At 36.5% G+C, this 72089-nt stretch overlaps 18 non-coding genes across 18 annotated transcripts; all 18 read left to right on the forward strand.

Annotated features, from left to right (window-relative positions):
* Positions 1 to 10829: 10829 nt before the first annotated feature.
* LOC135760733 (U2 spliceosomal RNA) lies at positions 10830 to 11020 on the forward strand. Its single transcript, XR_010537511.1, has one exon. It is a non-coding gene; the product is annotated as a U2 spliceosomal RNA (small nuclear RNA).
* Positions 11021 to 11802: 782 nt separating this feature from the next.
* LOC135760729 (U1 spliceosomal RNA) lies at positions 11803 to 11967 on the forward strand. The gene has a single exon (XR_010537508.1). It is a non-coding gene; the product is annotated as a U1 spliceosomal RNA (small nuclear RNA).
* A 6933-nt stretch (positions 11968 to 18900) lies between these two features.
* On the forward strand, positions 18901 to 19091 carry LOC141282629 (U2 spliceosomal RNA). Its single transcript, XR_012337428.1, has one exon. It is a non-coding gene; the product is annotated as a U2 spliceosomal RNA (small nuclear RNA).
* A 783-nt stretch (positions 19092 to 19874) lies between these two features.
* On the forward strand, positions 19875 to 20039 carry LOC141282592 (U1 spliceosomal RNA). Its single transcript, XR_012337390.1, has one exon. It is a non-coding gene; the product is annotated as a U1 spliceosomal RNA (small nuclear RNA).
* A 5675-nt stretch (positions 20040 to 25714) lies between these two features.
* Positions 25715 to 25905, forward strand: LOC141282630 (U2 spliceosomal RNA). Its single transcript, XR_012337429.1, has one exon. It is a non-coding gene; the product is annotated as a U2 spliceosomal RNA (small nuclear RNA).
* A 1540-nt stretch (positions 25906 to 27445) lies between these two features.
* Positions 27446 to 27609, forward strand: LOC141282599 (U1 spliceosomal RNA). Its single transcript, XR_012337398.1, has one exon. It is a non-coding gene; the product is annotated as a U1 spliceosomal RNA (small nuclear RNA).
* Positions 27610 to 35165: 7556 nt separating this feature from the next.
* LOC141282631 (U2 spliceosomal RNA) lies at positions 35166 to 35356 on the forward strand. The gene has a single exon (XR_012337430.1). It is a non-coding gene; the product is annotated as a U2 spliceosomal RNA (small nuclear RNA).
* Positions 35357 to 36139: 783 nt separating this feature from the next.
* LOC141282593 (U1 spliceosomal RNA) lies at positions 36140 to 36304 on the forward strand. Its single transcript, XR_012337391.1, has one exon. It is a non-coding gene; the product is annotated as a U1 spliceosomal RNA (small nuclear RNA).
* Positions 36305 to 41968: 5664 nt separating this feature from the next.
* LOC141282632 (U2 spliceosomal RNA) lies at positions 41969 to 42159 on the forward strand. Its single transcript, XR_012337431.1, has one exon. It is a non-coding gene; the product is annotated as a U2 spliceosomal RNA (small nuclear RNA).
* Positions 42160 to 42941: 782 nt separating this feature from the next.
* Positions 42942 to 43106, forward strand: LOC141282594 (U1 spliceosomal RNA). Its single transcript, XR_012337392.1, has one exon. It is a non-coding gene; the product is annotated as a U1 spliceosomal RNA (small nuclear RNA).
* A 5674-nt stretch (positions 43107 to 48780) lies between these two features.
* On the forward strand, positions 48781 to 48971 carry LOC141282633 (U2 spliceosomal RNA). Its single transcript, XR_012337432.1, has one exon. It is a non-coding gene; the product is annotated as a U2 spliceosomal RNA (small nuclear RNA).
* Positions 48972 to 49753: 782 nt separating this feature from the next.
* Positions 49754 to 49917, forward strand: LOC141282600 (U1 spliceosomal RNA). The gene has a single exon (XR_012337399.1). It is a non-coding gene; the product is annotated as a U1 spliceosomal RNA (small nuclear RNA).
* Positions 49918 to 55593: 5676 nt separating this feature from the next.
* On the forward strand, positions 55594 to 55784 carry LOC141282635 (U2 spliceosomal RNA). Its single transcript, XR_012337435.1, has one exon. It is a non-coding gene; the product is annotated as a U2 spliceosomal RNA (small nuclear RNA).
* Positions 55785 to 56567: 783 nt separating this feature from the next.
* On the forward strand, positions 56568 to 56732 carry LOC141282595 (U1 spliceosomal RNA). Its single transcript, XR_012337393.1, has one exon. It is a non-coding gene; the product is annotated as a U1 spliceosomal RNA (small nuclear RNA).
* Positions 56733 to 62407: 5675 nt separating this feature from the next.
* LOC141282636 (U2 spliceosomal RNA) lies at positions 62408 to 62598 on the forward strand. The gene has a single exon (XR_012337436.1). It is a non-coding gene; the product is annotated as a U2 spliceosomal RNA (small nuclear RNA).
* A 784-nt stretch (positions 62599 to 63382) lies between these two features.
* LOC141282596 (U1 spliceosomal RNA) lies at positions 63383 to 63547 on the forward strand. Its single transcript, XR_012337394.1, has one exon. It is a non-coding gene; the product is annotated as a U1 spliceosomal RNA (small nuclear RNA).
* A 5672-nt stretch (positions 63548 to 69219) lies between these two features.
* On the forward strand, positions 69220 to 69410 carry LOC141282634 (U2 spliceosomal RNA). Its single transcript, XR_012337433.1, has one exon. It is a non-coding gene; the product is annotated as a U2 spliceosomal RNA (small nuclear RNA).
* Positions 69411 to 70195: 785 nt separating this feature from the next.
* LOC141282591 (U1 spliceosomal RNA) lies at positions 70196 to 70361 on the forward strand. The gene has a single exon (XR_012337388.1). It is a non-coding gene; the product is annotated as a U1 spliceosomal RNA (small nuclear RNA).
* Positions 70362 to 72089: the final 1728 nt, after the last annotated feature.

Raw genomic sequence — 72089 nt, forward strand, 5'->3', positions numbered from 1 at the left:
CCCTAACCTAACCCTAACCTAACCCTAACCCTAACCCTAACCCTAACCCTAACCCTAACCCTAACCTAACCTAACCCTAACCTAACCCTAACCTAACCCTAACCTAACCCTAACTAACCCTAACCTAACCTAACCCTAACCCTAACCTAACCTAACCCTAACCCTAACCCTAAATATAATACAAAATAGTATTTATGAATTAATCAATTAATATATAACTTGAGAAATGTATATAGAAGTAAGTATATTTATTTACACACAGATTAGGATATACAGCATTGATAAGAAATAGAAGGGGACAACCGACACTCACACATACAGCGGGAATCGTATCACGTGTGGATTTGTTGTGTATTTTGTTAAGCACTTACTGTAAAAAGCACTTAATTTTTTCCCCCCCTCCCCTCTTTTTTTCTTTTTGTTTGCACTAATAATGATTTGTAAACCATTTTATTTTTATTATTTTATTACCTCTTGTTCCAGGCTGTACTAGTGTCAGTGTCGGTTGCCCCCTACACATAAAAAAGTTTTTTAAATACATGCTTGTCAATGGTCTTTATATCATTGTATTAATATGATAATCCCCTCCCCTGCCCCCTTCCCTAACCCCAATGTCAGTAACCCTGGGATTTCAAACCCTTTCTTCTTTTTATTCTTTTAAACCTATTCCTTATTATATTAAAATATCCCCCTCATCTGCCCCTTTCCCTAACCCCAATTTTAGTAACCCTAGTATTTCCAAAACCCAGGTCTTTTCTTTCCTTTCTTAATTGTCTTTGTTCATTTTACATATTTATTATTATAAACCTTAATTCTCCTTCCCACTTTTTATTCTGAACCCAATTCTAAAATGTGTATTATTGGCAATTCCGTTTTCTGTGTTTCTCTGTTAAAAACCTTTTTTTATTTAAATAACATCCTCTCCTGATTTTAGATTGTTTTTTCATTTTTTATTACACACATTGAAAGAACTTTATAACTTTAGACTGAACTACCTTTGACACATTATTTTAATTTTCCCAGAGTGAATGTTTTTAAGTATACCTGTGCCAGTGCTGCCTGAAAAGGCCTTCATTCCCCTAACCTAACCTAACCCTAACCTAACCTAACCCTAAGTTATAAAGAAAAGACAAGAACAAATAATGTACATCTGAAGCAAAAACAGGATTCCTCAGAAATACACAAAAACAAATTATCTACGTGGCCTGAAGCTGATAAAGGCACTGCTCCCAGACGGGAGACGATCACAGGCGACATGGTATAGTCTAACATGCGTCGGCCCGTGCACCCACCTCATTCTCCCTATTCCAAACCTTTTCGGACGAGCTCCGAATAGGGGGGAGATGTTGTAACTTTCCGAAAAACCTAACCTAACCCTAACCTAACCTAACCTAACCCTAACCCTAACTGAACACTTCCGTCTGACATAATTCGACCACGAGGAACACGCCAGACTTGTCCGCGTGTCCCTAGGACCTTCCGTTCTCGAGATATAAGCATTTTAATAGTTATTTCCTGTTTTACACAGACTTCCGGTTATCACAGGAAGTCGAGGGTGGTACCAAAAGAAGCGCAATCAAAAAGGGAACACTTTGAACCTGGTTTGAAGTCTCTACGACCTTCCTATCAAGAGATATTTGAGGATCAGTCATTTGACTGATCCTGCATTTACCCCTTATACCTAACCCTAACCCTAACCCTAACCCTGCATTTACCCCTTATACCTAACCTAACCCTAACCCTAACACCAACTCTAACCCCAACTCTAACACCAACCCTAAAAATTTTCAAAAAAACACCAAGTCCAAACTCAAAAATACTTCTCACAGAAATCATACCAGGAGAATCAGCGTCACCTGAAACGCCTAGAAAACTTGATCCCTGGGGGTGACAAAAAAAATCTCAGGGGGTGCACTTCCAGGGGGTGCACTCTTCGTATTTATGCCTATAACCTAACAATATCTCAGGAACGGAACGTCGTACAGCAAATCTGAACACTTCCGTCTGACATAATTCGACCACGAGGAACACGCCAGACTTGTCCGCGTGTCCCTAGGACCTTCCGTTCTCGAGATATAAGCATTTTAATAGTTATTTCCTGTTTTACACAGACTTCCGGTTATCACAGGAAGTCGAGGGTGGTACCAAAAGAAGCGCAATCAAAAAGGGAACACTTTGAACCTGGTTTGAAGTCTCTACGACCTTCCTATCAAGAGATATTTGAGGATCAGTCATTTGACTGATCCTGCATTTACCCCTTATACCTAACCTAACCCTAACCTAACCCTAACTAACCCTAACCTAACCTAACCCTAACCCTAACCTAACCTAACCCTAACCCTAACCCTAAATATAATACAAAATAGTATTTATGAATTAATCAATTAATATATAACTTGAGAAATGTATATAGAAGTAAGTATATTTATTTACACACAGATTAGGATATACAGCATTGATAAGAAATAGAAGGGGACAACCGACACTCACACATACAGCGGGAATCGTATCACGTGTGGATTTGTTGTGTATTTTGTTAAGCACTTACTGTAAAAAGCACTTAATTTTTTCCCCCCCTCCCCTCTTTTTTTCTTTTTGTTTGCACTAATAATGATTTGTAAACCATTTTATTTTTATTATTTTATTACCTCTTGTTCCAGGCTGTACTAGTGTCAGTGTCGGTTGCCCCCTACACATAAAAAAGTTTTTTAAATACATGCTTGTCAATGGTCTTTATATCATTGTATTAATATGATAATCCCCTCCCCTGCCCCCTTCCCTAACCCCAATGTCAGTAACCCTGGGATTTCAAACCCTTTCTTCTTTTTATTCTTTTAAACCTATTCCTTATTATATTAAAATATCCCCCTCATCTGCCCCTTTCCCTAACCCCAATTTTAGTAACCCTAGTATTTCCAAAACCCAGGTCTTTTCTTTCCTTTCTTAATTGTCTTTGTTCATTTTACATATTTATTATTATAAACCTTAATTCTCCTTCCCACTTTTTATTCTGAACCCAATTCTAAAATGTGTATTATTGGCAATTCCGTTTTCTGTGTTTCTCTGTTAAAAACCTTTTTTTATTTAAATAACATCCTCTCCTGATTTTAGATTGTTTTTTCATTTTTTATTACACACATTGAAAGAACTTTATAACTTTAGACTGAACTACCTTTGACACATTATTTTAATTTTCCCAGAGTGAATGTTTTTAAGTATACCTGTGCCAGTGCTGCCTGAAAAGGCCTTCATTCCCCTAACCTAACCTAACCCTAACCTAACCTAACCCTAAGTTATAAAGAAAAGACAAGAACAAATAATGTACATCTGAAGCAAAAACAGGATTCCTCAGAAATACACAAAAACAAATTATCTACGTGGCCTGAAGCTGATAAAGGCACTGCTCCCAGACGGGAGACGATCACAGGCGACATGGTATAGTCTAACATGCGTCGGCCCGTGCACCCACCTCATTCTCCCTATTCCAAACCTTTTCGGACGAGCTCCGAATAGGGGGGAGATGTTGTAACTTTCCGAAAAACCTAACCTAACCCTAACCTAACCTAACCTAACCCTAACCCTAACTGAACACTTCCGTCTGACATAATTCGACCACGAGGAACACGCCAGACTTGTCCGCGTGTCCCTAGGACCTTCCGTTCTCGAGATATAAGCATTTTAATAGTTATTTCCTGTTTTACACAGACTTCCGGTTATCACAGGAAGTCGAGGGTGGTACCAAAAGAAGCGCAATCAAAAAGGGAACACTTTGAACCTGGTTTGAAGTCTCTACGACCTTCCTATCAAGAGATATTTGAGGATCAGTCATTTGACTGATCCTGCATTTACCCCTTATACCTAACCCTAACCCTAACCCTAACCCTGCATTTACCCCTTATACCTAACCTAACCCTAACCCTAACACCAACTCTAACCCCAACTCTAACACCAACCCTAAAAATTTTCAAAAAAACACCAAGTCCAAACTCAAAAATACTTCTCACAGAAATCATACCAGGAGAATCAGCGTCACCTGAAACGCCTAGAAAACTTGATCCCTGGGGGTGACAAAAAAAATCTCAGGGGGTGCACTTCCAGGGGGTGCACTCTTCGTATTTATGCCTATAACCTAACAATATCTCAGGAACGGAACGTCGTACAGCAAATCTGAACACTTCCGTCTGACATAATTCGACCACGAGGAACACGCCAGACTTGTCCGCGTGTCCCTAGGACCTTCCGTTCTCGAGATATAAGCATTTTAATAGTTATTTCCTGTTTTACACAGACTTCCGGTTATCACAGGAAGTCGAGGGTGGTACCAAAAGAAGCGCAATCAAAAAGGGAACACTTTGAACCTGGTTTGAAGTCTCTACGACCTTCCTATCAAGAGATATTTGAGGATCAGTCATTTGACTGATCCTGCATTTACCCCTTATACCTAACCTAACCTAACCCAACCTAACCCTAACTAACCCTAACCTAACCCTAACCTAACCTAACCCTAACCCTAACCTAACCTAACCTAACCTAACCCTAACCCTAACCTAACCCTAACCCTAACCCTAAATCTGAGGTGGTTGGCTTATGCCACACGTTGGCCCCAAGGCTAGTAACCTTGCCTGCTATAAGGAACTTTTTAAGTTCCAATCACAAGGTGGGTAGCCCAGCATTAGGGGGGTGGGAAGACACACGCCCAGACTGATCACCTGGTGCGGGCCGCCTCAGGGGAGGGCGTCTAGTGATTCAAAGGCCGAAACGTCCAATGATCCTGAGGTTCACTACTGATGTGTCAAATGGGAAATGCAACTTGGAGCCGAGGTTTTTGGGGGGTGTAGGGACCAGTGACGTTCAAGTCTTGCGCTCTGGTCCGAGGAGGAAAAGCAGGGGGGCAGAACAATCCTTCACTAACATGCGCCGGCCAGTGCCTTCTGTGCATCCACCTATCTAACCAACAGCCGTGTAGACAGTCTGGGGGTGGAGTATAGCGTACAGTTAAGTCTGTACGACAAATAACCTAACCCTAATCTGATTAATGATTTGTATATGTTTTTAACACACATTTTTTCTCTGTATGCTTTTAGAGACGGGGGAGACCATACCAATTTACACACGGATAACCTCACTGATTGACCTTGAATAAGGCCCATACCCCAATCACAAGGGTCGATGCACCACACCTTCTGTGCCTAAACCCAATTCAGGTCACACATACTGTGATTTCTCAACACTACAGCCTCCTTAACTTCTAGAACACCACACCTACCCTTTCTCAAACCCCAACATCACAGGGGCCTGGGCACTAACCCCAATTACACCATCCCTATGGGAGCTTTTACACTAGTTCATTAGAACCCTAAACCCCTCCCTTTTCTAACCCCAACATCACAGGAGCCTGGGCACTAACCCCAATTACACCACCCCTATGGGAGTTTTTACACCAAGTTCATTAGAACCCTAAACCTCTCCCTTTTCTAACCCCAACATCACAGGGGCCTGGGCGTTTAACCCAAGTGCACCAGCCCTATATAAATCAAACACTATATGAATACAACCCTTATGGTGTGATACACTGTGTCTGACATACTCTATACATCTAAAATCTACATCATTAGAGATTAGAACCCCATATACTGATTTTAACACACTTTGTATCTAGGGCACCATTGACTTATACTGGGATGCAGTGCTCCTTTAAAAATCCATTTTGACATTGTATTTCCTTTTTGACATTGTATTTCCTTTACACAATAAAAGATCACTTTAACACACTGAATAAAATAAAAAATCCCTTTCTTCAGACACAAAATCTAAACACAGAGCTCCTGGAGGCCGTTTTGGGTACACGGTGGTGGATTGGTCATGGTCTCTCACCCTCTCTACGTACAGATTACACCAAAGGATGGACTTTCTCCTTTCTTATTGCCTATTCAGAGAACTGTTGATGTGTGAATATTACATATTTTTGTATGATGGGGAGCGGGGGGCTTTTCTGGTTCCTGGGGTGTCCATTGGATTGTCTGGAGTGGTCAGAGCTTGATGGCCCATGCACAACCGGGTCTGGACTTGTCTGGGCTCTGGACTAACCTAACTCCTAACCTAACCTAACCCTAACCTAACCAACAACACGAGGATTAGTTTTTTTCTGAGTAACACAAAAGAAGGTATTTTGAGGAATGATGGTAAACCCACAGCAGATAGTCACCATTGACTTCCATAGTAGGAATAAAAAAATATGATGGAATTTAATAGGTACCATCAACCGTGTGCTAACCATCACTTTGCAAAATATTTTCTTCATCATTTATCACGATACTTCCAAAATATTTTTTCCTACTAAGTCAATATTTCATTATTTGCTTTACAAGCTTAAAAATGATGGTGACAGGATTCCATGGTAATCACAAACAGGTAAACAAGTAAAATAATCACTATTTACTTTTAAAAGCATTTTGAAAATTGCTTGCTTATGCTGGGAGTAAAGGTATTTCATGCAAAAGGTATTTCCTCTTTAAAAGGTAATGTATGCTTCTTTTAAAGCTGACACATTTGCCACATTAAAATAACAGAAATGTGTACTGTTTAAACTTTTTGGAGCCGGTGTGTCTGTGTTCTTGGGGCACACATCTACATGTAAAAGCAGAATTGCTTATTATTCTTCTCTATTTCTTGTATAGGTCAATTATGAGTGAAGAACCGTTCACCAAATGAAGACCGCAGCCAGGTGACGGGATTCTGTGGTAATCACAAACAGGTAAACCAGTAAAATAATCATCATTTAATGTTAAAATAATTTTGAAAATTGAAGTTCTGTGTGTTCTTATTGTACTTTATTTATTTCTGCAGGTAAGCAACATGCCGTAAGCTTCATTCCCTTTATAACAGGTAAGGTTCATACTGTTTTATTCTTTTGTACTGTTTTATTCGTACTGTTTTAAATCATTCAGTAAATGCAAAGTTAAACTGATGTGTTTTTAATCTAGATTTAAAAGTGTCTACTGTTGAAGCACATCTGATCTCTTCTGAAAGCTGATAATAACTGAATGCTGATGCACCTTGTTTTGAGAGAACCCTTGTTTTTTTCTAAATGACCTGATCCTATTGATCCGAGTAATCGGTTTCATATTCGATTAGCATATCTGTCATGTATTGTAGCCATGAAGTGGTTTTTAAACAAGAAACAGTACTTTTTAAATCCATTGACCATTGCAATAATCGGCCCTGCTGGTGATGAAAGCATGAACAAGTTTCTCTAAGTCCTGTCTTGAGACAAAACCTCTAATTCTGGCAATATTTCTGAGATGGTAGTAAAAGCAGAATTCCTTATTATTTTTCTCTATCTCAGGCTCTATGGCATATATGTCATGATTTTATTTGTCTATTTATATGTCTATTTACAAGGACTGCCTTGGCCAAATGTTATTGTTAATTAATATTGAAGCAGTTATTTAACATATTTCCTTTGAGTAGTGATTTGTGTAATGATCCATATATCTATTTTTATGTATATTTTTAACTTAGGAATGTGATTTTAAAGCTCATATTTGTTATTGTATGACACCTCTCATGTTATGAAAGTAAAAAATAAATGTATTTTCTGATGTCTTACATTTCTGTTTTTAAACTGTTAATCCTTATCAAGTGCTATACATTAGAAAGTGGATATAGAGTGAAATGCACACGGTGAATAATGAACGCAGACCTTCAGTGCCGGACCTCTGACCCGCTAACCTCCATCCCGACAGCCAGCGCCTTCTCCGGATGCCATTGCGGTATCGCTTCTCGGCTTTTTGGGTAAGATCGAGTGGACACCGGGGACTACACGTTTAAATGGATTTTTGACCTTCGGCTATGGAAGCGAGGCTTGTTCCGTCCACTCCGTGCATCGACTCTGGCGCTTTCCGGGGACAAATAAGGTGAGTTTAAAATCAGAGTTTGCTTCTTTAGTGCGTGGTTGCCAGTTTGTTTGCCAATCCGTGGTCCATAATACGTTCCGCGTTCGTGGTCTCTCCATCGCTCAGTACTTTTCTGTGTTTCTATTTTACGTAAAGCTAACACCAAAACGATTGTGGAAGGCGCTATATAGATTGTTCTCAAAGAAAAAAAACGAGAAACAAACCCATGTGAATATGGGTCAAATTATCTAGGCGGAGTACTTCGTTCAAAGAAAAACGCAACAGAATTGTTTGCGTTGAACAAAGACAATGGTGCCTGCAGACATCGAATGTGTATTGTGGATAAAAAATGGCCAGTGGGGTGGGACAATTTTTCTTGAATTAAGTGTTTATGGGAAAAGTTCACGAATTTTTTCTTACCCTGTAGTCAGATTTATTTGCTTGTTTTAAGCATAAAATAACAGGAGAAGAAATTGTGTAGGGGGAGCAGAGGGTTTTTTTTCGTTCAAAGAAAAGCAGCGTGGCACGAATGAATGTTTGGCTGAAATGCTATCGTAATTTCCCCCTTAATTTTCCTTACAAACATGAAACCAGAGAGAAGGGTCAGTTGGCATCGAATTGCACCTTGTATTCGGTGATTGATTGAGGAAAAATATGCGTATGTGTATATATACACTTGTTTTGTTGAACAGAGACAATGGCCGCGTGCTCCAGCGTCACCTATATGCCTATTTCACAAAATGGCGGCTTTGACCGGAAGTAGGGAAAACATCGTTCAGGTTGCACCACTACGATGGCCACTCAATATAGTATGGACTGACAGCTGCTTTGTTTTCTCCTACACATGAATTTACTTGTAAAAATAACAATAACAGATATTGTCGATTGGTGTTATATTATTTTTTAGCATTTCGTATTATCAAAATATATCATATGTTAGACAGCTTATCAATTTTAAATAAAATAACGAGACATACATAACTATTCGTGTCTGCTCCCGTTTATTGTAATGAGTGTGCACATTTGGACAAATACTTAGACATTTTACTTCTTATTTTTTTAGACTGAATAATTATTTCTTATTAATTCCAAAGTATGCGACCCGATGATCTAATCGTGGTGTATGTGCTATTCCTCGTTTGTTTGCCTGCATCCATTGCTTTACGGCTTGCTTGTTGCGTTTAAATGCACATTTGATTTCTTTACCAGCATTGGATTTAGACCATTCAATGAGAAGAGTTAACAGCGTTTATTATGATTGATAAGCCCTCAACGGAGAATGAGGTCGGCATATATTAAAAGCCTTATTTTGTTTTTATCGTGTGCCTTCCAAAATGTATGCGACGACACTTAAATCACGCAAAATATGAATGGTAACTAGACGTGCTTGTTGTGTGCAAGGAGTGCATTTATTTGTAAACTTTTGCTAAATCAAAATGGTTTATTTGTATTTGCTTTTTACCTGGGTTTTATCAGGTTCGCAGTCGGGACATTTTTAATCCATAGTGTATGCATAATTAATTTCAAAGAAATAAGAAGTAAAATGTGTAAGTATTCCTCAAAATGTGCTTTGGACTAAGTCCCCCGTCATCACAGCAAACGGGAGCAGACCCGAATAGGTATGTCTAGTTATTTTATTAAAAATTTCCAGCCGTCTGTAAATTTATGTTTGAAAGAAAAAAGTAAATTAATATCTTACTTACTGTTTTTGTCTTGTTTTCTAGTGAATATCTGACAATGCTTAAATGGAGATACATTTACTTGGTAAGCAAAGTGGCTTAAGATATTATGTATTGTAATAGAAAATTGTTATAAAAACGTTTTGTTTTTGCTGGGAATTCTTGTATATATTTCACAGCTATATAATTAATTATAATAACGCACTTTTTGTTGATAAACATGTTAAAAAATACATTAACACAGAATAATGTGGCAACAAATTAAATGTGCATTTAAATGCAACAAGCAAAAATAAATAAATAAAGCAAATGCACGGAAAAGAAACGAGGAATAAAAGAAACACCGCGATTAAAAAAATCAGATCGCATACTTTGTAATAATTGAAATAAATTATAAAAATCAACAGGTTTATATTTAAAACAAATAAAAAATATCTGCCAGCGGGGTAAGAAAAATAAACTTAATTCAATAATAAACTCAATTTAGGTTTATTTTTCTTACCCCACTGGCAGATATTTTTACTTGTTTTAAGCCTTAACCTATTACATTTTAGAATTTATTTCAGTAAACAAGACTTAAATTCTAAGCCACTTTGCTTATTAAGTAAATGTATCTCGATTTAAGAATTATTTTTTAACTCGAAAACATTAAGAAAATACTAAGTAAACGAACAAATTGGGATGTTCAAAACACTTAAATATTTTTTTTCACTCTACCCTTCATATTACAGCTGTCGAAAAACCACAGCAAAGTTGACAGACCCGGAAGCCATGATACATTAGCAGTTTTTAAAATAAGTTAAATCTAGAATCCTTATTGGTTTTAGATACTTTAAAGCAATGAATGATCTTCTTTCTTTTGAATTGATTTGGTATTATGGAGGAGCTCTGTGTCTGGTTATTGAAGATGATTTGTTCTTTGCTCCTATGTTGGCTTATTTTTTTGTTATTTCCGTTACTATATATATTTTTTCTTTGTTTTTTCTGATTTGAGGTTATGAAAATGTTTTAATTTGTAATAAAGGTTTTTTGAAAATTCTAAATTCTCTCTCTCTCTCTCTCTCTCTCTCTCTCTCTCTCTCTCTCTCATGAGCGTGGATCAGATCCTGCATTAAAACATGAACTTCTGATTTGCTAGATCAACGTTCTACCTCTGGGTTATACAATGAGATCGTATAGAGTTAAATGCCCGCTAGCCTCCACCCCAAAAGCCAGCGCCTTCGCCGGCTCCCCCTTTGGCTGCGTCTATTCCGGTATCGCTTCTCGGCCTTTTGGCTAAGATCAAGTGTAGTATCTGTTCTTATCAGTTTAATGTCTGATACGTCTCCTATCCGGGGACTATATGTTAAATGGATTTTTGACCTTCGGAAATGGAAGCGGAGCTTGCTCCTTCCACTCCATGCATCAACATGGTATTGCAGTGTTTCCATGAATGGTGCGCTCCCCATCTCGGGGATAAATAAGTCAAGTATAAAAAAAAGAATTTGCTTCTTTTGTGCGTGAATGACGGTGTTTTTTCTAATCCGTGTGTTTTAAAATTGCTGTGATTTCGTTGGCTTTATTGGTTTAACGAAAAGCTTGCGTGGAAATGAACACGCTGATAAAGAAATGTTTTTGTAATGTATTTAATTATTTTCTTTACAAGTTTGCGGAGGTGATACGAGGACGAATTAAACATCCTCGACACAGCTGAAGGCGCAACAAAAGCGAACGAGACCGATTGGAATGTTAAAAACACCTGAAAACTTTTTTCATACCCTTCATACTACAGCTGTCGAAAAACCACAGCAACGTCGACAGACCTGGAAGCATAGCTGTACTTGTTTAACTCACAACGACAACGGGTAAGTCATTGAGCCCTGTGTTTTTATTTATCCACGTTCTAAAATTGTTATGCTTTCGTTGTTTCTTGATTGCTCTGTACATTTCTTTGTTTCTATTCCACGTAAAGTTACTTTGTAATAACGAAACCATATATTTGAATGCGCAATTTAAATCCATTTGATTTAAATTGTTTCACATATTTCACTCTACACGGTTCAACCGGGCTGGAAACGGAATAAAAACAGGGTAGATCTCGAAGAATATTTGGTCTCAGACGTGGCTTCGTGCGCTTTCCACCTGGTCACACACAGTAAATGAAATGTTAGTCGGACGGCCTCCGGGGGCGCCGTCGATGTGATCGGTCACAGGAAGATGCGGCCGTCTGGCCTCAAAGGGTGTCGCTCATACTTACCTGGCAGGGGAGACACCATGATCATGAAGGTGGTTCACCCAGGGCGAGGCTCAGCCATTGCACTCCGGTTGGGCTGACCCTTTGCGAATTCCCCAAATGTGGGAATCTCGACTGCAAAATTTCTGATAGTGGGGGACTGCGTTCGCGCTCTCCCCTGACCTTTGTGTTAAAAATAGATTCGCTTGTCGTTTTACGTAAAATCCAAGAGACGTCTAACCACGGCCCAAGAATACATTAGTCATCAAAAAAGCGGCTATTCAACGACTACATAACTTTTAATAGACAGCGAATAAGTGTCTAGGCTAAAACAAGGCTTAATTTGGGCTGTCAGTGAAAATCTAATAGCCGTTTGACCATTCCAAACGAATAGACTAGCCATTAAATAGAACCACAATCAAACGGCTACATGCAGGGCCGGCCCTGGCCAATTTGCTGCCCTAGGCAAGATTTCACCTGGTGCCCTTTAGAATCATTTTGTTCATAAACTTACACAGAAAAAAATGCAAAGCTTTGTCTTGTTTTTCTTAATTTTGAAAATATTTTGGAAACACACGCATGCACGCACGCACAAGCACACATACACACAATACCCTGTCACTCAGGCATTTGGTCTTGACATTGTCACTGAAAAGGCAGTTTAAAATATAAACCCAGAATTCAGCGAACGTCAAGAACAAGAAAACGGAAACAACAATCAGACCGAGACGCGGAATTTACATAATGTTACACAGACCATGTTTAAATTTCAATGTTTCTGCACAGAAATACTAACTTTGTCTGGTATTAATAAGCTGCACAGTGGCGGTGCTGAAGGCGCGTGATGGCACATATGCACAGATATTTACGTGCAATCTATTGGAAAGCGGAGGAGTCATTAGTTGGGTTAGTAAAATAACGAAATTATAGCTTTTAAATAGAAGAAAAAAGTTTTTTGTAAAGAGATATATGTTTTTAAAAGTTTAAAACACACAACCCTTCTCAAGGAGAAGTAAGCTACTTTTCTCCTTACGTGCAACCTATCGGAAAGCGCAGATGAGTTTGGTTAGTAAAATAATGAAATTATAGATTTAAGTACAAAATAGTATTTATATAAAGAGAAATATTGAAATAAAAGTGCAAAACTGTTCTTAAGTGGAAGTAATAAAGTAAAATAACGAATAATAATTATATAATAACGAATAATAGTCTCCAATAGGTTGCACGTAAATATCTGTGCTGCCACCAGTACTCTGTCTGAGCGCGTCTTCAGCACCGCGGCCAGCACTCCAATGCGCAGCTTATTAATACCAAACAAAGTGAACAAGTTGCTATTTCTGTCTAGAAACATTGAAATTTAAACATGGTCTGTGTAACATTATGTAAATTCCGCGTCTCTGTCTGATTGTTGTTTCCGTTTTCTTGTCCTTGACGTTTGCTGAATTCTGGGTTTATATTTTAAACTGCCGCTTCAGTGCAGTATAGCCACAGAGCTATTTAACAAGCACGATCTTCCGAGATTATATGCTACTAATAATTCATCAGTAACTGCTGTTTTCTTGTGCAAAATTAAATATTTATAGTTAAATGTTTATATACATATATTAAAAAAATAATAATTTGGGCGCACGGACGCCCCAAGGGGTCGGCAGCGCCCTTAGCATTTGCCTATTCCGCCTATGCCCAGGGCCGGCCCTGGCTACATGTCTAAGAGCACAAAATAATGCTTAGATGATTCTTTTACTTCCAATATAAGAGGTTCTCGGGAATGGCAATCATCCAAACTAATAAATTATAAAGGCTTTTATAAGAAAATGACAACAGTTAAACAACCTAGACAGCGTTGGGCAATACAAAATGCTAATAAATACAAGACAAATTGAAATATTGTACATGCATGTACATTAAACAAGCCAACAAATCTGCCAATGGGCTACGACAATTTTTCTTGAATTAAGTGTTTATATCTAGATTTGTTTCTTACCCCTTTGGCAGATTTATTTGCTTGTTTTAAGCCCAAATTCTGAGTTTTTTCTCCCTAAAGGCTAGGTTTATTTTCTTAGGGCATTTTGCTCATCAAAAAATGCATCTTATTTTAAGACTTTCTAGATATTTGTATAGTTAAAACAGTTCGAAATAACAAGTAAGAAATGATTTTTTGCAATGTATTCATTCATTCGCTACGCTTCATACTACAGCTGTCGAAAAACCACAGCAACGTCGACAGACCTGGAAGCGTAGCTGTATTTGTTTAACTCACAAAGACAACGGGTAAAGTATTTTCTTGATTACCTAAATGACTTGCTGTAAGAAAATAAGTTTAGGTTTAAGGGGGGAAATACAGTTTAAAGGGATATTTCAATTTATGATGATAATTCTGTCATCATTTACTCATGCATACAGGCTTACAACAACACGAGGATTAGTTTTTTTCTGAGTAACACAAAAGAAGGTATTTTGAGGAATGATGGTAAACCCACAGCAGATAGTCACCATTGACTTCCATAGTAGGAATAAAAAAATATGATGGAATTTAATAGGTACCATCAACCGTGTGCTAACCATCACTTTGCAAAATATTTTCTTCATCATTTATCACGATACTTCCAAAATATTTTTTCCTACTAAGTCAATATTTCATTATTTGCTTTACAAGCTTAAAAATGATGGTGACAGGATTCCATGGTAATCACAAACAGGTAAACAAGTAAAATAATCACTATTTACTTTTAAAAGCATTTTGAAAATTGCTTGCTTATGCTGGGAGTAAAGGTATTTCATGCAAAAGGTATTTCCTCTTTAAAAGGTAATGTATGCTTCTTTTAAAGCTGACACATTTGCCACATTAAAATAACAGAAATGTGTACTGTTTAAACTTTTTGGAGCCGGTGTGTCTGTGTTCTTGGGGCACACATCTACATGTAAAAGCAGAATTGCTTATTATTCTTCTCTATTTCTTGTATAGGTCAATTATGAGTGAAGAACCGTTCACCAAATGAAGACCGCAGCCAGGTGACGGGATCCTGTGGTAATCACAAACAGGTAAACCAGTAAAATAATCATCATTTAATGTTAAAATAATTTTGAAAATTGAAGTTCTGTGTGTTCTTATTGTACTTTATTTATTTCTGCAGGTAAGCACCATACCGTAAGCTTCATTCCCTTTATAACAGGTAAGGTTCATACTGTTTTATTCTTTTGTACTGTTTTATTCGTACTGTTTTAAATCATTCAGTAAATGCAAAGTTAAACTGATGTGTTTTTAATCTAGATTTAAAAGTGTCTACTGTTGAAGCACATCTGATCTCTTCTGAAAGCTGATAATAACTGAATGCTGAGGCACCTTGTTTTGAGTGAACCCTTGTTTTTTCTAAATGACCTGATCCTATTGATCCGAGTAATAGGTTTCATATTCGATTAGCATATCTGTCATGTATTGTAGCCATGAAGTGGTTTTTAAACAAGAAACAGTACTTTTTAAATCCATTGACCATTGCAATAATCGGCCCTGCTGGTGATGAAAGCATGAACAAGTTTCTCTAAGTCCTGTCTTGAGACAAAACCTCTAATTCTGGCAATATTTCTGAGATGGTAGTAAAAGCAGAATTCCTTATTATTTTTCTCTATCTCAGGCTCTACGGCATATATGTCATGATTTTATTTGTCTATTTATATGTCTATTTACAAGGACTGCCTTGGCCAAATGTTATTGTTAATTAATATTGAAGCAGTTATTTAACATAGGTCCTTTGAGTAGTGATTTGTGTAATGATCCATATATCTATTTTTATGTATATTTTTAACTTAGGAATGTGATTTTAAAGCTCATATTTGTTATTGTATGACACCTCTCATGTTATGAAAGTAAAAAATAAATGTATTTTCTGATGTCTTGCATTTCTGTTTTTAAACTGTTAATCCTTATCAAGTGCTATACATTAGAAAGTGGATATAGAGTGAAATGCACACGGTGAATAATGAACGCAGACCTTCAGTGCCGGACCTCTGACCCGCTAACCTCCATCCCGACAGCCAGCGCCTTCTCCGGATGCCATTGCGGTATCGCTTCTCGGCTTTTTGGGTAAGATCGAGTGGACACCGGGGACTACACGTTTAAATGGATTTTTGACCTTCGGCTATGGAAGCGAGGCTTGTTCCGTCCACTCCGTGCATCGACTCTGGCGCTTTCCGGGGACAAATAAGGTGAGTTTAAAATCAGAGTTTGCTTCTTTAGTGCGTGGTTGCCAGTTTGTTTGCCAGTCCGTGGTCCATAATACGTTCCGCGTTCGTGGTCTCTCCATCGCTCAGTACCTTTCTGTGTTTCTATTTTACGTAAAGCTAACACCAAAACGATTGTGGAAGGCGCTATATAGATTGTTCTCAAAGAAAAAAAACGAGAAACAAACCCATGTGAATATGGGTCAAATTATCTAGGCGGAGCACTTCGTTCAAAGAAAAACGCAACAGAATTGTTTGCGTTGAACAAAGACAATGGTGCCTGCAGACATCGAATGTGTATTGTGGATAAAAAATGGCCAGTGGGGTGGGACAATTTTTCTTGAATTAAGTGTTTATGGGAAAAGTTCACGAATTTTTTCTTACCCTGTAGTCAGATTTATTTGCTTGTTTTAAGCATAAAATAACAGGAGAAGAAATTGTGTAGGGGGAGCAGAGGGTTTTTTTTCGTTCAAAGAAAAGCAGCGTGGCACGAATGAATGTTTGGCTGAAATGCTATCGTAATTTCCCCCTTAATTTTCCTTACAAACATGAAACCAGAGAGAAGGGTCAGTTGGCATCGAATTGCACCTTGTATTCGGTGAATGATTGAGGAAAAATATGCGTATGTGTATATATATACTTGTTTTGTTGAACAGAGACAATGGCCGCGTGCTCCAGCGTCACCTATATGCCTATTTCACAAAATGGCGGCTTTGACCGGAAGTAGGGAAAACATCGTTCAGGTTGCACCACTACGATGGCCACTCAATATAGTATGGACTGACAGCTGCTTTGTTTTCTCCTACACATGAATTTACTTGTAAAAATAACAATAACAGATATTGTCGATTGGTGTTATATTATTTTTTTAGCATTTCGTATTATCAAAATATATCATATGTTAGACAGCTTATCAATTTTAAATAAAATAACGAGACATACATAACTATTCGTGTCTGCTCCCGTTTATTGTAATGAGTGTGCACATTTGGAGAAATACTTAGACATTTTACTTCTTATTTCTTTAGACTGAATAATTATTTCTTATTAATTCCAAAGTATGCGACCCGATGATCTAATCGTGGTGTATGTGCTATTCCTCGTTTGTTTGCCTGCATCCATTGCTTTACGGCTTGCTTGTTGCGTTTAAATGCACATTTGATTTCTTTACCAGCATTGGATTTAGACCATTCAATGAGAAGAGTTAACAGCGTTTATTATGATTGATAAGCCCTCAACGGAGAATGAGGTCGGCATACATTAAAAGCCTTATTTTGTTTTTATCGTGTGCCTTCCAAAATGTATGCGACGAAACTTAAATCACGCAAAATATGAATGGTAACTAGACGTGCTTGTTGTGTGCAAGGAGTGCATTTATTTGTAAACTTTTGCTAAATCAAAATGGTTTATTTGTATTTGCTTTTTACCTGGGTTTTATCAGGTTCGCAGTCGGGACATTTTTAATCCATAGTGTATGCATAATTAATTTCAAAGAAATAAGAAGTAAAATGTGTAAGTATTCCTCAAAATGTGCTTTGGACTAAGTCCCCCGTCATCACAGCAAACGGGAGCAGACCCGAATAGGTATGTCTAGTTATTTTATTAAAAATTTCCAGCCGTCTGTAAATTTATGTTTGAAAGAAAAAAAGTAAATTAATATCTTACTTACTGTTTTTGTCTTGTTTTCTAGTGAATATCTGACAATGCTTAAATGGAGATACATTTACTTGGTAAGCAAAGTGGCTTAAGATATTATGTATTGTAATAGAAAATTGTTATAAAAACGTTTTGTTTTTGCTGGGAATTCTTGTATATATTTCACAGCTATATAATTAATTATAATAACGCACTTTTTGTTGATAAACATGTTAAAAAATACATTAACACAGAATAATGTGGCAACAAATCAAATGTGCATTTAAATGCAACAAGCAAAAATAAATAAATAAAGCAAATGCACGGAAAAGAAACGAGGAATAAAAGAAACACCGCGATTAAAAAAATCAGATCGCATACTTTGTAATAATTGAAATAAATTATAAAAATCAACAGGTTTATATTTAAAACAAATAAAAAATATCTGCCAGCGGGGTAAGAAAAATAAACTTAATTCTAGTTTCAACTTAATTCAATAATAAACTCAATTTAGGTTTATTTTTCTTACCCCACTGGCAGATATTTTTACTTGTTTTAAGCCTTAACCTATTACATTTTAGAATTTATTTCAGTAAACAAGACTTAAATTCTAAGCCACTTTGCTTATTAAGTAAATGTATCTCGATTTAAGAATTATTTTTTAACTCGAAAACATTAAGAAAATACTAAGTAAACGAACAAATTGGGATGTTCAAAACACTTAAATATTTTTTTTCACTCTACCCTTCATATTACAGCTGTCGAAAAACCACAGCAACGTTGACAGACCTGGAAGCCATGATACATTAGCAGTTTTTAAAATAAGTTAAATCTAGAATCCTTATTGGTTTTAGATACTTTAAAGCAATGAATGATCTTCTTTCTTTTGAATTGATTTGGTATTATGGAGGAGCTCTGTGTCTGGTTATTGAAGATGATTTGTTCTTTGCTCCTATGTTGGCTTATTTTTTTGTTATTTCCGTTACTATATATATTTTTTTCTTAGTTTTTTCTGATTTGAGGTTATGAAAATGTTTTAATTTGTAATAAAGGTTTTTTGAAAATTCTAAATTCTCTCTCTCTCTCTCTCTCTCATGAGCGTGGATCAGATCCTGCATTAAAACATGAACTTCTGATTTGCTAGCTCAACGTTCTACCTCTGGGTTATACAATGAGAACGTATAGAGTTAAATGCCCGCTAGCCTCCACCCCAAAAGCCAGCGCCTTCGCCGGCTCCCCCTTTGGCTGCGTCTATTCCGGTATCGCTTCTCGGCCTTTTGGCTAAGATCAAGTGTAGTATCTGTTCTTATCAGTTTAATGTCTGATACGTCTCCTATCCGGGGACTATATGTTAAATGGATTTTTGACCTTCGGAAATGGAAGCGGAGCTTGCTCCTTCCACTCCATGCATCAACATGGTATTGCAGTGTTTCCATGAATGGTGCGCTCCCCATCTCGGGGATAAATAAGTCAAGTATAAAAAAAAGAATTTGCTTCTTTTGTGCGTGAATGACGGTGTTTTTTCTAATCCGTGTGTTTTAAAATTGCTGTGATTTCGTTGGCTTTATTGGTTTAACGAAAAGCTTGCGTGGAAATGAACACGCTGATAAAGAAATGTTTTTGTAATGTATTTAATTAATTTCTTTACAAGTTTGCGGAGGTGATACGAGGACGAATTAAACATCCTCGACACAGCTGAAGGCGCAACAAAAGCGAACGAGACCGATTGGAATGTTAAAAACACCTGAAAACTTTTTTCACTACCCTTCATACTACAGCTGTCGAAAAACCACAGCAACGTCGACAGACCTGGAAGCATAGCTGTACTTGTTTAACTCACAACGACAACGGGTAAGTCATTGAGCCCTGTGTTTTTATTTATCCACGTTCTAAAATTGCTATGCTTTCGTTGTTTCTTGATTGCTCTGTACATTTCTTTGTTTCTATTCCACGTAAAGTTACTTTGTAATAACGAAACCATATATTTGAATGCGCAATTTAAATCCATTTGATTTAAATTGTTTCACATATTTCACTCTACACGGTTCAACCGGGCTGGAAACGGAATAAAAACAGGGTAGATCTCGAAGAATGTTTGGTCTCAGACGTGGCTTCGTGCGCTTTCCACCTGGTCACACACAGTAAATGAAATGTTAGTCGGACGGCCTCCGGGGGCGCCGTCGATGTGATCGGTCACAGGAAGATGCGGCCGTCTGGCCTCAAAGGGGGTCGCTCATACTTACCTGGCAGGGGAGACACCATGATCATGAAGGTGGTTCACCCAGGGCGAGGCTCAGCCATTGCACTCCGGTTGGGCTGACCCTTTGCGAATTCCCCAAATGTGGGAATCTCGACTGCAAAATTTCTGATAGTGGGGGACTGCGTTCGCGCTCTCCCCTGACCTTTGTGTTAAAAATAGATTCGCTTGTCGTTTTACGTAAAATCCAAGAGACGTCTAACCACGGCCCAAGAATACATTAGTCATCAAAAAAGCGGCTATTCAACGACTACATAACTTTTAATAGACAGCGAATAAGTGTCTAGGCTAAAACAAGACTTAATTTGGGCTGTCAGTGAAAATCTAATAGCCGTTTGACCATTCCAAACGAATAGACTAGCCATTAAATAGAACCACAATCAAACGGCTACATGTCTAAGAGCACAAAATAATGCTTAGATGATTCTTTTACTTCCAATATAAGAGGTTCTCGGGAATGGCAATCATCCAAACTAATAAATTATAAAGGCTTTTATAAGAAAATGACAACAGTTAAACAACCTAGACAGCGTTGGGCAATACAAAATGCTAATAAATACAAGACAAATTGAAATATTGTACATGCATGTACATTAAACAAGCCAACAAATCTGCCAATGGGCTACGACAATTTTTCTTGAATTAAGTGTTTATATCTAGATTTGTTTCTTACCCCTTTGGCAGATTTATTTGCTTGTTTTAAGCCCAAATTCTGAGTTTTTTCTCCCTAAAGGCTAGGTTTATTTTCTTAGGGCATTTTGCTCATCAAAAAATGCATCTTATTTTAAGACTTTCTAGATATTTGTATAGTTAAAACAGTTCGAAATAACAAGTAAGAAATGATTTTTTGCAATGTATTCATTCATTCGCTACGCTTCATACTACAGCTGTCGAAAAACCACAGCAACGTCGACAGACCTGGAAGCGTAGCTGTATTTGTTTAACTCACAAAGACAACGGGTAAAGTATTTTCTTGATTACCTAAATGACTTGCTGTAAGAAAATAAGTTTAGGTTTAAGGGGGGAAATACAGTTTAAAGGGATATTTCAATTTATGATGATAATTCTGTCATCATTTACTCATGCATACAGGCTTACAACAACACGAGGATTAGTTTTTTTCTGAGTAACACAAAAGAAGGTATTTTGAGGAATGATGGTAAACCCACAGCAGATAGTCACCATTGACTTCCATAGTAGGAATAAAAAAATATGATGGAATTTAATAGGTACCATCAACCGTGTGCTAACCATCACTTTGCAAAATATTTTCTTCATCATTTATCACGATACTTCCAAAATATTTTTTCCTACTAAGTCAATATTTCATTATTTGCTTTACAAGCTTAAAAATGATGGTGACAGGATTCCATGGTAATCACAAACAGGTAAACAAGTAAAATAATCACTATTTACTTTTAAAAGCATTTTGAAAATTGCTTGCTTATGCTGGGAGTAAAGGTATTTCATGCAAAAGGTATTTCCTCTTTAAAAGGTAATGTATGCTTCTTTTAAAGCTGACACATTTGCCACATTAAAATAACAGAAATGTGTACTGTTTAAACTTTTTGGAGCCGGTGTGTCTGTGTTCTTGGGGCACACATCTACATGTAAAAGCAGAATTGCTTATTATTCTTCTCTATTTCTTGTATAGGTCAATTATGAGTGAAGAACCGTTCACCAAATGAAGACCGCAGCCAGGTGACGGGATCCTGTGGTAATCACAAACAGGTAAACCAGTAAAATAATCATCATTTAAGGTTAAAATAATTTTGAAAATTGAAGTTCTGTGTGTTCTTATTGTACTTTATTTATTTCTGCAGGTAAGCACCATACCGTAAGCTTCATTCCCTTTATAACAGGTAAGGTTCATACTGTTTTATTCTTTTGTACTGTTTTATTCGTACTGTTTTAAATCATTCAGTAAATGCAAAGTTAAACTGATGTGTTTTTAATCTAGATTTAAAAGTGTCTACTGTTGAAGCACATCTGATCTCTTCTGAAAGCTGATAATAACTGAATGCTGGGGCACCTTGTTTTGAGTGAACCCTTGTTTTTTCTAAATGACCTGATCCTATTGATCCGAGTAATCGGTTTCATATTCGATTAGCATATCTGTCATGTATTGTAGCCATGAAGTGGTTTTTAAACAAGAAACAGTACTTTTTAAATCCATTGACCATTGCAATAATCGGCCCTGCTGGTGATGAAAGCATGAACAAGTTTCTCTAAGTCCTGTCTTGAGACAAAACCTCTAATTCTGGCAATATTTCTGAGATGGTAGTAAAAGCAGAATTCCTTATTATTTTTCTCTATCTCAGGCTCTACGGCATATATGTCATGATTTTATTTGTCTATTTATATGTCTATTTACAAGGACTGCCTTGGCCAAATGTTATTGTTAATTAATATTGAAGCAGTTATTTAACATAGGTCATTTGAGTAGTGATTTGTGTAATGATCCATATATCTATTTTTATGTATATTTTTAACTTAGGAATGTGATTTTAAAGCTCATATTTGTTATTGTATGACACCTCTCATGTTATGAAAGTAAAAAATAAATGTATTTTCTGATGTCTTGCATTTCTGTTTTTAAACTGTTAATCCTTATCAAGTGCTATACATTAGAAAGTGGATATAGAGTGAAATGCACACGGTGAATAATGAACGCAGACCTTCAGTGCCGGACCTCTGACCCGCTAACCTCCATCCCGACAGCCAGCGCCTTCTCCGGATGCCATTGCGGTATCGCTTCTCGGCTTTTTGGGTAAGATCGAGTGGACACCGGGGACTACACGTTTAAATGGATTTTTGACCTTCGGCTATGGAAGCGAGGCTTGTTCCGTCCACTCCGTGCATCGACTCTGGCGCTTTCCGGGGACAAATAAGGTGAGTTTAAAATCAGAGTTTGCTTCTTTAGTGCGTGGTTGCCAGTTTGTTTGCCAGTCCGTGGTCCATAATACGTTCCGCGTTCGTGGTCTCTCCATCGCTCAGTACCTTTCTGTGTTTCTATTTTACGTAAAGCTAACACCAAAACGATTGTGGAAGGCGCTATATAGATTGTTCTCAAAGAAAAAAAACGAGAAACAAACCCATGTGAATATGGGTCAAATTATCTAGGCGGAGCACTTCGTTCAAAGAAAAACGCAACAGAATTGTTTGCGTTGAACAAAGACAATGGTGCCTGCAGACATCGAATGTGTATTGTGGATAAAAAATGGCCAGTGGGGTGGGACAATTTTTCTTGAATTAAGTGTTTATGGGAAAAGTTCACGAATTTTTTCTTACCCTGTAGTCAGATTTATTTGCTTGTTTTAAGCATAAAATAACAGGAGAAGAAATTGTGTAGGGGGAGCAGAGGGTTTTTTTTCGTTCAAAGAAAAGCAGCGTGGCACGAATGAATGTTTGGCTGAAATGCTATCGTAATTTCCCCCTTAATTTTCCTTACAAACATGAAACCAGAGAGAAGGGTCAGTTGGCATCGAATTGCACCTTGTATTCGGTGATTGATTGAGGAAAAATATGCGTATGTGTATATATACACTTGTTTTGTTGAACAGAGACAATGGCCGCGTGCTCCAGCGTCACCTATATGCCTATTTCACAAAATGGCGGCTTTGACCGGAAGTAGGGAAAACATCGTTCAGGTTGCACCACTACGATGGCCACTCAATATAGTATGGACTGACAGCTGCTTTGTTTTCTCCTATACATGAATTTACTTGTAAAAATAACAATAACAGATATTGTCGATTGGTGTTATATTATTTTTTTAGCATTTCGTATTATCAAAATATATCATATGTTAGACAGCTTATCAATTTTAAATAAAATAACGAGACATACATAACTATTCGTGTCTGCTCCCGTTTATTGTAATGAGTGTGCACATTTGGAGAAATACTTAGACATTTTACTTCTTATTTCTTTAGACTGAATAATTATTTCTTATTAATTCCAAAGTATGCGACCCGATGATCTAATCGTGGTGTATGTGCTATTCCTCGTTTGTTTGCCTGCATCCATTGCTTTACGGCTTGCTTGTTGCGTTTAAATGCACATTTGATTTCTTTACCAGCATTGGATTTAGACCATTCAATGAGAAGAGTTAACAGCGTTTATTATGATTGATAAGCCCTCAACGGAGAATGAGGTCGGCATACATTAAAAGCCTTATTTTGTTTTTATCGTGTGCCTTCCAAAATGTATGCGACGAAACTTAAATCACGCAAAATATGAATGGTAACTAGACGTGCTTGTTGTGTGCAAGGAGTGCATTTATTTGTAAACTTTTGCTAAATCAAAATGGTTTATTTGTATTTGCTTTTTACCTGGGTTTTATCAGGTTCGCAGTCGGGACATTTTTAATCCATAGTGTATGCATAATTAATTTCAAAGAAATAAGAAGTAAAATGTGTAAGTATTCCTCAAAATGTGCTTTGGACTAAGTCCCCCATCATCACAGCAAACGGGAGCAGACCCGAATAGGTATGTCTAGTTATTTTATTAAAAATTTCCAGCCGTCTGTAAATTTATGTTTGAAAGAAAAAAGTAAATTAATATCTTACTTACTGTTTTTGTCTTGTTTTCTAGTGAATATCTGACAATGCTTAAATGGAGATACATTTACTTGGTAAGCAAAGTGGCTTAAGATATTATGTATTGTAATAGAAAATTGTTATAAAAACGTTTTGTTTTTGCTGGGAATTCTTGTATATATTTCACAGCTATATAATTAATTATAATAACGCACTTTTTGTTGATAAACATGTTAAAAAATACATTAACACATAATAATGTGGCAACAAATCAAATGTGCATTTAAATGCAACAAGCAAAAATAAATAAATAAAGCAAATGCACGGAAAAGAAACGAGGAATAAAAGAAACACCGCGATTAAAAAAATCAGATCGCATACTTTGTAATAATTGAAATAAATTATAAAAATCAACAGGTTTATATTTAAAACAAATAAAAAATATCTGCCAGCGGGGTAAGAAAAATAAACTTAATTCTAGTTTCAACTTAATTCAATAATAAACTCAATTTAGGTTTATTTTTCTTACCCCACTGGCAGATATTTTTACTTGTTTTAAGCCTTAACCTATTACATTTTAGAATTTATTTCAGTAAACAAGACTTAAATTCTAAGCCACTTTGCTTATTAAGTAAATGTATCTCGATTTAAGAATTATTTTTTAACTCGAAAACATTAAGAAAATACTAAGTAAACGAACAAATTGGGATGTTCAAAACACTTAAATATTTTTTTTCACTCTACCCTTCATATTACAGCTGTCGAAAAACCACAGCAACGTTGACAGACCTGGAAGCCATGATACATTAGCAGTTTTTAAAATAAGTTAAATCTAGAATCCTTATTGGTTTTAGATACTTTAAAGCAATGAATGATCTTCTTTCTTTTGAATTGATTTGGTATTATGGAGGAGCTCTGTGTCTGGTTATTGAAGATGATTTGTTCTTTGCTCCTATGTTGGCTTATTTTTTTGTTATTTCCGTTACTATATATATTTTTTTCTTTGTTTTTTCTGATTTGAGGTTATGAAAATGTTTTAATTTGTAATAAAGGTTTTTTGAAAATTCTAAATTCTCTCTATCTCTCTCTCTCTCTCTCTCTCTCTCTCTCATGAGCGTGGATCAGATCCTAAATTAAAACATGAACTTCTGATTTGCTAGCTCAACGTTCTACCTCTGGGTTATACAATGAGAACGTATAGAGTTAAATGCCCGCTAGCCTCCACCCCAAAAGCCAGCGCCTTCGCCGGCTCCCCCTTTGGCTGCGTCTATTCCGGTATCGCTTCTCGGCCTTTTGGCTAAGATCAAGTGTAGTATCTGTTCTTATCAGTTTAATGTCTGATACGTCTCCTATCCGGGGACTATATGTTAAATGGATTTTTGACCTTCGGAAATGGAAGCGGAGCTTGCTCCTTCCACTCCATGCATCAACATGGTATTGCAGTGTTTCCATGAATGGTGCGCTCCCCATCTCGGGGATAAATAAGTCAAGTATAAAAAAAAGAATTTGCTTCTTTTGTGCGTGAAAGACGGTGCTTTTTCTAATCCGTGTGTTTTAAAATTGCTGTGGTTTCGTTGGCTTTATTGGTTTAACGAAAAGCTTGCGTGGAAATGAACACGCTGATAAAGAAATGTTTTTGTAATGTATTTAATTATTTTCTTTACAAGTTTGCGGAGGTGATACGAGGACGAATTAAACATCCTCGACACAGCTGAAGGCGCAACAAAAGCGAACGAGACCGATTGGAATGTTAAAAACACCTGAAAACTTTTTTCACTACCCTTCATACTACAGCTGTCGAAACACCACAGCAACGTCGACAGACCTGGAAGCATAGCTGTACTTGTTTAACTCACAACGACAACGGGTAAGTCATTGAGCCCTGTGTTTTTATTTATCCACGTTCTAAAATTGCTATGCTTTCGTTGTTTCTTGATTGCTCTGTACATTTCTTTGTTTCTATTCCACGTAAAGTTACTTTGTAATAACGAAACCATATATTTGAATGCGCAATTTAAATCCATTTGATTTAAATTGTTTCACATATTTCACTCTACACGGTTCAACCGGGCTGGAAACGGAATAAAAACAGGGTAGATCTCGAAGAATGTTCACTGTAAGCCCATACAGGTTGATTGAACCTAAAACATTTATGGAAACTCGTTGCCCTAAAAAAGTTAATTTTGCCTGGTTGAAATAACAATTAATTTTAAGTTTAATGTACTTAATGTTTTAATTTCTTCCAATATTCCTGCACTCTTAACCCAGATTCAATGACATTATGTGTGAGGAAACCCATTGCATATAACTTTAGTTTCTATTACATTATATTACATTTGATGTTATAAATGGTTTTATAACAAAAATTAATGACTGATTTGTCAGTCATTGAATAAACATGATTCTCCACAGAAACACACAAAAAATGTGTTTTGACATACATTGTCAGTACTGTGGAGAGAAATACAATAAAATGTTCTGAACAGGCTTCATGTAAGGAAACACTGATCACCTGAACGGTGACTTCACAAAATTATAATTTACAACAAAACAACATCAATAAAATAAGAGCTTGAACCTAAATGACATTTTATTAACAAATATTTGAGTACAGAAAGTTCTTATCAGTTTTTAATTTGTGAAAAAGCAGAAAATAATCAAAATATTCAGGCGCAAAGGATTATGGGTATTTCTCACAACATGAACTAATAATTTTAAGTTCATTTTACTTGAATGTTTTAGTTTAATAGATTTTGTAAGGTTAACAGTTAAATCAACAAATCAATTTAAGCTTTGGCTTCAAAACAGAAAATATTAATGATTTTTCCTTGATTGTTTGAGTAAAGACAATTTCTGGGTTAACAGTGTTTGGTCTCAGACGTGGCTTCGTGCGCTTTCCACCTGGTCACACACAGTAAATGAAATGTTAGTCGGACGGCCTCCGGGGGCGCCGTCGATGTGATCGGTCACAGGAAGATGCGGCCGTCTGGCCTCAAAGGGTGTCGCTCATACTTACCTGGCAGGGGAGACACCATGATCATGAAGGTGGTTCACCCAGGGCGAGGCTCAGCCATTGCACTCCGGTTGGGCTGACCCTTTGCGAATTCCCCAAATGTGGGAATCTCGACTGCAAAATTTCTGATAGTGGGGACTGCGTTCGCGCTCTCCCCTGACCTTTGTGTTAAAAATAGATTCGCTTGTCGTTTTACGTAAAATCCAAGAGACGTCTAACCACGGCCCAAGAATACATTAGTCATCAAAAAAGCGGCTATTCAACGACTACATAACTTTTAATAGACAGCGAATATGTGTCTAGGCTAAAACAAGGCTTAATTTGGGCTGTCATTGAAAATCTAATAGCCGTTTGACCATTCCAAACGAATAGACTAGCCATTAAATAGAACCACAATCAAACGGCTACATGTCTAAGAGCACAAAATAATGCTTAGATGATTCTTTTACTTCCAATATAAGAGGTTCTCGGGAATGGCAATCATCCAAACTAATAAATTATAAAGGCTTTTATAAGAAAATGACAACAGTTAAACAACCTAGACAGCGTTGGGCAATACAAAATGCTAATAAATACAAGACAAATTGAAATATTGTACATGCATGTACATTAAACAAGCCAACAAATCTGCCAATGGGCTATGACAATTTTTCTTGAATTAAGTGTTTATATCTAGATTTGTTTCTTACCCCTTTGGCAGATTTATTTGCTTGTTTTAAGCCCAAATTCGCTTAAATTTTGAGTTTTTTCTCCCTAAAGGCTAGGTTTATTTTCTTAGGGCATTTTGCTCATCAAAAAATGCATCTTATTTTAAGACTTTCTAGATATTTGTATAGTTAAAACAGTTCGAAATAACAAGTAAGAAATGATTTTTTGCAATGTATTCATTCATTCGCTACCCTTCATACTACAGCTGTCGAAAAACCACAGCAACGTCGACAGACCTGGAAGCGTAGCTGTATTTGTTTAACTCACAAAGACAACGGGTAAAGTATTTTCTTGATTACCTAAATGACTTGCTGTAAGAAAATAAGTTTAGGTTTAAGGGGGGGAAATACAGTTTAAAGGGATATTTCAATTTATGATGATAATTCTGTCATCATTTACTCATGCATACAGGCTTACAACAACACGAGGATTAGTTTTTTTCTGAGTAACACAAAAGAAGGTATTTTGAGGAATGATGGTAAACCCACAGCAGATAGTCACCATTGACTTCCATAGTAGGAATAAAAAAATATGATGGAATTTAATAGGTACCATCAACCGTGTGCTAACCATCACTTTGCAAAATATTTTCTTCATCATTTATCACGATACTTCCAAAATATTTTTTCCTACTAAGTCAATATTTCATTATTTGCTTTACAAGCTTAAAAATGATGGTGACAGGATTCCATGGTAATCACAAACAGGTAAACAAGTAAAATAATCACTATTTACTTTTAAAAGCATTTTGAAAATTGCTTGCTTATGCTGGGAGGAAAGGTATTTCATGCGAAAGGTATTTATTTCCTCTTTAAAAGGTAATGTATGCTTCTTTTAAAGCTGACACATTTGCCACATTAAAATAACAGAAATGTGTACTGTTTAAACTTTTTGGAGCCGGTGTGTCTGTGTTCTTGGGGCACACATCTACATGTAAAAGCAGAATTGCTTATTATTCTTCTCTATTTCTTGTATAGGTCAATTATGAGTGAAGAACCGTTCACCAAATGAAGACCGCAGCCAGGTGACGGGATCCTGTGGTAATCACAAACAGGTAAACCAGTAAAATAATCATCATTTAATGTTAAAATAATTTTGAAAATTGAAGTTCTGTGTGTTCTTATTGTACTTTATTTATTTCTGCAGGTAAGCACCATACCGTAAGCTTCATTCCCTTTATAACAGGTAAGGTTCATACTGTTTTATTCTTTTGTACTGTTTTATTCTTACTGTTTTAAATCATTCAGTAAATGCAAAGTTAAACTGATGTGTTTTTAATCTAGATTTAAAAGTGTCTACTGTTGAAGCACATCTGATCTCTTCTGAAAGCTGATAATAACTGAATGCTGATGCACCTTGTTTTGAGTGAACCCTTGTTTTTTCTAAATGACCTGATCCTATTGATCCGAGTAATCGGTTTCATATTCGATTAGCATATCTGTCATGTATTGTAGCCATGAAGTGGTTTTTAAACAAGAAACAGTACTTTTTAAATCCATTGACCATTGCAATAATCGGCCCTGCTGGTGATGAAAGCATGAACAAGTTTCTCTAAGTCCTGTCTTGAGACAAAACCTCTAATTCTGGCAATATTTCTGAGATGGTAGTAAAAGCAGAATTTCTTATTATTTTTCTCTATCTCAGGCTCTATGGCATATATGTCATGATTTTATTTGTCTATTTATATGTCTATTTACAAGGACTGCCTTGGCCAAATGTTATTGTTAATTAATATTGAAGCAGTTATTTAACATAGTTCCTTTGAGTAGTGATTTGTGTAATGATCCATATATCTATTTTTATGTATATTTTTAACTTAGGAATGTGATTTTAAAGCTCATATTTGTTATTGTATGACACCTCTCATGTTATGAAAGTAAAAAATAAATGTATTTTCTGATGTCTTGCATTTCTGTTTTTAAACTGTTAATCCTTATCAAGTGCTATACATTAGAAAGTGGATATAGAGTGAAATGCACACGGTGAATAATGAACGCAGACCTTCAGTGCCGGACCTCTGACCCGCTAACCTCCATCCCGACAGCCAGCGCCTTCTCCGGATGCCATTGCGGTATCGCTTCTCGGCTTTTTGGGTAAGATCGAGTGGACACCGGGGACTACACGTTTAAATGGATTTTTGACCTTCGGCTATGGAAGCGAGGCTTGTTCCGTCCACTCCGTGCATCGACTCTGGCGCTTTCCGGGGACAAATAAGGTGAGTTTAAAATCAGAGTTTGCTTCTTTAGTGCGTGGTTGCCAGTTTGTTTGCCAATCCGTGGTCCATAATACGTTCCGCGTTCGTGGTCTCTCCATCGCTCAGTACTTTTCTGTGTTTCTATTTTACGTAAAGCTAACACCAAAACGATTGTGGAAGGCGCTATATAGATTGTTCTCAAAGAAAAAAAACGAGAAACAAACCCATGTGAATATGGGTCAAATTATCTAGGCGGAGCACTTCGTTCAAAGAAAAACGCAACAGAATTGTTTGCGTTGAACAAAGACAATGGTGCCTGCAGACATCGAATGTGTATTGTGGATAAAAAATGGCCAGTGGGGTGGGACAATTTTTCTTGAATTAAGTGTTTATGGGAAAAGTTCACGAATTTTTTCTTACCCTGTAGTCAGATTTATTTGCTTGTTTTAAGCATAAAATAACAGGAGAAGAAATTGTGTAGGGGGAGCAGAGGGTTTTTTTTCGTTCAAAGAAAAGCAGCGTGGCACGAATGAATGTTTGGCTGAAATGCTATCGTAATTTCCCCCTTAATTTCCTTACAAACATGAAACCAGAGAGAAGGGTCAGTTGGCATCGAATTGCACCTTGTATTCGGTGATTGATTGAGGAAAAATATGCGTATGTGTATATATACACTTGTTTTGTTGAACAGAGACAATGGCCGCGTGCTCCAGCGTCACCTATATGCCTATTTCACAAAATGGCGGCTTTGACCGGAAGTAGGGAAAACATCGTTCAGGTTGCACCACTACGATGGCCACTCAATATAGTATGGACTGACAGCTGCTTTGTTTTCTCCTACACATGAATTTACTTGTAAAAATAACAATAACAGATATTGTCGATTGGTGTTATATTATCTTTTTAGCATTTCGTGTTATCAAAATATATCATATGTTAGACAGCTTATCAATTTTAAATAAAATAACGAGACATACATAACTATTCGTGTCTGCTCCCGTTTATTGTAATGAGTGTGCACATTTGGAGAAATACATTTTACATCTTATTTCTTTAGACTGAATAATTATTTCTTATTAATTCCAAAGTATGCGACCCGATGATCTAGTCGTGGTGTATGTGCTATTCCTCGTTTGTTTGCCTGCATCCATTGCTTTACGGCTTGCTTGTTGCGTTTAAATGCACATTTGATTTCTTTACCAGCATTGGATTAAGACCATTCAATGAGAAGAGTTAACAGCGTTTATTATGATTGATAAGCCCTCAACGGAGAATGAGGTCGGCATACATTAAAAGCCTTATTTTGTTTTTATCGTGTGCCTTCCAAAATGTATGCGACGAAAGTTAAATCACGCAAAATATGAATGGTAACTAGACGTGCTTGTTGTGTGCAAGGAGTGCATTTATTTGTAAACTTTTGCTAAATCAAAATGGTTTATTTGTATTTGCTTTTTACCTGGGTTTTATCAGGTTCGCAGTCGGGACATTTTTAATCCATAGTGTATGCATAATTAATTTCAAAGAAATAAGAAGTAAAATGTGTAAGTATTCCTCAAAATGTGCTTTGGACTAAGTCCCCCGTCATCACAGCAAACGGGAGCAGACCCGAATAGGTATGTCTAGTTATTTTATTAAAAATTTCCAGCCGTCTGTAAATTTATGTTTGAAAGAAAAAAGTAAATTAATATCTTACTTACTGTTTTTGTCTTGTTTTCTAGTGAATATCTGACAATGCTTAAATGGAGATACATTTACTTGGTAAGCAAAGTGGCTTAAGATATTATGTATTGTAATAGAAAATTGTTATAAAAACGTTTTGTTTTTGCTGGGAATTCTTGTATATATTTCACAGCTATATAATTAATTATAATAACGCACTTTTTGTTGATAAACATGTTAAAAAATACATTAACACATAATAATGTGGCAACAAATCAAATGTGCATTTAAATGCAACAAGCAAAAATAAATAAATAAAGCAAATGCACGGAAAAGAAACGAGGAATAAAAGAAACACCGCGATTAAAAAAATCAGATCGCATACTTTGTAATAATTGAAATAAATTATAAAAATCAACAGGTTTATATTTAAAACAAATAAAAAATATCTGCCAGCGGGGTAAGAAAAATAAACTTAATTCTAGTTTCAACTTAATTCAATAATAAACTCAATTTAGGTTTATTTTTCTTACCCCACTGGCAGATATTTTTACTTGTTTTAAGCCTTAACCTATTACATTTTAGAATTTATTTCAGTAAACAAGACTTAAATTCTAAGCCACTTTGCTTATTAAGTAAATGTATCTCGATTTAAGAATTATTTTTTAACTCGAAAACATTAAGAAAATACTAAGTAAACGAACAAATTGGGATGTTCAAAACACTTAAATATTTTTTTTCACTCTACCCTTCATATTACAGCTGTCGAAAAACCACAGCAACGTTGACAGACCCGGAAGCCATGATACATTAGCAGTTTTTAAAATAAGTTAAATCTAGAATCCTTATTGGTTTTAGATACTTTAAAGCAATGAATGATCTTCTTTCTTTTGAATTGATTTGGTATTATGGAGGAGCTCTGTGTCTGGTTATTGAAGATGATTTGTTCTTTGCTCCTATGTTGGCTTATTTTTTTGTTATTTCCGTTACTATATATATTTTTTTCTTTGTTTTTTCTGATTTGAGGTTATGAAAATGTTTTAATTTGTAATAAAGGTTTTTTGAAAATTCTAAATTCTCTCTATCTCTCTCTCTCTCTCTCTCTCTCTCTCTCTCTCTCTCTCTCTCTCATGAGCGTGGATCAGATCCTGCATTAAAACATGAACTTCTGATTTGCTAGCTCAACGTTCTACCTCTGGGTTATCATTACATTACATTTACATTTAGTCATTTAGCAGACGCTTTTGTCCAAAGCGACTTACAAGTGAGGTAGACAATAGAAGCAATTATGGCAACATAAGAACAGCAATACATAAGTGCACTGGAAATAGTCTCATCAAGTCCAACACAATATACATAGCCAAGGGTATGTTAGTGTTTTTTTTTTTTTTTTTTTTTTTTTAGATAAAGAGGAAGGTAGATAGAGAAAGAGATAAAGAGAAGGGTAACTAAATAAAGATAGTAAATCTGTAATTAGGAAGTTAGGTAATGGTGGAAGAGATGGGTTTTTAGCCGAGTCTTAAAGACAGCTACAGTGTCAGCTGATCGTGTCACGACCGGCAGATCATTCCACAGTTGTGGGACAGTTCCTGAGAAGGTACGCGTTAGTGTTTTCTTCCCTTTTTGAGATGGTACCACAAGTCGTCGCTCGGTGGCAGAGCGCAGTGATCGAGAGGGTACATAAGGCTCTATAAGCAAGCGAAGGTAAGGGGGTGCTGACCCAGTGGTGGTTTTAAAGGCCAGGAGCAGAGCCTTAAATTTGATGCGGGCTGCTATAGGAAGCCAGTGTAACTTGACAAAGAGAGGAGTGACGTGCGCCCTCTTTGGCTCATTGAAGACCACTCTTGCCGCTGCGTTCTGAATCATCTGTAAGGGTTTGGTCGTGCAGGCTGGAAGTCCTGCCAGTAGCGCATTGCAGTAGTCCAGCCTGGACAGGACAAGAGCTTGGACCAGGACCTGCGTAGCATGCTCATCTAGGAAAGGTCTAATTTTCCTAATATTGTAGAGGATGAATCTACAAGAGCGAGCGGTGCTGGCAACATGCTCCGTGAAGCTAAGCCGATCATCAATGACCACTCCCAGGTTTTTGGCCGTCTTGGAAGGCGTGATGGTCGAGGAACCTAGCTGAATGGAAAAGTTGTGCTGAATCTTTGGTTCGGATGATATGACAAGCAGTTCTGTCTTCGCAAGGTTAAGCTGGAGATGGTGATCCTTCATCCAGAGTGAGATGTCCCTCAGGCATGCCGAGATGCGGGCAGAAACCGTAGGATCATCAGGGTGGAACGACAAGTGGAGTTGAGTGTCGTCTGCATAGCAGTGGTAGGAAAAGCCATGTTTCCGAATGACAGAGCCCAGGGATGTCATGTATATCGAAAAGAGCAGCGGTCCAAGCACAGAGCCTTGAGGGACCCCGGTATCTAGACGTTGGGGTTCGGAGACGTCACCTCTCCAGGATACCCGAAATGACCTATCTGAGAGGTACGACTTGAACCATAAAAGCGCTGTGTCAGTGACACCCATAGACATGAGAGTTGACAGGAGGATGCGGTGATTGACGGTGTCAAAAGCTGCAGATAGATCCAGTAAGATCAGCACAGATGATTTGGAGGCTGCCCTTGCCTGCCTTAGGGCCTCAATGACTGATAGCAGCGCAGTCTCAGTGGAGTGACCACTTTTGAATCCAGACTGATTGCTATCCAGGAGGTTATTTTGTGTGAAGAAAGTGGAGAGCTGGTTGAACACAATGCGTTCAAGGGTCTTGGAAATGAAGGGAAGAAGAGAAACGGGTCTGTAGTTCTCTAGCATAGCAGGATTGAGAGTGGGTTTCTTCAGCAACGGGGTTATCCGGGCCTCTTTAAATGCTACAGGGAAGGTGCCAGTGGAAAGGGATGAATTGATAATGTGAGTGAGAGCAGGGATAACAGACGGAGAGATGGCCTGGAGGAGATGGGTGGGTATGGGATCTAGCGGGCAGGTAGTCGGATGATTAGAAGCCAAGACCTTGGAAACATCTGCTTCGGATAGGAGAGAGAAGGAGGGAAGGGAGCATGTCTCATGTTATACAATGAGAACGTATAGAGTTAAATGCCCGCTAGCCTCCACCCCAAAAGCCAGCGCCTTCGCCGGCTCCCCCTTTGGCTGCGTCTATTCCGGTATCGCTTCTCGGCCTTTTGGCTAAGATCAAGTGTAGTATCTGTTCTTATCAGTTTAATGTCTGATACGTCTCCTATCCGGGGACTATATGTTAAATGGATTTTTGACCTTCGGAAATGGAAGCGGAGCTTGCTCCTTCCACTCCATGCATCAACATGGTATTGCAGTGTTTCCATGAATGGTGCGCTCCCCATCTCGGGGATAAGTAAATCAAGTATAAAAAAAAGAATTTGCTTCTTTTGTGCGTGAATGACGGTGTTTTTTCTAATCCGTGTGTTTTAAAATTGCTGTGATTTCGTTGGCTTTATTGGTTTAACGAAAAGCTTGCGTGGAAATGAACACGCTGATAAAGAAATGTTTTTGTAATGTATTTAATTATTTTCTTTACAAGTTTGCGGAAGTGATACGAGGACCAATTAAACATCCTCGACACAGCTGAAGGCGCAACAAAAGCGAACGAGACCGATTGGAATGTTAAAAACACCTGAAAACTTTTTTCACTACCCTTCATACTACAGCTGTCGAAAAACCACAGCAACGTCGACAGACCTGGAAGCATAGCTGTACTTGTTTAACTCACAACGACAACGGGTAAGTCATTGAGCCCTGTGTTTTTATTTATCCACGTTCTAAAATTGCTATGCTTTCGTTGTTTCTTGATTGCTCTGTACATTTCTTTGTTTCTATTCCACGTAAAGTTACTTTGTAATAACGAAACCATATATTTGAATGCGCAATTTAAATCCATTTGATTTAAATTGTTTCACATATTTCACTCTACACGGTTCAACCGGGCTGGAAACGGAATAAAAACAGGGTAGATCTCGAAGAATGTTTGGTCTCAGACGTGGCTTCGTGCGCTTTCCACCTGGTCACACACAGTAAATGAAATGTTAGTCGGACGGCCTCCGGGGGCGCCGTCGATGTGATCGGTCACAGGAAGATGCGGCCGTCTGGCCTCAAAGGGTGTCGCTCATACTTACCTGGCAGGGGAGACACCATGATCATGAAGGTGGTTCACCCAGGGCGAGGCTCAGCCATTGCACTCCGGTTGGGCTGACCCTTTGCGAATTCCCCAAATGTGGGAATCTCGACTGCAAAATTTCTGATAGTGGGGGACTGCGTTCGCGCTCTCCCCTGACCTTTGTGTTAAAAATAGATTCGCTTGTCGTTTTACGTAAAATCCAAGAGACGTCTAACCACGGCCCAAGAATACATTAGTCATCAAAAAAGCGGCTATTCAACGACTACATAACTTTTAATAGACAGCGAATATGTGTCTAGGCTAAAACAAGGCTTAATTTGGGCTGTCAGTGAAAATCTAATAGCCGTTTGACCATTCCAAACGAATAGACTAGCCATTAAATAGAACCACAATCAAACGGCTACATGTCTAAGAGCACAAAATAATGCTTAGATGATTCTTTTACTTCCAATATAAGAGGTTCTCGGGAATGGCAATCATCCAAACTAATAAATTATAAAGGCTTTTATAAGAAAATGACAACAGTTAAACAACCTAGACAGCGTTGGGCAATACAAAATGCTAATAAATACAAGACAAATTGAAATATTGTACATGCATGTACATTAAACAAGCCAACAAATCTGCCAATGGGCTACGACAATTTTTCTTGAATTAAGTGTTTATATCTAGATTTGTTTCTTACCCCTTTGGCAGATTTATTTGCTTGTTTTAAGCCCAAATTCTGAGTTTTTTCTCCCTAAAGGCTAGGTTTATTTTCTTAGGGCATTTTGCTCATCAAAAAATGCATCTTATTTTAAGACTTTCTAGATATTTGTATAGTTAAAACAGTTCGAAATAACAAGTAAGAAATGATTTTTTGCAATGTATTCATTCATTCGCTACCCTTCATACTACAGCTGTCGAAAAACCACAGCAACGTCGACAGACCTGGAAGCGTAGCTGTATTTGTTTAACTCACAAAGACAACGGGTAAAGTATTTTCTTGATTACCTAAATGACTTGCTGTAGGAAAATAAGTTTAGGTTTAAGGGGGGAAATACAGTTTAAAGGGATATTTCAATTTATGATGATAATTCTGTCATCATTTACTCATGCATACAGGCTTACAACAACACGAGGATTAGTTTTTTTCTGAGTAACACAAAAGAAGGTATTTTGAGGAATGATGGTAAACCCACAGCAGATAGTCACCATTGACTTCCATAGTAGGAATAAAAAAATATGATGGAATTTAATAGGTACCATCAACCGTGTGCTAACCATCACTTTGCAAAATATTTTCTTCATCATTTATCACGATACTTCCAAAATATTTTTTCCTACTAAGTCAATATTTCATTATTTGCTTTACAAGCTTAAAAATGATGGTGACAGGATTCCATGGTAATCACAAAAAGGTAAACAAGTAAAATAATCACTATTTACTTTTAAAAGCATTTTGAAAATTGCTTGCTTATGCTGGGAGTAAAGGTATTTCATGCGAAAGGTATTTCCTCTTTAAAAGGTAATGTATGCGTCTTTTAAAGCTGACACATTTGCCACATTAAAATAACAGAAATGTGTACTGTTTAAACTTTTTGGAGCCGGTGTGTCTGTGTTCTTGGGGCACACATCTACATGTAAAAGCAGAATTGCTTATTATTCTTCTCTATTTCTTGTATAGGTCAATTATGAGTGAAGAACCGTTCACCAAATGAAGACCGCAGCCAGGTGACGGGATCCTGTGGTAATCACAAACAGGTAAACCAGTAAAATAATCATCATTTAATGTTAAAATAATTTTGAAAATTGAAGTTCTGTGTGTTCTTATTGTACTTTATTTATTTCTGCAGGTAAGCACCATACCGTAAGCTTCATTCCCTTTATAACAGGTAAGGTTCATACTGTTTTATTCTTTTGTACTGTTTTATTCGTACTGTTTTAAATCATTCAGTAAATGCAAAGTTAAACTGATGTGTTTTTAATCTAGATTTAAAAGTGTCTACTGTTGAAGCACATCTGATCTCTTCTGAAAGCTGATAATAACTGAATGCTGAGGCACCTTGTTTTGAGTGAACCCTTGTTTTTTCTAAATGACCTGATCCTATTGATCCGAGTAATCGGTTTCATATTCGATTAGCATATCTGTCATGTATTGTAGCCATGAAGTGGTTTTTAAACAAGAAACAGTACTTTTTAAATCCATTGACCATTGCAATAATCGGCCCTGCTGGTGATGAAAGCATGAACAAGTTTCTCTAAGTCCTGTCTTGAGACAAAACCTCTAATTCTGGCAATATTTCTGAGATGGTAGTAAAAGCAGAATTCCTTATTATTTTTCTCTATCTCAGGCTCTATGGCATATATGTCATGATTTTATTTGTCTATTTATATGTCTATTTACAAGGACTGCCTTGGCCAAATGTTATTGTTAATTAATATTGAAGCAGTTATTTAACATAGTTCCTTTGAGTAGTGATTTGTGTAATGATCCATATATCTATTTTTATGTATATTTTTAACTTAGGAATGTGATTTTAAAGCTCATATTTGTTATTGTATGACACCTCTCATGTTATGAAAGTAAAAAATAAATGTATTTTCTGATGTCTTGCATTTCTGTTTTTAAACTGTTAATCCTTATCAAGTGCTATACATTAGAAAGTGGATATAGAGTGAAATGCACACGGTGAATAATGAACGCAGACCTTCAGTGCCGGACCTCTGACCCGCTAACCTCCATCCCGACAGCCAGCGCCTTCTCCGGATGCCATTGCGGTATCGCTTCTCGGCTTTTTGGGTAAGATCGAGTGGACACCGGGGACTACACGTTTAAATGGATTTTTGACCTTCGGCTATGGAAGCGAGGCTTGTTCCGTCCACTCCGTGCATCGACTCTGGCGCTTTCCGGGGACAAATAAGGTGAGTTTAAAATCAGAGTTTGCTTCTTTAGTGCGTGGTTGCCAGTTTGTTTGCCAATCCGTGGTCCATAATACGTTCCGCGTTCGTGGTCTCTCCATCGCTCAGTACTTTTCTGTGTTTCTATTTTACGTAAAGCTAACACCAAAACGATTGTGGAAGGCGCTATATAGATTGTTCTCAAAGAAAAAAAACGAGAAACAAACCCATGTGAATATGGGTCAAATTATCTAGGCGGAGCACTTCGTTCAAAGAAAAACGCAACAGAATTGTTTGCGTTGAACAAAGACAATGGTGCCTGCAGACATCGAATGTGTATTGTGGATAAAAAATGGCCAGTGGGGTGGGACAATTTTTCTTGAATTAAGTGTTTATGGGAAAAGTTCACGAATTTTTTCTTACCCTGTAGTCAGATTTATTTGCTTGTTTTAAGCATAAAATAACAGGAGAAGAAATTGTGTAGGGGGAGCAGAGGGTTTTTTTTCGTTCAAAGAAAAGCAGCGTGGCACGAATGAATGTTTGGCTGAAATGCTATCGTAATTTCCCCCTTAATTTCCTTACAAACATGAAACCAGAGAGAAGGGTCAGTTGGCATCGAATTGCACCTTGTATTCGGTGATTGATTGAGGAAAAATATGCGTATGTGTATATATACACTTGTTTTGTTGAACAGAGACAATGGCCGCGTGCTCCAGCGTCACCTATATGCCTATTTCACAAAATGGCGGCTTTGACCGGAAGTAGGGAAAACATCGTTCAGGTTGCACCACTACGATGGCCACTCAATATAGTATGGACTGACAGCTGCTTTGTTTTCTCCTACACATGAATTTACTTGTAAAAATAACAATAACAGATATTGTCGATTGGTGTTATATTATCTTTTTAGCATTTCGTGTTATCAAAATATATCATATGTTAGACAGCTTATCAATTTTAAATAAAATAACGAGACATACATAACTATTCGTGTCTGCTCCCGTTTATTGTAATGAGTGTGCACATTTGGAGAAATACATTTTACATCTTATTTCTTTAGACTGAATAATTATTTCTTATTAATTCCAAAGTATGCGACCCGATGATCTAATCGTGGTGTATGTGCTATTCCTCGTTTGTTTGCCTGCATCCATTGCTTTACGGCTTGCTTGTTGCGTTTAAATGCACATTTGATTTCTTTACCAGCATTGGATTTAGACCATTCAATAAGAAGAGTTAACAGCGTTTATTATGATTGATAAGCCCTCAACGGAGAATGAGGTCGGCATACATTAAAAGCCTTATTTTGTTTTTATCGTGTGCCTTCCAAAATGTATGCGACGAAACTTAAATCACGCAAAATATGAATGGTAACTAGACGTGCTTGTTGTGTGCAAGGAGTGCATTTATTTTTAAACTTTTGCTAAATCAAAATGGTTTATTTGTATTTGCTTTTTACCTGGGTTTTATCAGGTTCGCAGTCGGGACATTTTTAATCCATAGTGTATGCATAATTAATTTCAAAGAAATAAGAAGTAAAATGTGTAAGTATTCCTCAAAATGTGCTTTGGACTAAGTCCCCCGTCATCACAGCAAACGGGAGCAGACCCGAATAGGTATGTCCAGTTATTTTATTAAAAATTTCCAGCCGTCTGTAAATTTATGTTTGAAAGAAAAAAGTAAATTAATATCTTACTTACTGTTTTTGTCTTGTTTTCTAGTGAATATCTGACAATTCTTAAATGGAGATACATTTACTTGGTAAGCAAAGTGGCTTAAGATATTATGTATTGTAATAGAAAATTGTTATAAAAACGTTTTGTTTTTGCTGGGAATTCTTGTATATATTTCACAGCTATATAATTAATTATAATAACGCACTTTTTGTTGATAAACATGTTAAAAAATACATTAACACAGAATAATGTGGCAACAAATCAAATGTGCATTTAAATGCAACAAGCAAAAATAAATAAATAAAGCAAATGCACGGAAAAGAAACGAGGAATAAAAGAAACACCGCGATTAAAAAAATCAGATCGCATACTTTGTAATAATTGAAATAAATTATAAAAATCAACAGGTTTATATTTAAAACAAATAAAAAATATCTGCCAGCGGGGTAAGAAAAATAAACTTAATTCTAGTTTCAACTTAATTCAATAATAAACTCAATTTAGGTTTATTTTTCTTACCCCACTGGCAGATATTTTTACTTGTTTTAAGCCTTAACCTATTACATTTTAGAATTTATTTCAGTAAACAAGACTTAAATTCTAAGCCACTTTGCTTATTAAGTAAATGTATCTCGATTTAAGAATTATTTTTTAACTCGAAAACATTAAGAAAATACTAAGTAAACGAACAAATTGGGATGTTCAAAACACTTAAATATTTTTTTTCACTCTACCCTTCATATTACAGCTGTCGAAAAACCACAGCAACGTTGACAGACCTGGAAGCCATGATACATTAGCAGTTTTTAAAATAAGTTAAATCTAGAATCCTTATTGGTTTTAGATACTTTAAAGCAATGAATGATCTTCTTTCTTTTGAATTGATTTGGTATTATGGAGGAGCTCTGTGTCTGGTTATTGAAGCTGATTTGTTCTTTGCTCCTATGTTGGCTTATTTTTTTGTTATTTCCGTTACTATATATATGTTTTTCTTTGTTTTTTCTGATTTGAGGTTATGAAAATGTTTTAATTTGTAATAAAGGTTTTTTGAAAATTCTAAATTCTCTCTATCTCTCTCTCTCTCTCTCTCTCTCTCATGAGCGTGGATCAGATCCTGCATTAAAACATGAACTTCTGATTTGCTAGCTCAACGTTCTACCTCTGGGTTATACAATGAGAACGTATAGAGTTAAATGCCCGCTAGCCTCCACCCCAAAAGCCAGCGCCTTCGCCGGCTCCCCCTTTGGCTGCGTCTATTCCGGTATCGCTTCTCGGCCTTTTGGCTAAGATCAAGTGTAGTATCTGTTCTTATCAGTTTAATGTCTGATACGTCTCCTATCCGGGGACTATATGTTAAATGGATTTTTGACCTTCGGAAATGGAAGCGGAGCTTGCTCCTTCCACTCCATGCATCAACATGGTATTGCAGTGTTTCCATGAATGGTGCGCTCCCCATCTCGGGGATAAATAAGTCAAGTATAAAAAAAAGAATTTGCTTCTTTTGTGCGTGAATGACGGTGTTTTTTCTAATCCGTGTGTTTAAAATTGCTGTGATTTCGTTGGCTTTATTGGTTTAACGAAAAGCTTGCGTGGAAATGAACACGCTGATAAAGAAATGTTTTTGTAATGTATTTAATTATTTTCTTTACAAGTTTGCGGAGGTGATACGAGGACGAATTAAACATCCTCGACACAGCTGAAGGCGCAACAAAAGCGAACGAGACCGATTGGAATGTTAAAAACACCTGAAAACTTTTTTCACTACCCTTCATACTACAGCTGTCGAAACACCACAGCAACGTCGACAGACCTGGAAGCATAGCTGTACTTGTTTAACTCACAACGACAACGGGTAAGTCATTGAGCCCTGTGTTTTTATTTATCCACGTTCTAAAATTGCTATGCTTTCGTTGTTTCTTGATTGCTCTGTACATTTCTTTGTTTCTATTCCACGTAAAGTTACTTTGTAATAACGAAACCATATATTTGAATGCGCAATTTAAATCCATTTGATTTAAATTGTTTCACATATTTCACTCTACACGGTTCAACCGGGCTGGAAACGGAATAAAAACAGGGTAGATCTCGAAGAATGTTTGGTCTCAGACGTGGCTTCGTGCGCTTTCCACCTGGTCACACACAGTAAATGAAATGTTAGTCGGACGGCCTCCGGGGGCGCCGTCGATGTGATCGGTCACAGGAAGATGCGGCCGTCTGGCCTCAAAGGGTGTCGCTCATACTTACCTGGCAGGGGAGACACCATGATCATGAAGGTGGTTCACCCAGGGCGAGGCTCAGCCATTGCACTCCGGTTGGGCTGACCCTTTGCGAATTCCCCAAATGTGGGAATCTCGACTGCAAAATTTCTGATAGTGGGGGACTGCGTTCGCGCTCTCCCCTGACCTTTGTGTTAAAAATAGATTCGCTTGTCGTTTTACGTAAAATCCAAGAGACGTCTAACCACGGCCCAAGAATACATTAGTCATCAAAAAAGCGGCTATTCAACGACTACATAACTTTTAATAGACAGCGAATATGTGTCTAGGCTAAAACAAGGCTTAATTTGGGCTGTCAGTGAAAATCTAATAGCCGTTTGACCATTCCAAAGAATAGACTAGCCATTAAATAGAACCACAATCAAACGGCTACATGTCTAAGAGCACAAAATAATGCTTAGATGATTCTTTTACTTCCAATATAAGAGGTTCTCGGGAATGGCAATCATCCAAACTAATAAATTATAAAGGCTTTTATAAGAAAATGACAACAGTTAAACAACCTAGACAGCGTTGGGCAATACAAAATGCTAATAAATACAAGACAAATTGAAATATTGTACATGCATGTACATTAAACAAGCCAACAAATCTGCCAATGGGCTACGACAATTTTTCTTGAATTAAGTGTTTATATCTAGATTTGTTTCTTACCCCTTTGGCAGATTTATTTGCTTGTTTTAAGCCCAAATTCGCTTAAATTTTGAGTTTTTTCTCCCTAAAGGCTAGGTTTATTTTCTTAGGGCATTTTGCTCATCAAAAAATGCATCTTATTTTAAGACTTTCTAGATATTTGTATAGTTAAAACAGTTCGAAATAACAAGTAAGAAATGATTTTTTGCAATGTATTCATTCATTCGCTACCCTTCATACTACAGCTGTCGAAAAACCACAGCAACGTCGACAGACCTGGAAGCGTAGCTGTATTTGTTTAACTCACAAAGACAACGGGTAAAGTATTTTCTTGATTACCTAAATGACTTGCTGTAAGAAAATAAGTTTAGGTTTAAGGGGGGGAAATACAGTTTAAAGGGATATTTCAATTTATGATGATAATTCTGTCATCATTTACTCATGCATACAGGCTTACAACAACACGAGGATTAGTTTTTTTCTGAGTAACACAAAAGAAGGTATTTTGAGGAATGATGGTAAACCCACAGCAGATAGTCACCATTGACTTCCATAGTAGGAATAAAAAAATATGATGGAATTTAATAGGTACCATCAACCGTGTGCTAACCATCACTTTGCAAAATATTTTCTTCATCATTTATCACGATACTTCCAAAATATTTTTTCCTACTAAGTCAATATTTCATTATTTGCTTTACAAGCTTAAAAATGATGGTGACAGGATTCCATGGTAATCACAAACAGGTAAACAAGTAAAATAATCACTATTTACTTTTAAAAGCATTTTGAAAATTGCTTGCTTATGTTGGGAGGAAAGGTATTTCATGCGAAAGGTATTTCCTCTTTAAAAGGTAATGTATGCTTCTTTTAAAGCTGACACATTTGCCACATTAAAATAACAGAAATGTGTACTGTTTAAACTTTTTGGAGCCGGTGTGTCTGTGTTCTTGGGGCACACATCTACATGTAAAAGCAGAATTGCTTATTATTCTTCTCTATTTCTTGTATAGGTCAATTATGAGTGAAGAACCGTTCACCAAATGAAGACCGCAGCCAGGTGACGGGATCCTGTGGTAATCACAAACAGGTAAACCAGTAAAATAATCATCATTTAATGTTAAAATAATTTTGAAAATTGAAGTTCTGTGTGTTCTTATTGTACTTTATTTATTTCTGCAGGTAAGCACCATACCGTAAGCTTCATTCCCTTTATAACAGGTAAGGTTCATACTGTTTTATTCTTTTGTACTGTTTTATTCGTACTGTTTTAAATCATTCAGTAAATGCAAAGTTAAACTGATGTGTTTTTAATCTAGATTTAAAAGTGTCTACTGTTGAAGCACATCTGATCTCTTCTGAAAGCTGATAATAACTGAATGCTGAGGCACCTTGTTTTGAGTGAACCCTTGTTTTTTCTAAATGACCTGATCCTATTGATCCGAGTAATCGGTTTCATATTCGATTAGCATATCTGTCATGTATTGTAGCCATGAAGTGGTTTTTAAACAAGAAACAGTACTTTTTAAATCCATTGACCATTGCAATAATCGGCCCTGCTGGTGATGAAAGCATGAACAAGTTTCTCTAAGTCCTGTCTTGAGACAAAACCTCTAATTCTGGCAATATTTCTGAGATGGTAGTAAAAGCAGAATTCCTTATTATTTTTCTCTATCTCAGGCTCTATGGCATATATGTCATGATTTTATTTGTCTATTTATATGTCTATTTACAAGGACTGCCTTGGCCAAATGTTATTGTTAATTAATATTGAAGCAGTTATTTAACATAGTTCCTTTGAGTAGTGATTTGTGTAATGATCCATATATCTATTTTTATGTATATTTTTAACTTAGGAATGTGATTTTAAAGCTCATATTTGTTATTGTATGACACCTCTCATGTTATGAAAGTAAAAAATAAATGTATTTTCTGATGTCTTGCATTTCTGTTTTTAAACTGTTAATCCTTATCAAGTGCTATACATTAGAAAGTGGATATAGAGTGAAATGCACACGGTGAATAATGAACGCAGACCTTCAGTGCCGGACCTCTGACCCGCTAACCTCCATCCCGACAGCCAGCGCCTTCTCCGGATGCCATTGCGGTATCGCTTCTCGGCTTTTTGGGTAAGATCGAGTGGACACCGGGGACTACACGTTTAAATGGATTTTTGACCTTCGGCTATGGAAGCGAGGCTTGTTCCGTCCACTCCGTGCATCGACTCTGGCGCTTTCCGGGGACAAATAAGGTGAGTTTAAAATCAGAGTTTGCTTCTTTAGTGCGTGGTTGCCAGTTTGTTTGCCAATCCGTGGTCCATAATACGTTCCGCGTTCGTGGTCTCTCCATCGCTCAGTACTTTTCTGTGTTTCTATTTTACGTAAAGCTAACACCAAAACGATTGTGGAAGGCGCTATATAGATTGTTCTCAATGAAAAAAAACGAGAAACAAACCCATGTGAATATGGGTCAAATTATCTAGGCGGAGCACTTCGTTCAAAGAAAAACGCAACAGAATTGTTTGCGTTGAACAAAGACAATGGTGCCTGCAGACATCGAATGTGTATTGTGGATAAAAAATGGCCAGTGGGGTGGGACAATTTTTCTTGAATTAAGTGTTTATGGGAAAAGTTCACGAATTTTTTCTTACCCTGTAGTCAGATTTATTTGCTTGTTTTAAGCATAAAATAACAGGAGAAGAAATTGTGTAGGGGGAGCAGAGGGTTTTTTTTCGTTCAAAGAAAAGCAGCGTGGCACGAATGAATGTTTGGCTGAAATGCTATCGTAATTTCCCCCTTAATTTCCTTACAAACATGAAACCAGAGAGAAGGGTCAGTTGGCATCGAATTGCACCTTGTATTCGGTGATTGATTGAGGAAAAATATGCGTATGTGTATATATACACTTGTTTTGTTGAACAGAGACAATGGCCGCGTGCTCCAGCGTCACCTATATGCCTATTTCACAAAATGGCGGCTTTGACCGGAAGTAGGGAAAACATCGTTCAGGTTGCACCACTACGATGGCCACTCAATATAGTATGGACTGACAGCTGCTTTGTTTTCTCCTACACATGAATTTACTTGTAAAAATAACAATAACAGATATTGTCGATTGGTGTTATATTATCTTTTTAGCATTTCGTGTTATCAAAATATATCATATGTTAGACAGCTTATCAATTTTAAATAAAATAACGAGACATACATAACTATTCGTGTCTGCTCCCGTTTATTGTAATGAGTGTGCACATTTGGAGAAATACATTTTACATCTTATTTCTTTAGACTGAATAATTATTTCTTATTAATTCCAAAGTATGCGACCCGATGATCTAATCGTGGTGTATGTGCTATTCCTCGTTTGTTTGCCTGCATCCATTGCTTTACGGCTTGCTTGTTGCGTTTAAATGCACATTTGATTTCTTTACCAGCATTGGATTTAGACCATTCAATAAGAAGAGTTAACAGCGTTTATTATGATTGATAAGCCCTCAACGGAGAATGAGGTCGGCATACATTAAAAGCCTTATTTTGTTTTTATCGTGTGCCTTCCAAAATGTATGCGACGAAACTTAAATCACGCAAAATATGAATGGTAACTAGACGTGCTTGTTGTGTGCAAGGAGTGCATTTATTTTTAAACTTTTGCTAAATCAAAATGGTTTATTTGTATTTGCTTTTTACCTGGGTTTTATCAGGTTCGCAGTCGGGACATTTTTAATCCATAGTGTATGCATAATTAATTTCAAAGAAATAAGAAGTAAAATGTGTAAGTATTCCTCAAAATGTGCTTTGGACTAAGTCCCCCGTCATCACAGCAAACGGGAGCAGACCCGAATAGGTATGTCCAGTTATTTTATTAAAAATTTCCAGCCGTCTGTAAATTTATGTTTGAAAGAAAAAAGTAAATTAATATCTTACTTACTGTTTTTGTCTTGTTTTCTAGTGAATATCTGACAATTCTTAAATGGAGATACATTTACTTGGTAAGCAAAGTGGCTTAAGATATTATGTATTGTAATAGAAAATTGTTATAAAAACGTTTTGTTTTTGCTGGGAATTCTTGTATATATTTCACAGCTATATAATTAATTATAATAACGCACTTTTTGTTGATAAACATGTTAAAAAATACATTAACACAGAATAATGTGGCAACAAATCAAATGTGCATTTAAATGCAACAAGCAAAAATAAATAAATAAAGCAAATGCACGGAAAAGAAACGAGGAATAAAAGAAACACCGCGATTAAAAAAATCAGATCGCATACTTTGTAATAATTGAAATAAATTATAAAAATCAACAGGTTTATATTTAAAACAAATAAAAAATATCTGCCAGCGGGGTAAGAAAAATAAACTTAATTCTAGTTTCAACTTAATTCAATAATAAACTCAATTTAGGTTTATTTTTCTTACCCCACTGGCAGATATTTTTACTTGTTTTAAGCCTTAACCTATTACATTTTAGAATTTATTTCAGTAAACAAGACTTAAATTCTAAGCCACTTTGCTTATTAAGTAAATGTATCTCGATTTAAGAATTATTTTTTAACTCGAAAACATTAAGAAAATACTAAGTAAACGAACAAATTGGGATGTTCAAAACACTTAAATATTTTTTTTCACTCTACCCTTCATATTACAGCTGTCGAAAAACCACAGCAACGTTGACAGACCTGGAAGCCATGATACATTAGCAGTTTTTAAAATAAGTTAAATCTAGAATCCTTATTGGTTTTAGATACTTTAAAGCAATGAATGATCTTCTTTCTTTTGAATTGATTTGGTATTATGGAGGAGCTCTGTGTCTGGTTATTGAAGCTGATTTGTTCTTTGCTCCTATGTTGGCTTATTTTTTTGTTATTTCCGTTACTATATATATGTTTTTCTTTGTTTTTTCTGATTTGAGGTTATGAAAATGTTTTAATTTGTAATAAAGGTTTTTTGAAAATTCTAAATTCTCTCTATCTCTCTCTCTCTCTCTCTCTCTCTCATGAGCGTGGATCAGATCCTGCATTAAAACATGAACTTCTGATTTGCTAGCTCAACGTTCTACCTCTGGGTTATACAATGAGAACGTATAGAGTTAAATGCCCGCTAGCCTCCACCCCAAAAGCCAGCGCCTTCGCCGGCTCCCCCTTTGGCTGCGTCTATTCCGGTATCGCTTCTCGGCCTTTTGGCTAAGATCAAGTGTAGTATCTGTTCTTATCAGTTTAATGTCTGATACGTCTCCTATCCGGGGACTATATGTTAAATGGATTTTTGACCTTCGGAAATGGAAGCGGAGCTTGCTCCTTCCACTCCATGCATCAACATGGTATTGCAGTGTTTCCATGAATGGTGCGCTCCCCATCTCGGGGATAAATAAGTCAAGTATAAAAAAAAGAATTTGCTTCTTTTGTGCGTGAATGACGGTGTTTTTTCTAATCCGTGTGTTTAAAATTGCTGTGATTTCGTTGGCTTTATTGGTTTAACGAAAAGCTTGCGTGGAAATGAACACGCTGATAAAGAAATGTTTTTGTAATGTATTTAATTATTTTCTTTACAAGTTTGCGGAGGTGATACGAGGACGAATTAAACATCCTCGACACAGCTGAAGGCGCAACAAAAGCGAACGAGACCGATTGGAATGTTAAAAACACCTGAAAACTTTTTTCACTACCCTTCATACTACAGCTGTCGAAACACCACAGCAACGTCGACAGACCTGGAAGCATAGCTGTACTTGTTTAACTCACAACGACAACGGGTAAGTCATTGAGCCCTGTGTTTTTATTTATCCACGTTCTAAAATTGCTATGCTTTCGTTGTTTCTTGATTGCTCTGTACATTTCTTTGTTTCTATTCCACGTAAAGTTACTTTGTAATAACGAAACCATATATTTGAATGCGCAATTTAAATCCATTTGATTTAAATTGTTTCACATATTTCACTCTACACGGTTCAACCGGGCTGGAAACGGAATAAAAACAGGGTAGATCTCGAAGAATGTTTGGTCTCAGACGTGGCTTCGTGCGCTTTCCACCTGGTCACACACAGTAAATGAAATGTTAGTCGGACGGCCTCCGGGGGCGCCGTCGATGTGATCGGTCACAGGAAGATGCGGCCGTCTGGCCTCAAAGGGTGTCGCTCATACTTACCTGGCAGGGGAGACACCATGATCATGAAGGTGGTTCACCCAGGGCGAGGCTCAGCCATTGCACTCCGGTTGGGCTGACCCTTTGCGAATTCCCCAAATGTGGGAATCTCGACTGCAAAATTTCTGATAGTGGGGACTGCGTTCGCGCTCTCCCCTGACCTTTGTGTTAAAAATAGATTCGCTTGTCGTTTTACGTAAAATCCAAGAGACGTCTAACCACGGCCCAAGAATACATTAGTCATCAAAAAAGCGGCTATTCAACGACTACATAACTTTTAATAGACAGCGAATATGTGTCTAGGCTAAAACAAGGCTTAATTTGGGCTGTCAGTGAAAATCTAATAGCCGTTTGACCATTCCAAACGAATAGACTAGCCATTAAATAGAACCACAATCAAACGGCTACATGTCTAAGAGCACAAAATAATGCTTAGATGATTCTTTTACTTCCAATATAAGAGGTTCTCGGGAATGGCAATCATCCAAACTAATAAATTATAAAGGCTTTTATAAGAAAATGACAACAGTTAAACAACCTAGACAGCGTTGGGCAATACAAAATGCTAATAAATACAAGACAAATTGAAATATTGTACATGCATGTACATTAAACAAGCCAACAAATCTGCCAATGGGCTACGACAATTTTTCTTGAATTAAGTGTTTATATCTAGATTTGTTTCTTACCCCTTTGGCAGATTTATTTGCTTGTTTTAAGCCCAAATTCGCTTAAATTTTGAGTTTTTTCTCCCTAAAGGCTAGGTTTATTTTCTTAGGGCATTTTGCTCATCAAAAAATGCATCTTATTTTAAGACTTTCTAGATATTTGTATAGTTAAAACAGTTCGAAATAACAAGTAAGAAATGATTTTTTGCAATGTATTCATTCATTCGCTACCCTTCATACTACAGCTGTCGAAAAACCACAGCAACGTCGACAGACCTGGAAGCGTAGCTGTATTTGTTTAACTCACAAAGACAACGGGTAAAGTATTTTCTTGATTACCTAAATGACTTGCTGTAAGAAAATAAGTTTAGGTTTAAGGGGGGGAAATACAGTTTAAAGGGATATTTCAATTTATGATGATAATTCTGTCATCATTTACTCATGCATACAGGCTTACAACAACACGAGGATTAGTTTTTTTCTGAGTAACACAAAAGAAGGTATTTTGAGGAATGATGGTAAACCCACAGCAGATAGTCACCATTGACTTCCATAGTAGGAATAAAAAAATATGATGGAATTTAATAGGTACCATCAACCGTGTGCTAACCATCACTTTGCAAAATATTTTCTTCATCATTTATCACGATACTTCCAAAATATTTTTTCCTACTAAGTCAATATTTCATTATTTGCTTTACAAGCTTAAAAATGATGGTGACAGGATTCCATGGTAATCACAAACAGGTAAACAAGTAAAATAATCACTATTTACTTTTAAAAGCATTTTGAAAATTGCTTGCTTATGTTGGGAGGAAAGGTATTTCATGCGAAAGGTATTTCCTCTTTAAAAGGTAATGTATGCTTCTTTTAAAGCTGACACATTTGCCACATTAAAATAACAGAAATGTGTACTGTTTAAACTTTTTGGAGCCGGTGTGTCTGTGTTCTTGGGGCACACATCTACATGTAAAAGCAGAATTGCTTATTATTCTTCTCTATTTCTTGTATAGGTCAATTATGAGTGAAGAACCGTTCACCAAATGAAGACCGCAGCCAGGTGACGGGATCCTGTGGTAATCACAAACAGGTAAACCAGTAAAATAATCATCATTTAATGTTAAAATAATTTTGAAAATTGAAGTTCTGTGTGTTCTTATTGTACTTTATTTATTTCTGCAGGTAAGCACCATACCGTAAGCTTCATTCCCTTTATAACAGGTAAGGTTCATACTGTTTTATTCTTTTGTACTGTTTTATTCGTACTGTTTTAAATCATTCAGTAAATGCAAAGTTAAACTGATGTGTTTTTAATCTAGATTTAAAAGTGTCTACTGTTGAAGCACATCTGATCTCTTCTGAAAGCTGATAATAACTGAATGCTGAGGCACCTTGTTTTGAGTGAACCCTTGTTTTTTCTAAATGACCTGATCCTATTGATCCGAGTAATCGGTTTCATATTCGATTAGCATATCTGTCATGTATTGTAGCCATGAAGTGGTTTTTAAACAAGAAACAGTACTTTTTAAATCCATTGACCATTGCAATAATCGGCCCTGCTGGTGATGAAAGCATGAACAAGTTTCTCTAAGTCCTGTCTTGAGACAAAACCTCTAATTCTGGCAATATTTCTGAGATGGTAGTAAAAGCAGAATTCCTTATTATTTTTCTCTATCTCAGGCTCTATGGCATATATGTCATGATTTTATTTGTCTATTTATATGTCTATTTACAAGGACTGCCTTGGCCAAATGTTATTGTTAATTAATATTGAAGCAGTTATTTAACATAGTTCCTTTGAGTAGTGATTTGTGTAATGATCCATATATCTATTTTTATGTATATTTTTAACTTAGGAATGTGATTTTAAAGCTCATATTTGTTATTGTATGACACCTCTCATGTTATGAAAGTAAAAAATAAATGTATTTTCTGATGTCTTGCATTTCTGTTTTTAAACTGTTAATCCTTATCAAGTGCTATACATTAGAAAGTGGATATAGAGTGAAATGCACACGGTGAATAATGAACGCAGACCTTCAGTGCCGGACCTCTGACCCGCTAACCTCCATCCCGACAGCCAGCGCCTTCTCCGGATGCCATTGCGGTATCGCTTCTCGGCTTTTTGGGTAAGATCGAGTGGACACCGGGGACTACACGTTTAAATGGATTTTTGACCTTCGGCTATGGAAGCGAGGCTTGTTCCGTCCACTCCGTGCATCGACTCTGGCGCTTTCCGGGGACAAATAAGGTGAGTTTAAAATCAGAGTTTGCTTCTTTAGTGCGTGGTTGCCAGTTTGTTTGCCAATCCGTGGTCCATAATACGTTCCGCGTTCGTGGTCTCTCCATCGCTCAGTACTTTTCTGTGTTTCTATTTTACGTAAAGCTAACACCAAAACGATTGTGGAAGGCGCTATATAGATTGTTCTCAAAGAAAAAAAACGAGAAACAAACCCATGTGAATATGGGTCAAATTATCTAGGCGGAGCACTTCGTTCAAAGAAAAACGCAACAGAATTGTTTGCGTTGAACAAAGACAATGGTGCCTGCAGACATCGAATGTGTATTGTGGATAAAAAATGGCCAGTGGGGTGGGACAATTTTTCTTGAATTAAGTGTTTATGGGAAAAGTTCACGAATTTTTTCTTACCCTGTAGTCAGATTTATTTGCTTGTTTTAAGCATAAAATAACAGGAGAAGAAATTGTGTAGGGGGAGCAGAGGGTTTTTTTTCGTTCAAAGAAAAGCAGCGTGGCACGAATGAATGTTTGGCTGAAATGCTATCGTAATTTCCCCCTTAATTTTCCTTACAAACATGAAACCAGAGAGAAGGGTCAGTTGGCATCGAATTGCACCTTGTATTCGGTGATTGATTGAGGAAAAATATGCGTATGTGTATATATACACTTGTTTTGTTGAACAGAGACAATGGCCGCGTGCTCCAGCGTCACCTATATGCCTATTTCACAAAATGGCGGCTTTGACCGGAAGTAGGGAAAACATCGTTCAGGTTGCACCACTACGATGGCCACTCAATATAGTATGGACTGACAGCTGCTTTGTTTTCTCCTACACATGAATTTACTTGTAAAAATAACAATAACAGATATTGTCGATTGGTGTTATATTATTTTTTTAGCATTTCGTATTATCAAAATATATCATATGTTAGACAGCTTATCAATTTTAAATAAAATAACGAGACATACATAACTATTCGTGTCTGCTCCCGTTTATTGTAATGAGTGTGCACATTTGGAGAAATACATTTTACATCTTATTTCTTTAGACTGAATAATTATTTCTTATTAATTCCAAAGTATGCGACCCGATGATCTAATCGTGGTGTATGTGCTATTCCTCGTTTGTTTGCCTGCATCCATTGCTTTACGGCTTGCTTGTTGCGTTTAAATGCACATTTGATTTCTTTACCAGCATTGGATTTAGACCATTCAATAAGAAGAGTTAACAGCGTTTATTATGATTGATAAGCCCTCAACGGAGAATGAGGTCGGCATACATTAAAAGCCTTATTTTGTTTTTATCGTGTGCCTTCCAAAATGTATGCGACGAAACTTAAATCACGCAAAATATGAATGGTAACTAGACGTGCTTGTTGTGTGCAAGGAGTGCATTTATTTTTAAACTTTTGCTAAATCAAAATGGTTTATTTGTATTTGCTTTTTACCTGGGTTTTATCAGGTTCGCAGTCGGGACATTTTTAATCCATAGTGTATGCATAATTAATTTCAAAGAAATAAGAAGTAAAATGTGTAAGTATTCCTCAAAATGTGCTTTGGACTAAGTCCCCCGTCATCACAGCAAACGGGAGCAGACCCGAATAGGTATGTCTAGTTATTTTATTAAAAATTTCCAGCCGTCTGTAAATTTATGTTTGAAAGAAAAAAGTAAATTAATATCTTACTTACTGTTTTTGTCTTGTTTTCTAGTGAATATCTGACAATTCTTAAATGGAGATACATTTACTTGGTAAGCAAAGTGGCTTAAGATATTATGTATTGTAATAGAAAATTGTTATAAAAACGTTTTGTTTTTGCTGGGAATTCTTGTATATATTTCACAGCTATATAATTAATTATAATAATGCACTTTTTGTTGATAAACATGTTAAAAAATACATTAACACAGAATAATGTGGCAACAAATCAAATGTGCATTTAAATGCAACAAGCAAAAATAAATAAATAAAGCAAATGCACGGAAAAGAAACGAGGAATAAAAGAAACACCGCGATTAAAAAAATCAGATCGCATACTTTGTAATAATTGAAATAAATTATAAAAATCAACAGGTTTATATTTAAAACAAATAAAAAATATCTGCCAGCGGGGTAAGAAAAATAAACTTAATTCTAGTTTCAACTTAATTCAATAATAAACTCAATTTAGGTTTATTTTTCTTACCCCACTGGCAGATATTTTTACTTGTTTTAAGCCTTAACCTATTACATTTTAGAATTTATTTCAGTAAACAAGACTTAAATTCTAAGCCACTTTGCTTATTAAGTAAATGTATCTCGATTTAAGAATTATTTTTTAACTCGAAAACATTAAGAAAATACTAAGTAAACGAACAAATTGGGATGTTCAAAACACTTAAATATTTTTTTTCACTCTACCCTTCATATTACAGCTGTCGAAAAACCACAGCAACGTTGACAGACCTGGAAGCCATGATACATTAGCAGTTTTTAAAATAAGTTAAATCTAGAATCCTTATTGGTTTTAGATACTTTAAAGCAATGAATGATCTTCTTTCTTTTGAATTGATTTGGTATTATGGAGGAGCTCTGTGTCTGGTTATTGAAGATGATTTGTTCTTTGCTCCTATGTTGGCTTATTTTTTTGTTATTTCCGTTACTATATATATTTTTTTCTTTGTTTTTTCTGATTTGAGGTTATGAAAATGTTTTAATTTGTAATAAAGGTTTTTTGAAAATTCTAAATTCTCTCTATCTCTCTCTCTCTCTCTCTCTCTCTCATGAGCGTGGATCAGATCCTGCATTAAAACATGAACTTCTGATTTGCTAGCTCAACGTTCTACCTCTGGGTTATACAATGAGAACGTATAGAGTTAAATGCCCGCTAGCCTCCACCCCAAAAGCCAGCGCCTTCGCCGGCTCCCCCTTTGGCTGCGTCTATTCCGGTTTCGCTTCTCGGCCTTTTGGCTAAGATCAAGTGTAGTATCTGTTCTTATCAGTTTAATGTCTGATACGTCTCCTATCCGGGGACTATATGTTAAATGGATTTTTGACCTTCGGAAATGGAAGCGGAGCTTGCTCCTTCCACTCCATGCATCAACATGGTATTGCAGTGTTTCCATGAATGGTGCGCTCCCCATCTCGGGGATAAATAAGTCAAGTATAAAAAAAAGAATTTGCTTCTTTTGTGCGTGAAAGACGGTGTTTTTTCTAATCCGTGTGTTTTAAAATTGCTGTGGTTTCGTTGGCTTTATTGGTTTAACGAAAAGCTTGCGTGGAAATGAACACGCTGATAAAGAAATGTTTTTGTAATGTATTTAATTATTTTCTTTACAAGTTTGCGGAGGTGATACGAGGACGAATTAAACATCCTCGACACAGCTGAAGGCGCAACAAAAGCGAACGAGACCGATTGGAATGTTAAAAACACCTGAAAACTTTTTTCACTACCCTTCATACTACAGCTGTCGAAACACCACAGCAACGTCGACAGACCTGGAAGCATAGCTGTACTTGTTTAACTCACAACGACAACGGGTAAGTCATTGAGCCCTGTGTTTTTATTTATCCACGTTCTAAAATTGCTATGCTTTCGTTGTTTCTTGATTGCTCTGTACATTTCTTTGTTTCTATTCCACGTAAAGTTACTTTGTAATAACGAAACCATATATTTGAATGCGCAATTTAAATCCATTTGATTTAAATTGTTTCACATATTTCACTCTACACGGTTCAACCGGGCTGGAAACGGAATAAAAACAGGGTAGATCTCGAAGAATGTTTGGTCTCAGACGTGGCTTCGTGCGCTTTCCACCTGGTCACACACAGTAAATGAAATGTTAGTCGGACGGCCTCCGGGGGCGCCGTCGATGTGATCGGTCACAGGAAGATGCGGCCGTCTGGCCTCAAAGGGTGTCGCTCATACTTACCTGGCAGGGGAGACACCATGATCATGAAGGTGGTTCACCCAGGGCGAGGCTCAGCCATTGCACTCCGGTTGGGCTGACCCTTTGCGAATTCCCCAAATGTGGGAATCTCGACTGCAAAATTTCTGATAGTGGGGGACTGCGTTCGCGCTCTCCCCTGACCTTTGTGTTAAAAATAGATTCGCTTGTCGTTTTACGTAAAATCCAAGAGACGTCTAACCACGGCCCAAGAATACATTAGTCATCAAAAAAGCGGCTATTCAACGACTACATAACTTTTAATAGACAGCGAATATGTGTCTAGGCTAAAACAAGGCTTAATTTGGGCTGTCAGTGAAAATCTAATAGCCGTTTGACCATTCCAAACGAATAGACTAGCCATTAAATAGAACCACAATCAAACGGCTACATGTCTAAGAGCACAAAATAATGCTTAGATGATTCTTTTACTTCCAATATAAGAGGTTCTCGGGAATGGCAATCATCCAAACTAATAAATTATAAAGGCTTTTATAAGAAAATGACAACAGTTAAACAACCTAGACAGCGTTGGGCAATACAAAATGCTAATAAATACAAGACACATTGAAATATTGTACATGCATGTACATTAAACAAGCCAACAAATCTGCCAATGGGCTACGACAATTTTTCTTGAATTAAGTGTTTATATCTAGATTTGTTTCTTACCCCTTTGGCAGATTTATTTGCTTGTTTTAAGCCCAAATTCGCTTAAATTTTGAGTTTTTTCTCCCTAAAGGCTAGGTTTATTTTCTTAGGGCATTTTGCTCATCAAAAAATGCATCTTATTTTAAGACTTTCTAGATATTTGTATAGTTAAAACAGTTCGAAATAACAAGTAAGAAATGATTTTTTGCAATGTATTCATTCATTCGCTACCCTTCATACTACAGCTGTCGAAAAACCACAGCAACGTCGACAGACCTGGAAGCGTAGCTGTATTTGTTTAACTCACAAAGACAACGGGTAAAGTATTTTCTTGATTACCTAAATGACTTGCTGTAAGAAAATAAGTTTAGGTTTAAGGGGGGGAAATACAGTTTAAAGGGATATTTCAATTTATGATGATAATTCTGTCATCATTTACTCATGCATACAGGCTTACAACAACACGAGGATTAGTTTTTTTCTGAGTAACACAAAAGAAGGTATTTTGAGGAATGATGGTAAACCCACAGCAGATAGTCACCATTGACTTCCATAGTAGGAATAAAAAAATATGATGGAATTTAATAGGTACCATCAACCGTGTGCTAACCATCACTTTGCAAAATATTTTCTTCATCATTTATCACGATACTTCCAAAATATTTTTTCCTACTAAGTCAATATTTCATTATTTGCTTTACAAGCTTAAAAATGATGGTGACAGGATTCCATGGTAATCACAAACAGGTAAACAAGTAAAATAATCACTATTTACTTTTAAAAGCATTTTGAAAATTGCTTGCTTATGCTGGGAGTAAAGGTATTTCATGCAAAAGGTATTTCCTCTTTAAAAGGTAATGTATGCTTCTTTTAAAGCTGACACATTTGCCACATTAAAATAACAGAAATGTGTACTGTTTAAACTTTTTGGAGCCGGTGTGTCTGTGTTCTTGGGGCACACATCTACATGTAAAAGCAGAATTGCTTATTATTCTTCTCTATTTCTTGTATAGGTCAATTATGAGTGAAGAACCGTTCACCAAATGAAGACCGCAGCCAGGTGACGGGATCCTGTGGTAATCACAAACAGGTAAACCAGTAAAATAATCATCATTTAATGTTAAAATAATTTTGAAAATTGAAGTTCTGTGTGTTCTTATTGTACTTTATTTATTTCTGCAGGTAAGCACCATACCGTAAGCTTCATTCCCTTTATAACAGGTAAGGTTCATACTGTTTTATTCTTTTGTACTGTTTTATTCGTACTGTTTTAAATCATTCAGTAAATGCAAAGTTAAACTGATGTGTTTTTAATCTAGATTTAAAAGTGTCTACTGTTGAAGCACATCTGATCTCTTCTGAAAGCTGATAATAACTGAATGCTGAGGCACCTTGTTTTGAGTGAACCCTTGTTTTTTCTAAATGACCTGATCCTATTGATCCGAGTAATCGGTTTCATATTCGATTAGCATATCTGTCATGTATTGTAGCCATGAAGTGGTTTTTAAACAAGAAACAGTACTTTTTAAATCCATTGACCATTGCAATAATCGGCCCTGCTGGTGATGAAAGCATGAACAAGTTTCTCTAAGTCCTGTCTTGAGACAAAACCTCTAATTCTGGCAATATTTCTGAGATGGTAGTAAAAGCAGAATTCCTTATTATTTTTCTCTATCTCAGGCTCTATGGCATATATGTCATGATTTTATTTGTCTATTTATATGTCTATTTACAAGGACTGCCTTGGCCAAATGTTATTGTTAATTAATATTGAAGCAGTTATTTAACATAGTTCCTTTGAGTAGTGATTTGTGTAATGATCCATATATCTATTTTTATGTATATTTTTAACTTAGGAATGTGATTTTAAAGCTCATATTTGTTATTGTATGACACCTCTCATGTTATGAAAGTAAAAAATAAATGTATTTTCTGATGTCTTGCATTTCTGTTTTTAAACTGTTAATCCTTATCAAGTGCTATACATTAGAAAGTGGATATAGAGTGAAATGCACACGGTGAATAATGAACGCAGACCTTCAGTGCCGGACCTCTGACCCGCTAACCTCCATCCCGACAGCCAGCGCCTTCTCCGGATGCCATTGCGGTATCGCTTCTCGGCTTTTTGGGTAAGATCGAGTGGACACCGGGGACTACACGTTTAAATGGATTTTTGACCTTCGGCTATGGAAGCGAGGCTTGTTCCGTCCACTCCGTGCATCGACTCTGGCGCTTTCCGGGGACAAATAAGGTGAGTTTAAAATCAGAGTTTGCTTCTTTAGTGCGTGGTTGCCAGTTTGTTTGCCAATCCGTGGTCCATAATACGTTCCGCGTTCGTGGTCTCTCCATCGCTCAGTACTTTTCTGTGTTTCTATTTTACGTAAAGCTAACACCAAAACGATTGTGGAAGGCGCTATATAGATTGTTCTCAAAGAAAAAAAACGAGAAACAAACCCATGTGAATATGGGTCAAATTATCTAGGCGGAGCACTTCGTTCAAAGAAAAACGCAACAGAATTGTTTGCGTTGAACAAAGACAATGGTGCCTGCAGACATCGAATGTGTATTGTGGATAAAAAATGGCCAGTGGGGTGGGACAATTTTTCTTGAATTAAGTGTTTATGGGAAAAGTTCACGAATTTTTTCTTACCCTGTAGTCAGATTTATTTGCTTGTTTTAAGCATAAAATAACAGGAGAAGAAATTGTGTAGGGGGAGCAGAGGGTTTTTTTTCGTTCAAAGAAAAGCAGCGTGGCACGAATGAATGTTTGGCTGAAATGCTATCGTAATTTCCCCCTTAATTTTCCTTACAAACATGAAACCAGAGAGAAGGGTCAGTTGGCATCGAATTGCACCTTGTATTCGGTGATTGATTGAGGAAAAATATGCGTATGTGTATATATACACTTGTTTTGTTGAACAGAGACAATGGCCGCGTGCTCCAGCGTCACCTATATGCCTATTTCACAAAATGGCGGCTTTGACCGGAAGTAGGGAAAACATCGTTCAGGTTGCACCACTACGATGGCCACTCAATATAGTATGGACTGACAGCTGCTTTGTTTTCTCCTACACATGAATTTACTTGTAAAAATAACAATAACAGATATTGTCGATTGGTGTTATATTATTTTTTTAGCATTTCGTATTATCAAAATATATCATATGTTAGACAGCTTATCAATTTTAAATAAAATAACGAGACATACATAACTATTCGTGTCTGCTCCCGTTTATTGTAATGAGTGTGCACATTTGGAGAAATACATTTTACATCTTATTTCTTTAGACTGAATAATTATTTCTTATTAATTCCAAAGTATGCGACCCGATGATCTAATCGTGGTGTATGTGCTATTCCTCGTTTGTTTGCCTGCATCCATTGCTTTACGGCTTGCTTGTTGCGTTTAAATGCACATTTGATTTCTTTACCAGCATTGGATTTAGACCATTCAATAAGAAGAGTTAACAGCGTTTATTATGATTGATAAGCCCTCAACGGAGAATGAGGTCGGCATACATTAAAAGCCTTATTTTGTTTTTATCGTGTGCCTTCCAAAATGTATGCGACGAAACTTAAATCACGCAAAATATGAATGGTAACTAGACGTGCTTGTTGTGTGCAAGGAGTGCATTTATTTTTAAACTTTTGCTAAATCAAAATGGTTTATTTGTATTTGCTTTTTACCTGGGTTTTATCAGGTTCGCAGTCGGGACATTTTTAATCCATAGTGTATGCATAATTAATTTCAAAGAAATAAGAAGTAAAATGTGTAAGTATTCCTCAAAATGTGCTTTGGACTAAGTCCCCCGTCATCACAGCAAACGGGAGCAGACCCGAATAGGTATGTCTAGTTATTTTATTAAAAATTTCCAGCCGTCTGTAAATTTATGTTTGAAAGAAAAAAGTAAATTAATATCTTACTTACTGTTTTTGTCTTGTTTTCTAGTGAATATCTGACAATTCTTAAATGGAGATACATTTACTTGGTAAGCAAAGTGGCTTAAGATATTATGTATTGTAATAGAAAATTGTTATAAAAACGTTTTGTTTTTGCTGGGAATTCTTGTATATATTTCACAGCTATATAATTAATTATAATAACACACTTTTTGTTGATAAACATGTTAAAAAATACATTAACACAGAATAATGTGGCAACAAATCAAATGTGCATTTAAATGCAACAAGCAAAAATAAATAAATAAAGCAAATGCACGGAAAAGAAACGAGGAATAAAAGAAACACCGCGATTAAAAAAATCAGATCGCATACTTTGTAATAATTGAAATACATTATAAAAATCAACAGGTTTATATTTAAAACAAATAAAAAATATCTGCCAGCGGGGTAAGAAAAATAAACTTAATTCTAGTTTCAACTTAATTCAATAATAAACTCAATTTAGGTTTATTTTTCTTACCCCACTGGCAGATATTTTTACTTGTTTTAAGCCTTAACCTATTACATTTTAGAATTTATTTCAGTAAACAAGACTTAAATTCTAAGCCACTTTGCTTATTAAGTAAATGTATCTCGATTTAAGAATTATTTTTTAACTCGAAAACATTAAGAAAATACTAAGTAAACGAACAAATTGGGATGTTCAAAACACTTAAATATTTTTTTTCACTCTACCCTTCATATTACAGCTGTCGAAAAACCACAGCAACGTTGACAGACCTGGAAGCCATGATACATTAGCAGTTTTTAAAATAAGTTAAATCTAGAATCCTTATTGGTTTTAGATACTTTAAAGCAATGAATGATCTTCTTTCTTTTGAATTGATTTGGTATTATGGAGGAGCTCTGTGTCTGGTTATTGAAGATGATTTGTTCTTTGCTCCTATGTTGGCTTATTTTTTTGTTATTTCCGTTACTATATATATTTTTTTTCTTTGTTTTTTCTGATTTGAGGTTATGAAAATGTTTTAATTTGTAATAAAGGTTTTTTGAAAATTCTAAATTCTCTCTATCTCTCTCTCTCTCTCTCTCTCTCATGAGCGTGGATCAGATCCTGCATTAAAACATGAACTTCTGATTTGCTAGCTCAACGTTCTACCTCTGGGTTATACAATGAGAACGTATAGAGTTAAATGCCCGCTAGCCTCCACCCCAAAAGCCAGCGCCTTCGCCGGCTCCCCCTTTGGCTGCGTCTATTCCGGTTTCGCTTCTCGGCCTTTTGGCTAAGATCAAGTGTAGTATCTGTTCTTATCAGTTTAATGTCTGATACGTCTCCTATCCGGGGACTATATGTTAAATGGATTTTTGACCTTCGGAAATGGAAGCGGAGCTTGCTCCTTCCACTCCATGCATCAACATGGTATTGCAGTGTTTCCATGAATGGTGCGCTCCCCATCTCGGGGATAAATAAGTCAAGTATAAAAAAAAGAATTTGCTTCTTTTGTGCGTGAATGACGGTGTTTTTTCTAATCCGTGTGTTTTAAAATTGCTGTGATTTCGTTGGCTTTATTGGTTTAACGAAAAGCTTGCGTGGAAATGAACACGCTGATAAAGAAATGTTTTGTAATGTATTTAATTAATTTCTTTACAAGTTTGCGGAGGTGATACGAGGACGAATTAAACATCCTCGACACAGCTGAAGGCGCAACAAAAGCGAACGAGACCGATTGGAATGTTAAAAACACCTGAAAACTTTTTTCACTACCCTTCATACTACAGCTGTCGAAAAACCACAGCAACGTCGACAGACCTGGAAGCATAGCTGTACTTGTTTAACTCACAACGACAACGGGTAAGTCATTGAGCCCTGTGTTTTTATTTATCCACGTTCTAAAATTGCTATGCTTTCGTTGTTTCTTGATTGCTCTGTACATTTTTTTTTGTTTCTATTCCACGTAAAGTTACTTTGTAATAACGAAACCATATATTTGAATGCGCAATTTAAATCCATTTGATTTAAATTGTTTCACATATTTCACTCTACACGGTTCAACCGGGCTGGAAACGGAATAAAAACAGGGTAGATCTCGAAGAATGTTTGGTCTCAGACGTGGCTTCGTGCGCTTTCCACCTGGTCACACACAGTAAATGAAATGTTAGTCGGACGGCCTCCGGGGGCGCCGTCGATGTGATCGGTCACAGGAAGATGCGGCCGTCTGGCCTCAAAGGGTGTCGCTCATACTTACCTGGCAGGGGAGACACCATGATCATGAAGGTGGTTCACCCAGGGCGAGGCTCAGCCATTGCACTCCGGTTGGGCTGACCCTTTGCGAATTCCCCAAATGTGGGAATCTCGACTGCAAAATTTCTGATAGTGGGGGACTGCGTTCGCGCTCTCCCCTGACCTTTGTGTTAAAAATAGATTCGCTTGTCGTTTTACGTAAAATCCAAGAGACGTCTAACCACGGCCCAAGAATACATTAGTCATCAAAAAAGCGGCTATTCAACGACTACATAACTTTTAATAGACAGCGAATAAGTGTCTAGGCTAAAACAAGGCTTAATTTGGGCTGTCAGTGAAAATCTAATAGCCGTTTGACCATTCCAAACGAATAGACTAGCCATTAAATAGAACCACAATCAAACGGCTACATGTCTAAGAGCACAAAATAATGCTTAGATGATTCTTTTACTTCCAATATAAGAGGTTCTCGGGAATGGCAATCATCCAAACTAATAAATTATAAAGGCTTTTATAAGAAAATGACAACAGTTAAACAACCTAGACAGCGTTGGGCAATACAAAATGCTAATAAATACAAGACAAATTGAAATATTGTACATGCATGTACATTAAACAAGCCAACAAATCTGCCAATGGGCTACGACAATTTTTCTTGAATTAAGTGTTTATATCTAGATTTGTTTCTTACCCCTTTGGCAGATTTATTTGCTTGTTTTAAGCCCAAATTCTGAGTTTTTTCTCCCTAAAGGCTAGGTTTATTTTCTTAGGGCATTTTGCTCATCAAAAAATGCATCTTATTTTAAGACTTTCTAGATATTTGTATAGTTAAAACAGTTCGAAATAACAAGTAAGAAATGATTTTTTGCAATGTATTCATTCATTCGCTACCCTTCATACTACAGCTGTCGAAAAACCACAGCAACGTCGACAGACCTGGAAGCGTAGCTGTATTTGTTTAACTCACAAAGACAACGGGTAAAGTATTTTCTTGATTACCTAAATGACTTGCTGTAGGAAAATAAGTTTAGGTTTAAGGGGGGAAATACAGTTTAAAGGGATATTTCAATTTATGATGATAATTCTGTCATCATTTACTCATGCATACAGGCTTACAACAACACGAGGATTAGTTTTTTTCTGAGTAACACAAAAGAAGGTATTTTGAGGAATGATGGTAAACCCACAGCAGATAGTCACCATTGACTTCCATAGTAGGAATAAAAAAATATGATGGAATTTAATAGGTACCATCAACCGTGTGCTAACCATCACTTTGCAAAATATTTTCTTCATCATTTATCACGATACTTCCAAAATATTTTTTCCTACTAAGTCAATATTTCATTATTTGCTTTACAAGCTTAAAAATGATGGTGACAGGATTCCATGGTAATCACAAACAGGTAAACAAGTAAAATAATCACTATTTACTTTTAAAAGCATTTTGAAAATTGCTTGCTTATGCTGGGAGTAAAGGTATTTCATGCAAAAGGTATTTCCTCTTTAAAAGGTAATGTATGCTTCTTTTAAAGCTGACACATTTGCCACATTAAAATAACAGAAATGTGTACTGTTTAAACTTTTTGGAGCCGGTGTGTCTGTGTTCTTGGGGCACACATCTACATGTAAAAGCAGAATTGCTTATTATTCTTCTCTATTTCTTGTATAGGTCAATTATGAGTGAAGAACCGTTCACCAAATGAAGACCGCAGCCAGGTGACGGGATCCTGTGGTAATCACAAACAGGTAAACCAGTAAAATAATCATCATTTAATGTTAAAATAATTTTGAAAATTGAAGTTCTGTGTGTTCTTATTGTACTTTATTTATTTCTGCAGGTAAGCACCATACCGTAAGCTTCATTCCCTTTATAACAGGTAAGGTTCATACTGTTTTATTCTTTTGTACTGTTTTATTCGTACTGTTTTAAATCATTCAGTAAATGCAAAGTTAAACTGATGTGTTTTTAATCTAGATTTAAAAGTGTCTACTGTTGAAGCACATCTGATCTCTTCTGAAAGCTGATAATAACTGAATGCTGAGGCACCTTGTTTTGAGTGAACCCTTGTTTTTTCTAAATGACCTGATCCTATTGATCCGAGTAATCGGTTTCATATTCGATTAGCATATCTGTCATGTATTGTAGCCATGAAGTGGTTTTTAAACAAGAAACAGTACTTTTTAAATCCATTGACCATTGCAATAATCGGCCCTGCTGGTGATGAAAGCATGAACAAGTTTCTCTAAGTCCTGTCTTGAGACAAAACCTCTAATTCTGGCAATATTTCTGAGATGGTAGTAAAAGCAGAATTCCTTATTATTTTTCTCTATCTCAGGCTCTACGGCATATATGTCATGATTTTATTTGTCTATTTATATGTCTATTTACAAGGACTGCCTTGGCCAAATGTTATTGTTAATTAATATTGAAGCAGTTATTTAACATAGGTCCTTTGAGTAGTGATTTGTGTAATGATCCATATATCTATTTTTATGTATATTTTTAACTTAGGAATGTGATTTTAAAGCTCATATTTGTTATTGTATGACACCTCTCATGTTATGAAAGTAAAAAATAAATGTATTTTCTGATGTCTTGCATTTCTGTTTTTAAACTGTTAATCCTTATCAAGTGCTATACATTAGAAAGTGGATATAGAGTGAAATGCACACGGTGAATAATGAACGCAGACCTTCAGTGCCGGACCTCTGACCCGCTAACCTCCATCCCGACAGCCAGCGCCTTCTCCGGATGCCATTGCGGTATCGCTTCTCGGCTTTTTGGGTAAGATCGAGTGGACACCGGGGACTACACGTTTAAATGGATTTTTGACCTTCGGCTATGGAAGCGAGGCTTGTTCCGTCCACTCCGTGCATCGACTCTGGCGCTTTCCGGGGACAAATAAGGTGAGTTTAAAATCAGAGTTTGCTTCTTTAGTGCGTGGTTGCCAGTTTGTTTGCCAGTCCGTGGTCCATAATACGTTCCGCGTTCGTGGTCTCTCCATCGCTCAGTACTTTTCTGTGTTTCTATTTTACGTAAAGCTAACACCAAAACGATTGTGGAAGGCGCTATATAGATTGTTCTCAAAGAAAAAAAAACGAGAAACAAACCCATGTGAATATGGGTCAAATTATCTAGGCGGAGCACTTCGTTCAAAGAAAAACGCAACAGAATTGTTTGCGTTGAACAAAGACAATGGTGCCTGCAGACATCGAATGTGTATTGTGGATAAAAAATGGCCAGTGGGGTGGGACAATTTTTCTTGAATTAAGTGTTTATGGGAAAAGTTCACGAATTTTTTCTTACCCTGTAGTCAGATTTATTTGCTTGTTTTAAGCATAAAATAACAGGAGAAGAAATTGTGTAGGGGGAGCAGAGGGTTTTTTTTCGTTCAAAGAAAAGCAGCGTGGCACGAATGAATGTTTGGCTGAAATGCTATCGTAATTTCCCCCTTAATTTTCCTTACAAACATGAAACCAGAGAGAAGGGCCAGTTGGCATCGAATTGCACCTTGTATTCGGTGATTGATTGAGGAAAAATATGCGTATGTGTATATATATACTTGTTTTGTTGAACAGAGACAATGGCCGCGTGCTCCAGCGTCACCTATATGCCTATTTCACAAAATGGCGGCTTTGACCGGAAGTAGGGAAAACATCGTTCAGGTTGCACCACTACGATGGCCACTCAATATAGTATGGACTGACAGCTGCTTTGTTTTCTCCTACACATGAATTTACTTGTAAAAATAACAATAACAGATATTGTCGATTGGTGTTATATTATTTTTTTAGCATTTCGTATTATCAAAATATATCATATGTTAGACAGCTTATCAATTTTAAATAAAATAACGAGACATACATAACTATTCGTGTCTGCTCCCGTTTATTGTAATGAGTGTGCACATTTGGAGAAATACTTAGACATTTTACTTCTTATTTCTTTAGACTGAATAATTATTTCTTATTAATTCCAAAGTATGCGACCCGATGATCTAATCGTGGTGTATGTGCTATTCCTCGTTTGTTTGCCTGCATCCATTGCTTTACGGCTTGCTTGTTGCGTTTAAATGCACATTTGATTTCTTTACCAGCATTGGATTTAGACCATTCAATGAGAAGAGTTAACCGCGTTTATTATGATTGATAAGCCCTCAACGGAGAATGAGGTCGGCATACATTAAAAGCCTTATTTTGTTTTTATCGTGTGCCTTCCAAAATGTATGCGACGAAACTTAAATCACGCAAAATATGAATGGTAACTAGACGTGCTTGTTGTGTGCAAGGAGTGCATTTATTTGTAAACTTTTGCTAAATCAAAATGGTTTATTTGTATTTGCTTTTTACCTGGGTTTTATCAGGTTCGCAGTCGGGACATTTTTAATCCATAGTGTATGCATAATTAATTTCAAAGAAATAAGAAGTAAAATGTGTAAGTATTCCTCAAAATGTGCTTTGGACTAAGTCCCCCGTCATCACAGCAAACGGGAGCAGACCCGAATAGGTATGGCTAGTTATTTTATTAAAAATTTCCAGCCGTCTGTAAATTTATGTTTGAAAGAAAAAAGTAAATTAATATCTTACTTACTGTTTTTGTCTTGTTTTCTAGTGAATATCTGACAATGCTTAAATGGAGATACATTTACTTGGTAAGCAAAGTGGCTTAAGATATTATGTATTGTAATAGAAAATTGTTATAAAAACGTTTTGTTTTTGCTGGGAATTCTTGTATATATTTCACAGCTATATAATTAATTATAATAACGCACTTTTTGTTGATAAACATGTTAAAAAATACATTAACACATAATAATGTGGCAACAAATCAAATGTGCATTTAAATGCAACAAGCAAAAATAAATAAATAAAGCAAATGCACGGAAAAGAAACGAGGAATAAAAGAAACACCGCGATTAAAAAAATCAGATCGCATACTTTGTAAAATAATTGAAATAAATTATAAAAATCAACAGGTTTATATTTAAAACAAATAAAAAATATCTGCCAGCGGGGTAAGAAAAATAAACTTAATTCTAGTTTCAACTTAATTCAATAATAAACTCAATTTAGGTTTATTTTTCTTACCCCACTGGCAGATATTTTTACTTGTTTTAAGCCTTAACCTATTACATTTTAGAATTTATTTCAGTAAACAAGACTTAAATTCTAAGCCACTTTGCTTATTAAGTAAATGTATCTCGATTTAAGAATTATTTTTTAACTCGAAAACATTAAGAAAATACTAAGTAAACGAACAAATTGGGATGTTCAAAACACTTAAATATTTTTTTTCACTCTACCCTTCATATTACAGCTGTCGAAAAACCACAGCAACGTTGACAGACCCGGAAGCCATGATACATTAGCAGTTTTTAAAATAAGTTAAATCTAGAATCCTTATTGGTTTTAGATACTTTAAAGCAATGAATGATCTTCTTTCTTTTGAATTGATTTGGTATTATGGAGGAGCTCTGTGTCTGGTTATTGAAGATGATTTGTTCTTTGCTCCTATGTTGGCTTATTTTTTTGTTATTTCCGTTACTATATATATTTTTTTCTTTGTTTTTTCTGATTTGAGGTTATGAAAATGTTTTAATTTGTAATAAAGGTTTTTTGAAAATTCTAAATTCTCTCTATCTCTCTCTCTCTCTCTCTGTCTCATGAGCGTGGATCAGATCCTGCATTAAAACATGAACTTCTGATTTGCTAGCTCAACGTTCTACCTCTGGGTTATACAATGAGAACGTATAGAGTTAAATGCCCGCTAGCCTCCACCCCAAAAGCCAGCGCCTTCGCCGGCTCCCCCTTTGGCTGCGTCTATTCCGGTATCGCTTCTCGGCCTTTTGGCTAAGATCAAGTGTAGTATCTGTTCTTATCAGTTTAATGTCTGATACGTCTCCTATCCGGGGACTATATGTTAAATGGATTTTTGACCTTCGGAAATGGAAGCGGAGCTTGCTCCTTCCACTCCATGCATCAACATGGTATTGCAGTGTTTCCATGAATGGTGCGCTCCCCATCTCGGGGATAAATAAGTCAAGTATAAAAAAAAGAATTTGCTTCTTTTGTGCGTGAATGACGGTGTTTTTTCTAATCCGTGTGTTTTAAAATTGCTGTGATTTCGTTGGCTTTATTGGTTTAACGAAAAGCTTGCGTGGAAATGAACACGCTGATAAAGAAATGTTTTTGTAATGTATTTAATTAATTTCTTTACAAGTTTGCGGAGGTGATACGAGGACGAATTAAACATCCTCGACACAGCTGAAGGCGCAACAAAAGCGAACGAGACCGATTGGAATGTTAAAAACACCTGAAAACTTTTTTCACTACCCTTCATACTACAGCTGTCGAAAAACCACAGCAACGTCGACAGACCTGGAAGCATAGCTGTACTTGTTTAACTCACAACGACAACGGGTAAGTCATTGAGCCCTGTGTTTTTATTTATCCACGTTCTAAAATTGCTATGCTTTCGTTGTTTCTTGATTGCTCTGTACATTTTTTTTTGTTTCTATTCCACGTAAAGTTACTTTGTAATAACGAAACCATATATTTGAATGCGCAATTTAAATCCATTTGATTTAAATTGTTTCACATATTTCACTCTACACGGTTCAACCGGGCTGGAAACGGAATAAAAACAGGGTAGATCTCGAAGAATGTTTGGTCTCAGACGTGGCTTCGTGCGCTTTCCACCTGGTCACACACAGTAAATGAAATGTTAGTCGGACGGCCTCCGGGGGCGCCGTCGATGTGATCGGTCACAGGAAGATGCGGCCGTCTGGCCTCAAAGGGTGTCGCTCATACTTACCTGGCAGGGGAGACACCATGATCATGAAGGTGGTTCACCCAGGGCGAGGCTCAGCCATTGCACTCCGGTTGGGCTGACCCCTTTGCGAATTCCCCAAATGTGGGAATCTCGACTGCAAAATTTCTGATAGTGGGGGACTGCGTTCGCGCTCTCCCCTGACCTTTGTGTTAAAAATAGATTCGCTTGTCGTTTTACGTAAAATCCAAGAGACGTCTAACCACGGCCCAAGAATACATTAGTCATCAAAAAAGCGGCTATTCAACGACTACATAACTTTTAATAGACAGCGAATAAGTGTCTAGGCTAAAACAAGGCTTAATTTGGGCTGTCAGTGAAAATCTAATAGCCGTTTGACCATTCCAAACGAATAGACTAGCCATTAAATAGAACCACAATCAAACGGCTACATGTCTAAGAGCACAAAATAATGCTTAGATGATTCTTTTACTTCCAATATAAGAGGTTCTCGGGAATGGCAATCATCCAAACTAATAAATTATAAAGGCTTTTATAAGAAAATGACAACAGTTAAACAACCTAGACAGCGTTGGGCAATACAAAATGCTAATAAATACAAGACAAATTGAAATATTGTACATGCATGTACATTAAACAAGCCAACAAATCTGCCAATGGGCTACGACAATTTTTCTTGAATTAAGTGTTTATATCTAGATTTGTTTCTTACCCCTTTGGCAGATTTATTTGCTTGTTTTAAGCCCAAATTCTGAGTTTTTTCTCCCTAAAGGCTAGGTTTATTTTCTTAGGGCATTTTGCTCATCAAAAAATGCATCTTATTTTAAGACTTTCTAGATATTTGTATAGTTAAAACAGTTCGAAATAACAAGTAAGAAATGATTTTTTGCAATGTATTCATTCATTCGCTACCCTTCATACTACAGCTGTCGAAAAACCACAGCAACGTCGACAGACCTGGAAGCGTAGCTGTATTTGTTTAACTCACAAAGACAACGGGTAAAGTATTTTCTTGATTACCTAAATGACTTGCTGTAGGAAAATAAGTTTAGGTTTAAGGGGGGAAATACAGTTTAAAGGGATATTTCAATTTATGATGATAATTCTGTCATCATTTACTCATGCATACAGGCTTACAACAACACGAGGATTAGTTTTTTTCTGAGTAACACAAAAGAAGGTATTTTGAGGAATGATGGTAAACCCACAGCAGATAGTCACCATTGACTTCCATAGTAGGAATAAAAAAATATGATGGAATTTAATAGGTACCATCAACCGTGTGCTAACCATCACTTTGCAAAATATTTTCTTCATCATTTATCACGATACTTCCAAAATATTTTTTCCTACTAAGTCAATATTTCATTATTTGCTTTACAAGCTTAAAAATGATGGTGACAGGATTCCATGGTAATCACAAACAGGTAAACAAGTAAAATAATCACTATTTACTTTTAAAAGCATTTTGAAAATTGCTTGCTTATGCTGGGAGTAAAGGTATTTCATGCAAAAGGTATTTCCTCTTTAAAAGGTAATGTATGCTTCTTTTAAAGCTGACACATTTGCCACATTAAAATAACAGAAATGTGTACTGTTTAAACTTTTTGGAGCCGGTGTGTCTGTGTTCTTGGGGCACACATCTACATGTAAAAGCAGAATTGCTTATTATTCTTCTCTATTTCTTGTATAGGTCAATTATGAGTGAAGAACCGTTCACCAAATGAAGACCGCAGCCAGGTGACGGGATCCTGTGGTAATCACAAACAGGTAAACCAGTAAAATAATCATCATTTAATGTTAAAATAATTTTGAAAATTGAAGTTCTGTGTGTTCTTATTGTACTTTATTTATTTCTGCAGGTAAGCACCATACCGTAAGCTTCATTCCCTTTATAACAGGTAAGGTTC

Source organism: Paramisgurnus dabryanus, chromosome 9, assembly GCF_030506205.2.
Source record: "Paramisgurnus dabryanus chromosome 9, PD_genome_1.1, whole genome shotgun sequence".
NCBI lineage: Eukaryota > Metazoa > Chordata > Actinopteri > Cypriniformes > Cobitidae > Paramisgurnus > Paramisgurnus dabryanus.